This window comes from Lycium barbarum, chromosome 7 (assembly GCF_019175385.1).
Source record: "Lycium barbarum isolate Lr01 chromosome 7, ASM1917538v2, whole genome shotgun sequence".
Classification (NCBI taxonomy): domain Eukaryota; kingdom Viridiplantae; phylum Streptophyta; class Magnoliopsida; order Solanales; family Solanaceae; genus Lycium; species Lycium barbarum.
This window is the reverse complement of record NC_083343.1, coordinates 20,694,353-20,766,441: the sequence shown is the minus strand read 5'-3', so window position 1 is coordinate 20,766,441 and position 72,089 is coordinate 20,694,353. Positions and strand designations below refer to the sequence as shown.

At 35.8% G+C, this 72,089-nt stretch overlaps 2 long non-coding RNA genes and 1 pseudogene across 4 annotated transcripts; 2 read left to right on the top strand and 1 right to left on the bottom strand.

The window, feature by feature from the left end:
* The first annotated feature begins 39,256 nt into the window (after window positions 1-39,256).
* LOC132603273 (uncharacterized) lies at window positions 39,257-44,282 on the top strand. Of its 3 annotated transcripts, XR_009568074.1 has the most exons (5): window positions 39,257-39,387; window positions 39,526-39,584; window positions 39,842-39,941; window positions 41,536-43,147; window positions 43,972-44,282. It is a non-coding gene; the product is annotated as an uncharacterized LOC132603273 (long non-coding RNA). The 3 variants fall into 3 exon arrangements; XR_009568075.1 differs by having other exon boundaries at window positions 39,259-39,584; window positions 42,266-43,147; XR_009568073.1 differs by having other exon boundaries at window positions 39,259-39,584.
* Window positions 44,283-52,818: 8,536 nt separating this feature from the next.
* Window positions 52,819-56,135, top strand: LOC132602197 (uncharacterized). Its single transcript, XR_009567651.1, has 2 exons — window positions 52,819-54,010; window positions 55,441-56,135. It is a non-coding gene; the product is annotated as an uncharacterized LOC132602197 (long non-coding RNA).
* LOC132602196 (kirola-like) lies at window positions 54,017-56,757 on the bottom strand (annotated as a pseudogene).
* Window positions 56,758-72,089: the final 15,332 nt, after the last annotated feature.

Sequence of the window (72,089 nt, the reverse complement as noted above, 5' to 3'; positions counted from 1 at the left end):
TAAATTTTATTACTTGATTGACTGCTTGTTTACTTATATATGAGGGATTGGTCTATTCTGATCTGAATATACCTTAAGTATACCTGTAAACCTTGATGTTTGGACATCATGAGTAGTATATAAATTGATGTGTATCCTTGAAGCATTACTTGTACTTGTCTAATGTTTAAGTTTGGGAACCTTTTAGGTATCTTGATCCCTTTGAGTCTAGTTTTGTGTTTCTCAAAATGTATGTGTGGTCTAATATATACTTATGCTTAGAATAATTGGTGATTACTTGCCTCTATGTTTGTCCAAGCCTGCTTAGTTGTTAGTTAAGTCTGTTGTTCAGTTACCTATTGATGTAAGGTGAGTATTTTGCTAACTTATCAATCATAGTTTAATATACAAGCATGTTTTGGACTAGTTTAAAGATCACATGTGTTTTAAAGGGGTATGAGATGAAAGTAGCCTAGACCCAACATGATATCCTTTAAGGTACCTATTGTATGTCTATTAGATTGATGAAGTCCAAATGGTTACATGAATGTCTCAAGTTCAGTTTCAGAAACTGTGCACATGAAAACTTGGTGTGTTTGCCTCAAATTATGCTAAATGTGCAGTGATTAATCAATTACTTATGTCACTACAAAAAAAAGGATAATTTGCAGAGGTTGAAAGTTACAATTCACGGGGACTTTAGCCTCCGCTAATTGCTTAAGGAGGCTAAAACTCCCGCGAATTGCAACTTTCAACCTTCACAAATTACCTATTCTTTTGTAGTGTGTTTAGGTGTGATTAGTCCTTCTCTACATCTATTGAGAGGTCCCTATTTGCTTAAAGAGTATTTTCAGTCAATATCACTACTTTGTTTGGTTCTGCTTTAGTCTGTAGAGTTTGTTCTTTAAAAATAGCATCATCTCATGTCAATAGTATGATGGCCCTGAATTTGAAAAGCAATCTAGACTTGCATATAGGGATTAGATTTTGAAATTTGCCTATTAGTCCTTTAAAATAAATAAATGACATAATCTGAGTTGGTGGCATATTCCCTACTTATGTGGTACTATGTTGAATCTGATAAAAGGCATGTCCACTATGCTAGTCAATTCCCTATGTAAAAACCATGTCTACTTTGCTCTCCTACTATCATGCCAATTAGTATGGCTGCTTGTCTCTAGACTTGGCATGAGGAGTACGCTGGAAGCAGACACATAGAAAACCTATGTGAAATTGCTTTCCCTTCTTTTATTTTTATTGCAATCTCTATTTGGATGCGTTGTGTATTTTTACTTCATTCCTGCCTTTACATAAAAGTTTGGGTTAAGTGTTTTGATCATTTGCCCTCTCTTCTTGCCTCCTCTAGTTTTTGAATTCTTCAAACATATGAGGTATACATCTGATATACAAGGTATATCCAGCTTCATATACACTCCAGCGTATATGAAATGGCATAGTAATTGTATATAGATATATACCCCCCCCCCCCCCCCCGCCCCTTCGTTTAAAATAAATTGATGTTGTGTGGACTTATATCATTTTGTGACTGTTGGACCCATTCTGTGTGTGCTTGAGATTGGGCCATTAGATGTACACTCCCTCTCCTATATACTATGAACTTAACACATAAATAGAGAGGCAAAATAGCCCTTAGGGATTAAGCTTAATCCTTCCCTGGGGTTCTTCGAAACCCCTTGGATCTTGTGCGGCATCAGGAACAAGAGGGTGAAAGCTTTCCTTTTTGGGTTGTTTTAGTATCTCCATGGGTGTGTATATCAATGGTATATTGGCTGATAGTTGTGTATATTTATTTGTGTGGCATTGCCTATTTTGTTTAAGAAAATGATCCTAGGGGCCTGTTTTTCTTATTTTCAATTTTGGGCCTGTTTTTGTGTTGTTTCAATTTATGTGGTCTTTAAAGTTATAAGCCTACAATTATTTTCATTTTGGGCCTGCTTCTTTACTGTTTTCAGTCCATGTGGGTGTGTATGTTTAGTCGAGTTTCTATTTCATCAAATGTAGTATATTTTTAAAATTGCATGACTTATATGTATTTATTACACAAAGTTTTTTCATTAAGTCTCAGTTTTTGATGTTTTTCTCATCTATACTTCCCTTTCTTCCTTGTTTGCATGAAACAACCTTGTTTGGGTCGCATCCTTGCATGAAACCTTACCTTCTTTTATCGAGTCCGATGGGGGGAGAAATGGAAGCTAATATGTTGAAGGCCTAGTCATGGGTGAAAATGACACTGATGGGCTTGGGTAGGCCCATCAGTCGAAATTTACCTTACTTCACTCCTACTTTGCATTATATATATCTTGCTTGTATATATCGTTGTAAACAACACTTGTATATTGGAAGACCTATGGATGTTAGAACTTAGGATAACATTTAGAGTTTTAGAAAAGTCACCTAAATATTTTTTCAAAGTTCGAATAACTTAAATCTTTGCACGAAATGGAACCTAATCCAATTTTAGCTAAGTTTAAAACTGGACTGATGTTTTAAATAAGGGCAAAAAGGATTTCAAGTTGATTAAGCGGTAAAGGGATTTGGGCCTTCCTTTTTTTGTGAAAATTAATATCTTGAAATAATTGGACTGTTTTGGGCCTTAAGTCCACTGATGGAGCTGGATTGCTTACAGAAAAAATAAAAATTCAAGAAATAGCCTAATATTGTTTAAAATGGTGGAATTGTTTTTTTTTTTTAAAAAAGGTTCTATACTTTGAGAAAAATCTAGGTTTCGGTAAAGTTAAGGTTTGGATCTTATTTTGGGGTAGAAACGGACGGCTTTTTGATTTAAAAAGGATTTGGAGATTATTTGGGCCAAATAATTGAGGACCAAGAGCGGAAAAGACCTTTGGGCCCAAAAGCCTAACACTAAATTTGGATCATTTGAACTTCTTACTTGGATACATTTATGAAAAAAGACTTTGGGCTTGGAAGCCCAACATTACACGGATAAAATAAGAAGAATGTTTTGGACCAAAATTGAGATATGATGGACTTTGGACTTGGAATACGGTTTGACCTTATGCGCTTCAAGAAAAAATGATAAATTTTGGACTTAATAAAACTTTCATTTTCTCTTATATATATAGGAGAATACTCCATATTTTTTTTATATAAAAATAAAAACCCGTAAGAACTAAACTCATCTTATTAAGGCTAGAATAGTAGCGACTCTACTCGGGAGAAATCTCGGGTTGTGTCCTAGTCCGGCAATAAAGTGAGTTGAAAACTTACGTGGATTTTCAAACCCAAAACCCCCTTTTTATAAGGGGATTTTTGCTGAAGTTTTTTCAAAATTATGATATGAACAAAAATGACATTTGGCGGAAAGTTAAACACTTTTAAACAAATAAATAGAGTCAAATCACACATTGAAACTCATAGGTCAACCGTATTCTGCGGATCTTTAATACTAGCATGCGTAAAACCTTTCCTAGGGGATCATCAGAATCCTTACCTCGAACTTTGGTCCAAAAAGATTTTTACTTATTTTGAAAAAATCTTTAAACCCGGGTTTCCTAGTTTTCCATAATAAATTAGGTGACAACTCTAAAAATACTAATTTCCAATTAGAGTTTGTACCTTAACTCGCGTAAAAGTGAACCGTAACAATAGCCAGACAAAATCTTCATTATAGTGCACTTGGTTTGTAGCTTGATTTGAATCTGCCTTGAACCCGTCTTCAACCTCGTGAACCTGACTCTGATACACTGGTTGGGGTTGAGATATCAGGCCGTCACGCAGAAGCTAATAATTGCAAACCTTGATCGATGATAAATCAGACAAAACAAAAAAAAAACTAAAAGAGACATAATATTCTAATTGGTTTGATCAATTGACCTACATATTAAATTCTAATATAAAAGTATAAAAACTATTGAGAGAAAAATCTTTCTCTAAACAAAACTCTCTAAACGGCTACATTGAGGATGCTATTGTGTTCTTGTTTGAAGGGAATATCCTCAATTTATATAAGTGCAAAACTTCTCCTACAAGAAAAGAGATCAATATGGTAGAGTTCTTTTCCACAAAGAAAATATTTTTGAAGTAAAATACAATTATGGTAGAATCAAGATAAAGTAGGAAATTTAGGCAAACCCTAACAAAGGTAGAGATCGGGGATGCAAATGGTTGATTTGCCCTAATTGGAATTTATGGAGAAGATTAAGAGAGAGAACGAAAATGAGTTTTTTTTTCTCTTTTTTTTTTTTTTTTGACCTTTTAAACAATGATAATATAATTTTTTATATTATCAGGTTACTTGAAAAGCAACGAAAAGTAACTATTGATTACAAGTGAAATTGAACTAAAAGTTAAGACGAACAACTTTTAAAGCAAGTTAAATTGCACTGATTATATAAAATTTAAATCTCATTATTACACTATGAATGAATATAAGTTTAAGCTTTAAATAAAATATTTGTGGTATTTTTTTTTTCTCAAGACTTATATGCAACACTGGCTAGAAAGCCTAATCACTTCCACATGCTCCTTGCTGGTTGGTATTATTAATTACTCCTATACTATTATTATTGTTGCTCTTGACATGAAAATAAATGAAGTCAAATTATGATGATTATTGTATTAAAAATTTGTCCTTTTTTCCTAAGGCTGACTTGAGCACATCGCCGAATCTAGCTTCTTTTATTTTTTTAAGACCACCAGCATCACTTCGGCATTTTAAAAGTTCCAAGAGTATTGGTATAAGTTTCCCTTCAAAAGAATGGATAATCGTCACTTGACTTCTGGTTCTCTAATAGGATTTGGTCCATTATGGCATCTATTAATTAATCCACATCGCAATCATCATGCAATATTTAAAAACATAAAAAGAAAGAGAAATAATTGTAAGCACAAAGCAACATTAAAGTGCTCCCTCGTCCAATTTTACTTGTCATGTATTGATTTGACACACCTATTAAGAAGCTAAAAATAAAATGACAATTTTATCATATCACCCCAAATTATTGCTAAGTAATCTAATGATTGAAATCAATTAAAGCTTACCAAAAAAATTATGTAGTCAACTAATTGAATATTCGGTTCCAACCATTCAGGTATTCCCACAAAAAAGAGTTCTAGAGCCAAATTTTCATATTTTCATCTTATACAAAGTGTTGAAAAAAGGAATTGAAAAACCTTTTCATAATTTCAAAGTGTTGGAAAATCCTACTTATTAATACTAAGGTATAATAGGAACATAATGGTAAACTATCTCTTGATTTTCTAACTAGACAAGTAAAAATGGATAATTATTTTTAATATACATGACAAATAAAAATGGACGGAGGGAGTAGAAAATAAAGACGAATATAAAATATATGTATAGAGAAAAGACCAGCATTACTAAAGAGTTCATATGAATTCAGTAGTTTCGGCGTCGACCATAAAATTATATATAAAAGTTAACTAAATTGTACTCCCTCCGTCTCAAAATAAGTTTCACTTTAGCAAAAATTACGCCCATTAAGAAAATAATAATTACAATGTGGAGAGTTTACTAAACTATCCCTATTTATTTATTATTATTATTATTATTTTGAGAATTGAACAATATTAAAGAGGACTCCTTCTTTAAATACTAATATAAGGGCATAGTTGGAAGCACATGCCAATTTTTTTCTTAAATTCCTAAGGTAACACTTATTTTGGGGAAAATTTATTTTCTAAGGTTACACTTATTTTGGCACAGAGGGAGTAATAACTTGTAAGTTTGAGCTCATATAATTTTGAAATTATATTGGGTTCAATGCTAAGTGAATCCATAAATTTTAAATATTGGATTCGCCTATTCGGAATTGAAGAAACATGTCGGACATGAAAACCATTTCTCATTGAACTTCATAAAGTCTCTATGACAAAGGCATATTTTGAGCTACTTGAACGAAATCTGAATAGTTCACCATCTGGCCAGAGGCGGATCTAGAATTTGAAGGTGGTGGGTGCCACAATTTTCTTCAATGTACATCTTCTTAGGAACGTGTATTTGGGTCGGGTCTGTCTCTTTTTAGTTTATTCGAGTCAACTTAATAGGCTTTTTTTTTATTTGCAAATATGAAAATTACATCTCAAAAATCAAGAAACGAATATAATTAGCATCTTAAACAAGGAATCACACTCATTAACATTCATTAACAACAGAAGTAAAATCAAGATTTTCACCAAGGGACTTGCATCTTGTTATGTCCCGTAATTTTAAGCATTGGGACAATCCGGATTAACTATGTTAAAGTAGGGCCAAGACCATTCCGGGACATAAAGTCGGGACTTTTGACTTTTGATTTTGTTGAAAGATATAAGTTGTTCATGAAATTGATGGCATGGAACACCTAGGAAAATTTGGGACCAAATGTGATATAGTTGAAAGTTGGAAATCATGCAAAAACAAGGCCCTTGGCCGTGTGGTCCTTAATTTGGTCCCACACATTTTGTGGCCAATTTTAATTGGTCCACCCCATGTGTGGGCCATGGACACTTGGACAACAATTATATGAACACAAAAGATGACCAAGTAGTCATCTTTTCCTCATTTCAACCCTTAGAAAAAAAAAAAAAAAAAAAAAAGAGCAAAAGTTGAAGCCAAGGAGGCTCTCGGCCAAGGCAAGGGAAAAACCCAAGTCCAAAACTAGCCATCCCAAAAATAATCCCTTGGTACAAACCCACTAATTTGAGCTCCCTAAGTAGCGTGGAAGTGTTGTTCGGGTCATCCGACCTTTCGTTGTGTCAATTGCAAACCCTAGCCTATTTGTGGAGTTGAAGAAGAAAGGTAAGATTTGATATTGTTTTAGGTGTTATAAATGTTGTATGCATGTTGTGGTATGCTAAAATGGATGAAAATCATGAAATATGGTGTGTTGGAAGTGAGTCGTGTGTAGGGTGTGTTAGCCGTGTGAGGTGTGTATAGGTTGTGTGGTATTGAAGTGATGAATTGAGCCTATGTAGCATGTTTAATTGTTGTAGTGTGTAGGATGGGCAAGAATCATTAATATATGCATGTGTAGTGATAGCCGAATGTGGGTCATATTATGTGCTAAAGAACGCGTTAATGTCGCTTAGTGTTTTAGTGGTTGTTGTGATGACTTTTATGTTGGAAATGAAAGTTTAATGACGCAAATTGATATGGTAAGTGTTGTGGACTGATTTGGAGAATTATATGCAATTAACGTAATTTTTATTTTTTATTTTTTATGAGAATATCATTGTTAGGACGTGAATTGTTGTTGCAAATCATGACTTGAAAGTTGGAAGTGTGTATAAGTGAGGTTCTCGGGTTTGGGGGCTGTTTTCGGCAAAATTGGAGCAGTTGTTGGGTTGTTGGAAATATTGTGAAACTTGTTTGAAATGTCCTTGAATATTGTTGGTATGGGTTCGGGTGGTATTTGAATGTATGAGCGGTAATGTGGCTTGAACATAAGCCGTCAAATTGTATATTATGAATGTTGTTGAAGGACGAAAAAAAGAGTTATTAATGTTGTATTGCTTTTCGGATTGATTATTAATGGTGCTAGGTTGGTTATTGTTGTTGTTGTTGGTGATTGGCCGAGTTGAATTCTCGGGGTTGGCCTATTTACAAATGCTGCCCAAATTTCTGTAAAATTTAGTGCTAGTTTGGAACTAAATGCCTAAATGCCTATAACTAACGTTCGGCATATTATGACCTATTTGTAGACCTTGGGAAGCCCGAGGCGTAGGTTGGGATTAGCTTGAGTTTGGGCTAGCTTGGAGTGCGTACGAGGTATGTAAAGCAACCCTTCCTTCTTTTGGCATGCCTTAGTTATAAATAGGCTATGACACGAGCCTCGAGGAAATTCTATTCTCGCAATCCGAGCATGTTTATGACTTCTGTTCGTCTCTTGGAACTCGTATGTTTGGTAATGAACTATGGGCCCTTATGCCTTTGGAATATTTGATTTCCAAAAATTGCATAGAATTTAGTTTACAAAAGAATTTGGTATGACTATTATTTCGACTTTCAAATATGATCATTTTGCTTATATTTGAGTCCATGATAATGATTTTATGCATATGGTTACTCACGACTCTACTCGTGCATTCTGTTATATCTTTCGCCGAGTCCCGGGCCGGTTTTGTTGTCGTGCGCACTTCGATATACTCCGGGGTTATGCTGTGTTTATGGTTCACCGAGCCACTCGCTAGAGGGTCGGGTTCCGCTTATATTTGGTGTTATGCTGTGTTGTGATATGTGACGGGGATAAGGAGATTTGAAACCTTCTGGTGTTATGCTGTGTTATGGCGCCATCGACGGGCGGGCGACCATATTCTTCCGTACCCTATGCATGACTTATATTTTGAAAGTAAACATTTTGATATGTTGGGATTGTACTTATTTTCTGTACTCTATTTCGTTTATGCCTCAGATATGTTTTCTGTATTTTCTGCTTTGCATACTCAGTACATATTTCGTACTGACCCCCTTTCTTCGGGGGCTGCGTTTCATGCCCGCAGGTACAGACGCACAGTTTGGTGATCCACCAGTTTAGGACACCCTCTTTTGCTGTTTGGAGTGCTCCTATCATTCCGGAGCCTGCCTTTTGGTATATATTCGTTCTTTACATATGTATATATTTGTTCAGGGGTACGGCGGGGCCCTGTCCCGCCATATGATTCGGTTGGTCTATTTAGAGGTCTGTAGACGTATATGTGGGTTGTGCCTACTTCTGTACAGGTGTGTTTGTATGATCCCACTTGCCATGGCAGCCTTGTCGGCGTGCGGTTGTATATGTTTTGGGCCGTTGCGCCATTTGATAGCCTTGTCGGCTTTTGATATATGTGTACATATTTGGCTGCGTTTGAAATGTGTCTGAGACAATTTGATATAATGTGAGGCAGCGTGTGATATTTGTGCCCGTATACGCTATATGTATGTGATTCAGATTGGATGAGTGTGTTCGGGCATTAGTCACGGCCTACGGGGTTGGGTTGTGACAGAAGTGGTATCAAAGCGCGGTTTGTCCTCGGAATGTCTACAGGCCGTGTCTCGTAGAGTCTTGTTTATCGGTGTGTTGTGCACCACATCTATAAACAGGAGGCTACAGGACATTTAGGGTGTTACTTTTCTTTGAATCTTAGATCGTGCGATAGAGCTATGCTATTAGGATGACTCTTTTTCTGACCGGTTGTTGTGTTTTTTCAGTGATGCCTCCAAAGAAGGCGACAGCTGCCCAGAAGTTCAAGTCAGCAGCGGCCGGAGAGACTAGCCGGGCGCCGAAAGTCACTCGGACCCTTGCTTAGATTATGCGTGATACTGCGCCCCGGCCAACAGACTCTGCTACGTCATCGACATCAGAGGAGTCTGGAGCACCAGCCGCAGCCACTATGGATCAGGGGGCGGCTTCACCATTATCTCCAGTGGCTCCAGCGCCCGAGCCTCTAGCTCCTCAGCCAGGGGCGGAGGATAGGACGTTGAGAGAGGCAGTGCAGTTATTGACTACTTTGGTAGCGGGACAGGCTCATAGACGCGGGCTGAGAGGTGATGATGATGATGACAGGCGTGATAGCCTGAGGGTTCGTGATTTTCTAACATGTGGTCCCCCAGAGTTTTTCGGGTTTAAACCCGAGGAGGACCCTTATGACTTCATTCGGGGGATGAGGCGCTCATTGGGACTGGTCAGGGCTTCAGAGACCGAGTCCGTTGAGTTAGCCTCGCACAGATTATGAGATGTTGCGGCTAATTGGTATGAGTCCTAGGACCTGTCCAGAGGTGAGGGTGCTCCCCCAGCTACTTGGGATGAGTTTGTGGCCGCTTTTCTCCGCCCCTTTTTGCCCCCGGAGTTACGACGGGCGCGGATTGATAGATTTTTACAGCTGCAGCAGAGAGGACCGGTCGGGCAGAGATCGTGACAGGAGACCGCCCAAGAGGGCCAGATCTGCGGGATATTCGGGAGATTTTCGAGGCGGGCAGCCTCAGTCGCAGCAGTCAGGTAGATATCCTTCTCCGTCAGGCCGAGGTACACAGTCCACTGGTAGACGATTTGACAGTACGGGACCATCTGGGGCCGGTCAGGGTTCCAGGGCATCAGGTTCGGAGACAGCCAGGGGTCCCAGCCAGTCCAGACCATCCAGGCCCCATTGTTCTTATTGCGGGAGATCGCACCCAGGGGAGTGCTATCGAGCTACCGGAGCCGTTTTACTTGCGGCCGTCAGGGCCATGTTATGTGTGATTGCCCGATGGTGAGTGGTTCTGGTAGTACAGTTCAGCCGACGGGATCAGCCGCGGGTTCATCTTCTACCCCCTCAGTTATGCGCCCGGTGGGGCGAGGTTTGCCGGCACCGGCGGGCCGCGGTCGAGGCCGTGGCAGTGTTTCAGGTTCTAGCGGTCCATCGAACTGCATATATGCATTGGCTACCCGTCAGGATCAGGAGGCTTCGCCAAATGTTGTTACAGGTACCTTACTGGTTTTCTCCCGATCTGTATATGCACTGATTGATCCTGGTTCTACTTTATCGTACATCGCTCCACTTGTTGCTAATAAAATTGGGATAGAATCTGAGCCGATAGAGCCTTTTGAGGTAGCTACACCAGTATGGGATTCTGTTATAGCCAAAAAGATTTATCGAGGTTGTTCGGTAGTTATTTGTGGCCGCTGCACTAAGGCAGATTTGGTAGAGCTTGATATGATTGAGTTCGACGTTATTATGGGTATGGATTGGCTAGCTTCCTGTTATGCTAATGTTGACTGTCAAAAGAAGGTAGTCCGCTTTCAATTTCCAGGTGAACCAGTCGTAGAGTGGGCAGGTAATACAGCATCGCCGAGGGGTAAGTTTATTTCATACCTCAAGGCAAGAAAAATGGTCAGGAAGGGCTACATTTATCATCTGGTCCGCGTACACGATTTAGAGGTAGAGGCACCAACTCTTCAGTCAGTCCCAGTGGTTAATGAATTCTTAGATGTATTCCCAGACGAGCTTCCAGGTCTTCCCCTCCGAGCGGGAGATAGAGCTTGCTATTGATCTGTTGCCAGATACTCAGCCTATATCTATTCCTCCGTACAGAATGGCACCTGCTGAATTGAAGGAATTAAAGAAGCAGCTGAGAGATTTATTAGAGAAGGGCTTTATTCGGCCCAGTACATCTCCCTGGGGAGCTCCGATATTATTTGTGAGAAAGAAATACGGCTCGCTGCGGATGTTCATTGATTACACACAGCTGAATAAGGTAACCATTAAGAATAAATACCCCCTCCCCAGGATTGATGATTTGTTTGATCAATTGCAGGGTGCCAGGAGTTTTTCGAAGATAGACCTGCGGTCAGCCTATCATCAAGTGCGGGTACGAGAGGCTGATATTCCTAAGACAGCATTCAGGACTCGTTACGGGCATTATGAATTCAGAGTGATGTCTTTTGGGCTGACTAATGCTCCAGCGGTATTCATGGATTTGATGAATCCGGTATTCCGGCCGTTTCTTGATATGTTCGTGATTGTATTTATTGATGATATCTTGGTTTATTCACGATCAGAAGCAGAGCATGCGGATCATTTGAGGACGGTACATGGCACACTCCGGCACCAGAATCTATATGCTAAATTTTCTAAATGTGAATTCTGGCTGTCTTCAGTGGCATTCCTGGGGCATATTATTGGAGCGGATGGCATCCGGGTGGATACCCAGAAGATCGAGGCCGTAAAGAATTGGCCTAGACCTACGACGCCTACGGAGGTGCGTAGCTTCCTGGGGTTGGCCGGCTATTACCGGAGATTTGTAGAGGGATTTGCTTCGATTTCAGCGCCTTTGACAAGGCTGACTCAGAAGGGAGCTAAGTTTCTGTGGTCTGATTCTTGCGAGCGTAGCTTCCAGTTGCTGAGAGAGAAATTGACTACAGTTTCAGTCCTGACTCTTCCTGAAGGTCCAGATGGGTATGTTATTTATTGTGATGCCTCTGGTATGGGTTTGGGGTGTGTATTGATGCAGCACGGTAGGGTAATAGCTTATGCTTCCCGGCAGCTCAAAAAGCACGAGAGGAATTATCCCACTCACAATTTGGAGCTAGCCGCGGTGATTCATGCTTTGAAGATGTGGAGATATTATCTATATGGGGTTCACGTTGATATTTATACAGATCATAAGAGCCTCCAGTACATCTTCAAGCAAAAGGAGCAGAACTTGCGGCAGAGGCGATGGTTAGAGTTGCTGAAAGATTATGATGTTGATATTCTATACCATCCGGGGAAAGCTAATGTTGTGGCAGATGCACTCAGCCGTAAGTCCATGGACAGTTTAGCGGACACGCCTTCAGAAAAGAAAGAAATGGTTTGCGATATCCATCAGCTGGCTAGTCTTGGAGTACGCTTGGCCGATTCTGGAGATACTGGGATTTCTGTTCGAGGAATAGCCGAATCCTCTATTCTGGGTGAGATAAAGTGGCGTCAGTATGAGGATCCTGTTCTGATACAATACAGAGACGCAGCCCGTGAAAAGGAGCAGACCCCGTTTGAGATTACATCCGATGGAGTATTATTATACAGGGGCAGATTATGTGTACCTGACGTTGCGGGACTACGGCGACAAGTTATGGGCGAGGCACACTATGCCAGATATTCTCTTCATCCAGGGTCGACGAAGATGTATCATGATCTTAGATGCTTGTATTGGTGGGACGGTATGAAAAAGGACATAGCAGAGTTCGTTGCCCAGTGCCCAAATTGTCAGCAGGTGAAGATTGAGTATCAGAAGCCCGGTGGATTATTGCAGGAGATGGAGATTCCGACGTGGAAGTGGGAGATGATTAACATGGATTTTATTACAGGCTTTCCTCGCACTCCACGGAGGTACGACTCCATATGGGTTATCGTTGATCGGCTGACAAAATCAGCCCATTTCTTTCCAGTTCGGACTACATACTCAGCTGAAGATTATGCCAGACTATATATTAAGGAGATTGTGAGACTTCACGGAGTTCCAGTGTCTGTTATCTCCGACAGAAGTGCCCAGTTTACAGCTAAGTTCTGGAGATCATTTCAGGAGGGATTGGGCACCCAGGTGAGTCTGAGTACAGCATTTCATCCTCAGTCCGACGGACAGGCCGAGCGCACTATTCAGACGTTGGGAGATATGTTGCGTGCCTGTGTTATTGATTTCAGGGGTAGCTGGGATGACCATTTGCTGCTGGTTGAATTTGCTTATAACAACAACTACCACTCCAGTATTCAGATGACACCATATGAGGCTTTGTATGGCAGGAAATGCAGGTCGCCGATCGGTTGGTTTGACGTTGGGGTGACTGTATTAATTGGCCCAGATATGGTCCAGTAGGCGGTGGATAAAGTGAAACTTATTCGGGAGCGCTTGTTAGCAGCCCAGAGTCGTCAGAAATCGTATGCAGATAATCGCCGTCGACCCCTAGAGTTTCAGGTTGGAGATTGGGTGTTCCTGAAAGTGTCACCTATGAAAGGTGTTATGAGATTTGGCAAGAAAGGAAAGCTCAGTCCGAGATATATTGGGCCTTATCAGATTATTCGTAAAATAGGCAAAGTTGCCTATGAATTAGATCTGCCAGCTGATTTGGGAGCAGTGCACCCGGTATTCCATGTTTCTATGCTTCGTAAATGTATTGGTGATCCTTCCAGGATCTTTCCTACATATGATATACAGGTAACCGAGGAGTTATTTTATGAAGAGCAGCCTATAGCCATATTGGATCGTCAGGTAAGAAAATTGCGAAATAAAGATGTGGCTTCTGTTAAAGTGCTGTGGCGAAATACTAACCGGGAAGAAATGACCTGGGAAGCTGAGGAGCATATGAAGGAAAAGTATCCTCACCTATTTTCGATACCTACAGGTAATCCAAACCCTTTATTTGACTATGTTGATTTGTGAATGACTCGTATGTGACGGCTATAAAAGGAACTCCCCCGAATTGTTTGTAAGACCCGTAGAATTAGTCCAACATTCGAGGACGAATGTTATTAAGGGGGGGAGGATGTTATGTCCCGTAATCTTAAACATTGGGACAATCCGGATTAACTATGTTAAGGTAGGGCCAAGACCATTCCGGGACATAAAGTTGGGACTTTTGACTTTTGATTTTGTTGAAAGATATAAGTTGTTCATGAAATTGATGGCATGGAACATCTAGGAAAATTTGGGACCAAATGTGATAAAGTTGAAAGTTGCAAATCATGCAAAAACAAGGCCCTTGGCCGTGTGGTCCTTAATTTGGTCCCACACATTTTGTGGCCAATTTTAATTGGTCCACCCCATGTGTGGGCCATGGACACTTGGACAACAATTATATGAACAGAAAAGATGACCAAGTAGTCATCTTTTCCTCATTTCAACCCTTAGAAAAAAAAAAAAAAAAAAAAAAAAAAAAAAAAAAGAGCAAAAGTTGAAGCCAAGGAGGCTCTCGGCCAAAGCAAGGGAAAAACCCAAGTCCAAAACTAGCCATCCCAAAAATAATCCCTTGGTACAAACCCACTAATTTGAGCTCCCTAAGTAGCGTGGAAGTGTTGTTCGGGTCATCCGACCTTTCGTTGTGTCAATTGCAAACCCTAGCCTATTTGTGGAGTTGAAAAAGAAAGGTAAGATTTGATCTTGTTTTAGGTGTTATAAATGTTGTATGCATGTTGTGGTATGCTAAAATGAATGAAAATCATGAAATAGGGTGTGTTGGAAGTGAGTCGTGTGTAGGGTGTGTTAGCCGTGTGAGGTGTGTATAGGTTGTGTGGTATTGAGGTGATGAATTGAGCCTATGTAGCATGTTTAATTGTTGTAGTGTGTAGGATGGGAAAGAATCATTAATATATGCATGTGTAGTGATAGCCGAATGTGGGTCATATTATGTGCTAAAGAACGCGTTAATGTCGCTTAGTGTTTTAGTGGTTGTTGTGATGACTTTTATGTTGGAAATGAAAGTTTAATGACGCAAATTGATATGGTAAGTGTTGTGGACTGATTTGGAGAATTATATGCAATTAACGTAATTTTTAATTGTTAATTTTTATGAGAATATCATTGTTAGGACGTGAATTGTTGTTGCAAATCATGACTTGAAAGTTGGAAGTGTGTATAAGTGAGGTTCTCGGGTTTGGGGGCTGTTTTCAGCAAAATTGGAGCAGTTGTTGGGTTGTTGGAAATATTGTGAAACTTGTTTGAAATGTCCTTGAATATTGTTGATATGGGTTCGGGTGGTATTTGAATGTATGAGCGGTAATGTGGCTTGAACATAAGCCGTCGAATTGTATATTATGAATGTTGTTGAAGGACGAAAAAAAGAGTTATTAATGTTGTATTGCTTTTCGGATTGATTATTAATGGTGCTAGGATGGTTATTGTTGTTGTTGTTGGTGATTGGCTGAGTTGAATTCTCGGGGTTGGCCTATTTACAGGGGAAATGTTGACCAAATTTCTGTAAAATTTAGTGCTAGTTTGGAACTAAATGCCTAAATGCCTATAACTAACGTTCGGCATATTATGACCTATTTGTAGACCTTGGGGAGCCCGAGGCGTAGGTTGGGATTAGCTTGAGTTTGGGCTAGCTTAGAGTGCGTACGAGGTATGTAAAGCAACCCTTCCTTCTTTTGGCATGCCTTAGTTATAAATAGGCTATGACACGAGCCTCGAGGAAATTCTATTCTCGCAATCCGAGCATGTTTATGACTTCTTTTCGTCTCTTGGAACTCGTATGTTTGGTAATGAACTATGGGCCCTTATGCCTTTGAATATTTGATTTCCAAAAATTGCATAGAATTTAGTTTACAAAAGAATTTGGTATGACTATTATTTCGACTTTCAAATATGATCATTTTGCTTATATTTGAGTCCATGATAATGATTTTATGCATATGGTTACTCACGACTCTACTTGTGCATTCTGTTATATCTTTCGCCGAGTCCCGGGCCGGTTTTGTTGTCGTGCGCACTTTGATATACTCTGGGGTTATGCTGTGTTTATGGTTCACCGAGCCACTCGCTAGAGGGTCGGGTTCCGCTTATATTTGGTGTTATGCTGTGTATGGCGTTATGCTGTGTTGTGATATGTGACGGGGATACGGAGATTTGAAACCTTCTGGTGTTATGCTGTGTTATGGCGCCATCGACGGGCGGGCGACCATATTCTTCCGTACCCTATGCATGACTTATATTTTGAAAGTAAACATTTTGATATGTTGGGCTTGTACTTATTTTCTGTACTCTATTTCGTTTATGCCTCAGATATGTTTTCTGTATTTACTGCTTTGCATACTCAGTACATATTTCGTACTGACCCCCTTTCTTCGGGGGCTGCGTTTCATGCCCGCAGGTACAGACGCACAGTTTGGTGATCCACCAGTTTAGGACACCATCTTTTGCTGTTTGGAGTGCTCCTATCATTCCGGAGCCTGCCTTTTGGTATATATTCGTTCTTTGCATATGTATATATTTGTTCAGGGGTACGGCGGGGCCCTGTCCCGCCATATGATTCGGTTGGTCTATTTAGAGGTCTGTAGACGTATATGTGGGTTGTGCCTACTTCTGTACAGGTGTGTTTGTATGATCCCACTTGCCATGGCAACCTTGTCGGCGTGCGGTTGTATATGTTTTGGGCCGTTGCGCCATTCGATAGCCTTGTCGGCTTTTGATATATATGTACATATTTGGTTGCGTTTGAAATGTGTCTGAGACAGTTTGATATAATGTGAGGCAGCGTGTGATATTTGTGCCTGTATACGCTATCTGTATGTGATTCGGATTGGATGAGTGTGTTCGGGTGCCCAGTTCGGGCACTAGTCACGGCCTACGGGGTTGGGTCGTGACACATCTCTTATGTATATTAAAAAATTAATTTGCACAAGTAAAATAACATTTTTAATAAGGGAATTACACCAATCAAAATAAGAAAAATAATAGAAAAACTCCCCCATAAATAAATGTAGAATTAGATAAACTACAAGTTCTCAAAAATAGATCATAAATTTCATGTTTTTTCTAAGTAGTGCTTACAAAATTTCCATCACAATTTAAGTAGTAAAGTGATTTAAATTGAATTTAACAATTATAGAATAACATAAATTTTTATAATACATTCCCTCCGTCTACTTTTATTTGTCCATTATACTAAATATATATGTCCACTTTTACTTGTAAGTTATATAATTTGAAAAACCAAGGCATAATTTACCATTTTATACCTTTTTACCCTTATTATTAAGTATTCCAATTCATTTCTCATTTTGTTTATTGCTTATTAAGAGTGTCTCAAGTCAAATATAGACAAGTAAACATGGACGGGGGGAGTAATAAACAAAAGAAATTATCAAAAAAAAAAAATGAATTTTGATCTCAATCCAAAATTCTCATTGATACCCAAATTTTTTGATTTAAATACTCACAGATTTGAAATTAAGAGAAATGCTTAATTTAAGGAATTTTGAAATTTCTATTTGTGTGTTCTCGTTAGAGATCACAGATAAAATAATAGAAAAGAGAAAAAATAATATAAATAATAAAAAGATAAATAGAAAATTGGGAGGGCCAAAAAGGAAAATACTGGTACAAAGGAAGTAAAAAGTGCAAAGAAAAATGGGAGTTGGAAAATGTTCAAGATAGATTTAAACTTGTGTATACCAGCCGTGGCACCTTTGTCTAATTTACGACTTGGGTGGCAGGATCAAATATTTAACCTAATTTAAGCAAATTACAACATAAGTATATATAAAAAATTATTAATTGAGGCGGTGCCATGACACCCCACCCTAAAGGGTGGCTCCGCCGCTGCCATCTGTTGATAATAACTTGAAAAGGGTTCGTTGTGAATTTAATTTGTCTTAGAATATTTTTATATCGAAATAGGAGAGAAAAATTTAAGAATATATAAAACAGAAGTAAAAGTTCAACTATATGTCAAGATGTATTTTGAGTTAAAATTCAGGGGGGCTAAACCGCTGAGCTCCAAAGTTTGGACTAGCGGTAGAGCATTTAAGACATTCAAGCCCATATGACTCCTTTTGTTAGTGTCTTCCATCAGCAACTTGTCAGATTCCAATAATTTGGATTTTTTAAGGAACAGAAAAACAGAAGTCAATGGAAACTGCGATTTGTTTCCGTTGTTTTCTTGTCGTAGTCAAGAAGACAAAGGGAGAAACGAAAATCAAAGTAAGCGGTTGCCATGAAAATCTTTATTTGGAATTTTGAAGTTGGAGATGAAGATGAAATTGTCTTTAATTATAGTTTTTACAAAGAATATTTGCTTGTTTGAATGTACAGAAAGTGAAAAAAGTGAAAACAGAATTTAGGTGTCTACCAAATTTTAAAAAAAAATCACGGTCAATCGCTGATTTTCAAATAAAGAGAAAAGTTCTCACGGCCTAACAGGTCCTAATTAAATGAAGACAAATCCAACTTATCGATTTTTATGATGAAAAACATCTTTGGTGGGGCAGGGTGGCTCGGGATAGATTTAGGTAGACTCCTACGGGAAGAAATTGCATGGTTGTCTTTCAAACGGGCTGGTCTTTAGTTTTTGTCCTTCAATTGGATCAATTTTTAATTTTGCTGTTCCAAATTGAACTTATACCTAGTGGGGTATAAGTTCTTCAAGGGCGGGGCATAACTTATGATGTAAAAATATAAACTTATACATCATAAAAAAGTTATTTGCTTTGAGGGCCAAAAATTAAAGACCAGCTCAAAAATTAAATGACTCCTCCTACGCCACTACTCATAAATTTGAAGTTACAACAAAAGAAGGTAAACTTGCTCATCTTTTTGCTGAACTGAAAGATAAATTAATTTAAAGACGCAAAGATAAAAAAATCATTACAGTTACGGGATAGTTCTAAACAAAGCTACCCCTAAATAGTCTTTGTTGAAAGCAGTAAAAGTAAAAGGGAGTGGGGAAGGATAATTCTTCTGTAGTTTGATCTGGAGAAGTTGTCTTGTTTGCATAACTAGCCAGCTCGCGTGCCACAGTAATTGCTTCATGAAATATGTGATGTATCAGCTGAGTATCCATTGCTTGCAAGAGAAATTACCTGCCGTCATTAAGAAGATTTTAAAGTGAGTGTAGGAAGTATGATCATTGATAATTTTGGTTAATACCTGGCAATCAGTTTCCACCAGAAGTGGAAACAAATTTTTCGTAAAAGCTAATTCCAATCCCATCAAAAGGGCTTGTGTTTCTAGATGTAGTGTTGATTGGCAGTGAATGAGTGGAGTATCCTTCCTTCCATCTGCCCTCTAAAGCGTTTATTACTCCTCTTACTTGACCACTTTTTTCCTTGTGGTTTAGGCCCCGTCAGTATTAAGTTTATAATGGTTGGAAGGAGGTTTTTGCCAGACTAACTCAATTGCTTTAAGTCTAGGGGAGGTGAATTTGTGATTACCTTGGTGGAAGAACTCTAGGCGTAGATGATCACTTTTGTGCTATCAATTCTAAGGTGTGAGTGGTTAAAAAGGTTGTTATTTCTGTTGGTCCAAATTGACCATAGAGCAAGAGGGGTCATAAACTCAGCAGGAATGGAAATTTTGTTTGTTGTTTTGATAATAGTCTTGGCGGTACAATCATCCCTGAGCCAAAGGTGAAAGTGCAGGGGATGGTGAATTGTAATTTTTTCGTTTAATTAGTCGACTGTGGGAGATCAGTAGTCGATTCTTGCTTATATTTAACTTAAAAACAGTGCCAAAATGAAATGCTTAAAGTTAATGACACCAGATGTTTTTATAATTGTTCCGATCCAATGTAGATCCTAATTCAGTCCCCTTGGGTTGCAAAATTGTTCTCTTCAGCTCTTTGTAAATGTTTTTGGTACAATGGTTTGTTTGAATGGAGCTCCTATGTCTACACTCAAATTCCCGTAATCTTTTTGATACAATGCCTCACTAACTATAATTTTTATCTCCTCTCGTTTTTGTTTACACAGTAAATCACTCAGAAATACAATGCTTATGAAAAGTACAGAAAATAACTTGAGAAACTAAGACAAAAGTATGTGTTCTTTGTTTCATCAAGCCTCTATTTATATACGTCAGAATATAGCCGTCTGGCTCTTCAAGCAGAGAAGGCAATCCAAGAGATTTGATCCTTTGAAAACAAGAGCATTTATTGCCGTTTGAACTTCGATATCTTCCAACACTTCTTTCCTTGTGAGACGGCTTCGTTCTAGATTTGACTGACAGTCTCCAGTAATTGATTCCTTAATTATGTCCCGTTGATTTGAAACTTGATTCCTTCAATACATAGATTCCTTAATTGACCGCATTGGATGAAGGCGCGTAAATATATCTTCTTTCCTTCGAGTTGAAGATCTTCTTGATTCTTTTACTGGGACGAAGATATCTTTGCTTGGGCTGAGCCTGATTGATTTCACAACTTTGTGGGCTGCGTAGATCAATGGGATGACTAACTTGCGTTTGAATCCGTCCAAGGGGACAACTGATGTCTTTGAGTATTTTCCTGCAAAATGAACTTGTCATCATTAAAATCTTAACACTAACAAAAGTTACATATCATCATTAATGGATGGAGTTTTAAGGTTCAGGTCGATCCAGATGTGGTTATACATTAACCAGTTTAAGAAAATGTGCCGGAGGGTTTCTGAGCAATTGCAATGAGGTAATAAGTTGGAAGGGATAACCTGTCTACTAGCTAATAGAGAGGCTATTCGAAGTATTCCATGAGTGAGAAAGCCAAATAAAGAACTTAATTTTGTTGATACAAGTGGCTTTAATTTCCAGACCCAGTTGTCATAAAAATTTACAGTATTTAAATTGTTCTGGTGAATTTGGTAAGCATCTTTTGTAACGAATTTACCATCTGACGTGGTGTTCCAGAATAGGCAGTCTTGAGATCCATCAGAGGAAGGGAGGTAAGTCTTTTGAATATGGTTAGCAATGTTCTGAGGAAGGGGGAAGGATGTGTCCCTTGTATCCCATATTTTAACTTTGATTATGATGCTGACTGTTTTGTGTTCCCCCTCTCGGGTTAAAGGCCTCTGAATTAGTTCCATCAGAGTGTGATTTGAGGAGAGCCGCCTAGCATTCTGATAGTTTGCACGATTTAAGATACATCCTATAATATACCATATTTTCGCCTATAGGATAGACCACGTTACGCTGCCTATTTCAAGCTAGCGATTTGTAGAATAGTAACGATAGGTAAGTAAGTAAACATCTATTTTTATATGGAAACCATACGGCTCATAAATGCTGAAAAACCACGACCTACACCTCCGTAGGATTTTTGCCAAACTTCACTACAACGGTGAGCCTTTGCAAATATATTCACGTTACAAATTCTGTAACCTAGGAACTCTAATTCCTATCTCACTAATATAATCTCCCTAGACTAATGAGCCCTCTTCAAGTTATCTCAACTTGAAGTTGAACTTGACTTACATTTTATACCTATGAATATTATAAAGGTAAAACTCGATAAACAATCCTAATCCACGAATCTAGACTCAAGAACTGTAAAACATAAACTCTATTAGATAGATTATTCAATATTATTCTTTGTATCAAACCGCAATTCAGTAATCAGAACTCTAAATTTATTTGGATTGACAATGTTCGCTCAATCTCTGATTTTCTCTCTATATGAGTGCGTAAGCTTCTTCATGGCAGGACTTGGATATTTATAGCACTAGCTTTTCATCATGTTGGCTGACCTCAATCCCTACATAGTAAGGCCCATTATGAGAGTTAAGGTTTGAGTTGGCTTAGGATTCTTGCATTCACGCAGCTTCGGTGTCCTTGTAGGAATCTGTAGTATCTTGATAATTATGGCAAGAAATCCTGCAACTTGTCCGCCAAGTCTTTACCAAAAATCACAAATCCTACTCGTAGTAGTACTTTGAGCTGGAACATGTTCTTGGACCTGGTTCAAGTACCTGGTTCATTCAACTCCGAATCACCTCAGTGTTTGAGATGGAACATGTCCATAGACCTATTTTAATCACTCTGGTCTTGCATCTCCAGGTTCATTCACTTCACCTTGCACCTGTCTTTGTTTCATTCGCATCTGTCTTTTGGATAGAACATGTCTACAGACCTGGTTCACCCACTTTGTCCGTCATCTCTCTGTGTTTAATTCATTGTTTTTGTCTTCAAACATTTGTCTCTAAACCTGGTTCACTTTTCTTGTTCATTTACTTTGTCAATAATCAAAGCACATGCATGTTTATGCCAACAAATTCCCCCTTTTTGATGATGACAAACCCATGTTCTTTCAAGCATATGTGTAACCTGTTCCAGACATCTCAAAGCATAGAAAATGAACACCAATAACTAAGATTGAACCAGGTTAGCATATATGGGTTATAAGCATTAACCAATACTTGTTCCCCCTTGGCATCATTAAAAGGTTATTTCAAATTACTTTAGCTTCAAGTGAACTTTGTTAACATTGAAGTCATGGCCACTGGGGGTATCGTATATACACAGGTAACAAGATCAGTCACTCAATTAAGTCTATTAGAAGCATTCAAATCACACAATTAAGGCACAGATTTGTAAGATAAGCAACTATTTTTCATTAACTTCATAAAGTACATTCCAGTCCCTTGGTTACAAAAATACAAACAAGACCATTTTACAAAACATTGGACCTAGACACACTAAGACAGTTACTTGGATAAAATTAAATAGAACATGGTCACTGCGCTAGAGACTATGACCAAGGTGGGTTTTACCCTATAGGGCTAAAGAATAGGGAATCCCAACTAGGAGGTGTTGACAGTGGCTTGACTATAAGGGAAGTATATATCTTCCTCTGTTTGTTTTCCCGACGAACCACCATCTTTATCAACCTTTCACCCCTAGGAAGAACCACCATTTTTATCTACCTTTTCCCCCAAGAAGATCCACAATATTCTTTCACCGGTTTCTCCCAAGAAGATCCTCTATCTTTTTCCACCGGTTTTGCCCTTCAGGATCCACTATCCTTTTCAAATCTATTCTTTTTTCCTTAGATGATGGATAGTTCCTCGCACTTTCCGTTGTTTTCCCCCATGGGCTGTCACGTCATTGTCGGATAGAGTTTCTCCCTGACTTAGGGTATGATACTTGTTGACACCTAATTTTGTCCCTCCAATGATTTTATTTAATTACCCAGAGTTCATAGATCTCGAGTGGAGTGAAATATGTATTTTATAAGCCAAAATGATTTTTACAAAATTATTTCGAAAATATTTTGTCATTTCATTTGGCAAAATGAGTTCAAATATATATTGTGAGTCATTTAAATAATATTTTGCATATTTTATCATTATTATTAAGGTATTTGTCAAAATTCAACCCAAAATAGTTCAAAACAATTATTAAATTATTTGCTTTAAATTATTAAGTATCAAATTGACAAATACTTTACTCTGTTGATTCAAGAAAATTGATTATTTAAATGAAATAATCATTTTGCCTCTCAATTTCAAATTGCATTTCTGTGATTCAAATTGATTACAATCAATCATTTGCTTGATTGTGGTTACATTTGAAACTCTTTGCTATGTGTTAATTGTGGCTATATTTGAAATGTCTAATTGCATGATTAAGGTCAATTAAGGTTATAATTGCAAAAATTAGTCATCTTATGCATATGCCAGTTTTTAAAGTAATTAATTGGTTAATTAATGATAATTTGGCCCTAATTGAAATGTTCAATTAATGGACATTTTTTAATATAGGCTATTCATGAAAGGGGACATTTTTCGGCCCCTCCATATATACATATATCCATGAATATACACGAGTATACATGTATACACGTGTATATCATATGTATATGTGTATATAATGGGCCATTTTTCTTTTCCTCCTAAAATATGACCGAGCCCAGTCCAATTTCGGACCAGACCTGACCCAATGTCAGGCATATATGCATATAGTGTATCAATTGACCCCATTTCATCTTTTGTGGAAAAGAGGTCTCAAACCCTAGCCACCCTTGAGAGATTTTCTCTCTCTTCGCATCATGTTGCGGGAAACAGCAAAGTCACAGGCGAGTCTGCCTTATTTCAGTCTATGCTCGACCATTTCGGGTAAGAGCATTAATTGCTCTTGCCCCCACCGTCGTATAACCACCCCATGAGAGGTAAGAAACTCTTTTTCTCTCTCTTTCTTTTTCTGCACCACAAGGACGACGATCCTTAATGGATTTTGTCCTATTGTTCAGCCAAAACTCGATTTTTATTGGTCTTCATGATTCCAAGAGGATTCAAGAGGAATTCCTCGTAAATCAACAAGTCCCACATCGATTGATACACCAAAATTTAGGGGGTTTTGGGATCTATATGAAGGACCTCCTAATCTACAACACACACACCATGGAAGTCTCATTTTTTTTTTTCGATACACACATTCGAAATATAGAGCAAAAGTACCTAACTTAACTAAGGATTTAGCACGTTTGCTGAAACCTTTACTTAGTTGGGTTTTAAGTCTAAAATTTTATTTCTTTCTTTGTGGCTGAGTCTCGGGTGAGGAGCAAAAGACTTTAATTCCAATCTCGACAAAGGTTGCACAAAGAAAAGGTAATTTTTCTTCCTTTTAGTCATTTTTCTTAAATTTTTTCCTGTATGTAGCATATTTGTGTGTTTAGCTTAATTATGTGTTATTAGGTTAGTCATTAACATGTTTGTACGCTTGTTTAGTTTAACTATTGTTTAATTAAGCGTGTGTTAGGCCATTAGTAATGATAGATGCCTATTTAGTTTGAGTCAACTTAGAATAGTCTGTGTTTTATGTGTAATTAGCATACAAAATTGTTAGTTCAGCTTAACATTATTAGTAGTTTTAGTGTTAAAACTCTTCTGTTTTAGTGTAGTGTGATGTTAGTTTCTTATATGTTAATGTACGGGCTATTATATAGTTATCTTATTTTAGCTTAATTTCAGTTTAGTATTGATTAAGTAGCATTAGGATAGCATAACTGCCTATTTAGATTAGTTTAGTCATTTATCCATTAGTTACTTATTTTTTGCTTTGTCTACTTAGTCCTATTATGTGGTAAAATGCAATTCATCACGTTTGATATCAAGATACAATTGGGGTTTAGTTAAGCATATAGGAATATGACTCTTAAATTGCCTAAGTCTAAATTGTTTAAATGTTGCTGTTAGCCTAATCCAGCATGCCTAGAGACCTAATCTATACTCAATCTATTTAAATCATGAAATATTCTTCATATGTGTGCCTCATTGATGTCTAAGTCCCATACAGTGTCTAAATAAGAGTTTAATTTAGTTATTTGGGAATTTTACCTATTAGAACAGATTTAAAAATGGCATGAAAGTTGTTTAGTGTGACCATTTGACCATAACTTTATCTTGCTTGATGAAGCTGTCTGGATAAGTCTTGTATTGAGTCAACATGCTTCTGTTGAAGTCTCTGAATGAATGTTTCTCATATGTCTTCATGATAATTTGGTCTTAACATAGCATAATTATTTTTCTTTAACTTCAAGTAGTTGTAGACTTGTTAATAGGGGTCTGTGCACCCATCTAATGTCTCTATGTGATTCATGGTATATCAGTAATGTTTCAAACCACTTAGGCTTGTTTTGCATGTTTTGTGTGAATCTTCTTGGCATGTTAAGACTTTACAACAATCATTTCAGATGATAGACATGTTTTTGTATGCCATTTTGACTAGTTATGCCCTTTCTTTCCCTTTTTGTGTCTATGTCCTGCCTAATATTAACTTGTGTGTGCCAGCATGTATTCAGATGTGCTTAAGTTATCCTATTTGTATGAAAGAACTGAACCTGTTGGTTTGAATACTTGTTTGGAAAATCCCAAAGATGGCATAAGCTCTTTCTGTGGTTTGAAAGTGACATGTTTTGACCCTATTCTTACCTTATGAGATTTTGTATACATCTCTTGGTTAACTTTGGCCCTACTTTGTCTTGTTGATCCCTTTGAGGTCTGATGTGTATGTCTTAAGTTTGGCTTGGCCTCACTGTATGTCAAAAGTTTTCCTCTTAAATGATTTTAACCTTCCCCCATGTTCTGAATACTTGTTTGTTGGTGTGGTTTGACTTTGTCTATGATAGGTGTGAAATCAGTCTTCCCATACGGTAAACCCCTCAACTTTCTTATAATCCCTTTACCTGTATTGGTATGATAGAATTCTGCAGTTTGTTCACTATATGAATATGAATATGATGTTTAGTTTAAGGACCTGAACATGCTCATGCTTTACTGATTTGTCTCATATTATGGGGTTGATATAGGATTTATCTTGGTAGTAATTGAAAGAACACTTGTCATGTGCTTGCTTTTGTTTAATTTGAAGTCAAGAATTGCGCATATATGGATTAAATATTGACACAAACATGTTATAAACATCAATAGGGTTCGAATGCATCAAACATGAGTCATGTATAGACTGATATATGTTTAACCTTCATTATTTAATATCTACTGCTATCCTTAGTCTTGTTTTGAGTTGTTGGTATGTTGTTTGCTGCTATGCTGATATATGCAAAATATACAAACTATACATCTTCTGTATACACTCTGGTGTATATAAGGGGTGTATACCTTGTATATCATATAGTTAAACTTGTAAATCTGTCTTGTATACTTTGTGGTGAGGGTTTGGGCCTAAATTGTTACAACTCGTAAATTGTCGTGTCGTCGTAAGCAAACTAATATGATTCCAGAGAGGCTATGATACCCCTATAAGGTTAAGGAAGACTTTTAATAAGTGTTAGACAAATATTTAAAGGTTCTGAGATCAAGCGAATCGAAGAAATTAAGTTTGTCACAAGTTTGGAAAACTTTGGCAGAATTCTGGACAAGATTTTTTGTCCAACTTGAGAGAGGCATATCTCTAAGAATATGAGGAATTATGGAATCCATAACCTATGTAAATTGAGGTTCAGGAAGTTAGCTTTCTAATGCAATTTACAGATTGCAAATCTGAGAAATACAGTGAAAGTTATGGTCTGTATAAAATTTTACGATTTAAATTACGGACCGTAATTTGAATTACGGCCAGTAATTTTGTGGTCGTAAAACTTGAGGCGGTGGGTTTCCAGAATGCTATAATTATGAACCCCTCTTCATTTTATTTCATTATAACATAATCCCTAGTCCTAAAAAGCCCTAGAAACCTCTCCAAACATATTTCAACATATTTCCAAGCCTAAACCAAAGATCAAAGTGAAGATTAAAGTGGTTAGGGTTCTCAAGTGAGGTCTACACTTGTCTCCTCTTCTTGAATATGCTTGGGTGAGTATTTCTTAAGGTGGAGTAACCTTGGAATTGAAGTGCTCTTGAATTGAGGTAAGATTTTATCTTAGTTCCATGCTTATGAGTTTATTTGGTAATTATGTTAAGATTTGAGGAGAGAAAATTAAAGAAAAAGTTCAAATATGAATTTGATGATATTTTGAGTTGTAAATTAACTTGAGCTATAATTATTAGTATGTTATGAGTAAAATTTTGCTATGAGGGATAATAATGATGATAAGGAAGTGTTGTATACAAGTGTATAAGGGATTGTGTTGAAGTTGTTGTTATGGATTGATTATGAAAAGAAGTTTGGATGGATCTGAGTCCAATTTGAATATAAATCTCTTGGCTATGGTATTGTTGATGTTTTTATTGTTGTTTGAGAGTTGTTTTGGAATTTGGTGGGAGTAAGTGATATAGGGGAGATGCTGCCCAAAATTCGTTAGCTCACCTAATAGTCTAGTTTGATCCTATAAGCGTTTCAACGACCTAAACTTAGTGTGAATCATCTTGAATGTAGATTTGCAAACTCAAGAGGATAGGCAAGAAGTAGTAAGGAGACAACAAGGTATGTTAAGGCTAACCTTTTCTTTCTTAAGGCATGCTTCCTTGTTGTGAACCTATACCTGATATCCATAATATTCCTATTCTTAGAAATGCTAGAAGCTCATAATTCTCAAGGTTTTTATGACATTGTTGATAAATGTTCTCTATGATGATAATGATTATGATGATCTATAATGGCAATCGGAGGTTCACCGACCTTATGTCACTCTGATAGAGTTGTAAAGTTTCCTTTGGATTCTCATATATACTATCTATATATTTATGTATTTTCAACCCCGAACTGCGCTATAGTCGGCCGGGTATGGCACCTATTGTGCACATCACTGTAGTTGGGTACAGATAACACCGAGCCATGTATGGCCGGGTACGGGTGAAACACCAAGCCTTATTATGGCCGGATACGAGGGACACCGAGCCTACATGGCCAGGTACGGTATTATTATGTATGTATGTATGATAACGTTTTCTTTAGAGAAAGGTTAAGTATGCATGACGACCACCATCTGAGGTATAATTTGATCTCTTCTTCTCATGTTATTCGCATTCTTTCATTAGCCGTTATTCATGCCTTACATACTCAGTACATTATTCGTACTGACGTCCTTCTTGTTTGTAGACGCTGCGTTTATGCCCGCAGGTAGATAGGGAGATGGACCAGACCCCTAGGCTGCTTTATCAGAGACTATACATGAGTGCACTATTTGTTCTGGAGCTACTGCTACAGTTCAGCTGGTACTATTCTTTTGTGTATATATGGGCATGGCGGGGTGCTGTCCCATCTTGATGATGTCATGTACTCCATGTAGAGACTCGTAGACAGATCTATATAGTTAGATGTTCTGTAACCTCATCGGTTCATATTTTTGTATATCATTTTGGCAGCCTTGTCAGCTTGTACATATGGGCATAGTTGATGATGTTTATATAGACGTGCATATATTCGATGGAACTTGTGTCTCTTCAGTTTGTGCTAATTATAAGTTAGCCATGTGGCTCACCTAGATGTGATTATGAGAAGTATGATAAGAGGTGCTAGGTGGGTTAGCCCCGGGTGCCCGTCATGGCCCTTCAATTGGGTTGTAACATAAATCTTCCTATGTGTGTATCCTATTGGGCTTGCTTCTACATTTGGTATCAATCTACTTTGTATTCTGGGCTTTGGTGGTCCTGATGTGTAAAGATGTACAATGTATATATAGGGTGTATACACTTAGAAGCATATAGGAAGGTACATGTATATATCATGTATACCAGTGTTGTTTGAGTAAGAAATCTATAGCTTAATATGTTAATATGAGACTGCTGGGTCTGCCACTACTTTGTTACTGAATCGAAACTATTTCCCCTTTAATTGATTTGTGTTATTGTCAATATTGGGCCTTCCCCCTTTGTGTGCTACTCAGTTTGGGCCTGTTTACATATTCCTTTTATTTCATTTGCTCGGGCATTTGTTCCTTTCATTTACTTGGTAAATCATGATGAATATACTTGTCATATATACACTTGCACACGTGATTGGCATGTATTTTTCACTTGAGTTTTATTTAGTTTAGAAATTAAGTACAGATATCCTCTAACCGTATTTTCCCTTTCTCCCCTCTTTGTTTGCATGGGACTTCATAGTGGGCCACTTGGGCCGCCTCTTCTGGTTTTAAAACCTGTTGGGCTAGAGGCCCAACCTCTTTTCTTGATCGAGCCCTGTTACACCCCGTAGTTTCATACGTTAAGACTTATAAGTGTTGGATGTCTAGATACTGGAGTTACTTTCAAGGATATACGAGAATATGTGCACCAATGTTTTTGGTTATAAGGGTTTAAGTTCATATAGTAAGCTATGGGAGGATTGGAGAGCAAGTAAATTAAGGGAATTTAAGTTTTTGGAATTTTGGAGAAAAATATGAGGGGCAATTTTGGCCCAACTTTGAGGAAGAATATCTTTTAGTATATGAGGAGTTTTGAACCAAAGCAAAAGCCTAAATTGAAGTTCATGAAGTGTAGTTTCCAACGCAACAAAACCGCTCGTTGATACGACATCAAAGTAGAGAATTATGAACGTTACAAGTTAGGCGAGCAGAGTAGGGGACTGCACTGTGCGAACGCACAGTGCTACAGTGTTATAGTGCTACAGTGCCAACCGACTTTAATCCACTATATAAGGGCTAAAATCCATCTTTTTCTCCATAATAAGCTTCCCAAACACTCTAGAAAGCTCAGCCAACATAGGAGAGCTTATATACAGCACAAAGTGAGGATTTTACATAATTTTCAAGGGATGGAGTATCAATCGAGGTCCGAGTAACGTATAATTGCGATTATAGTTTTGTTTGGCGTTGGAGCTGACTTGGATTCAAGTAAACATTGAAGATTTTGCTATTCTAGCAAAAGTAAGGTATGAATCTCTTTTTATTAATATTGATTTAGGAATATTTACGAGAATAAGAGTTATAATTATTGCGTTGGTATTGTTGGCGTATGAATTGAGGTTTGAAGAAAGTTTTGGATGAAATTGTGCATATTTATCTTGTAGAATCTTGATGATATTGTTGTGGATGTTGGTATGGTTGTTGTTGTTGGTTGTTGGTATTGTGATTTTGGGCTAGGTATATATACAGGGCAGATGCTGCCCGAATTTCGGAAGATTCTAAATGGATTCGAATTAAAGGCTTAAGACGAACATGTGAGGATGAGTCTAATAATAGTGTGAATTGTTTTATATATAGATTACGGGATTGCGAACGATCTTAAGTAAATTTCAAGACAGGAAGTAAGTTGGAAAGTCGAGAAATAAGCTTCCAGGTATGTTAAGGCTAGTCCCTTTCTTTCTAAAGGCATGCTCCTTTTGTTATAAACCTTTGTGTCATACCCGTAATATCTTTGGTTCCACAAATGCTAGAAGTCCACAATTCTCATGATCCGTATGATGTTATTGAGCTTCTAAAGGCATGATTCTTTTCCTACCAACCCATGCATGAATTCCATAAAAAAAAATCCTCATTTCCAAGAGTGTTAGAGATTCATGACTCTTAAAGTTTTTATGATGCTAAAGATGATTTTTTTTTCTTTTTTTTTTTATAAACATGACGATGATTATGAGGGATTTATTTATCAAAGCCCCAAGGCATACGGATTTCATGATATTATGAGATGATTTTATTCATAGAGATTTCCAAGTACATGAGCTTTATATTATTATGAGATGATTGAGCTTACTTTACAATTTATTAATTTCCTTCATTGTTGGTAATCTCACCTTATGACCCTTGTTCCTTCAAGGTGAAATAAACGATGATGATTGATCCATAATATAATCGGAGGCTACCGACCTTATGTCACTCCGATATAGTTGTGGTTTTTGATTGGGCTCTCATGCATGCTTTATCTATATGTATGTATTTTCTCACACCGTGCCGCTGATATGCTCAAATTACACCTATTAATGGCGTAAAGCGGACGTTGTCAAATATAGTAACTCAAACAAGGTTGGGGTCGAATTCCACAGGGAATATGGAGAGAAAAGGATACTAATCGTATGCGATACTAGTCTTTAAAGATTTTAATCCTATCCCTGATAGTTTGAAATATTTGTTGAATAATGTAATTGAATATATTGACTGGAATTGTATTTAATGCGAGATAAAGACTAAGGTTGTGTTCCCCAACTTGATTAGATATTATGCTTCAGGTTTCAATGTGATATATTTCTAATGGTTGTTCTATGAATATGCACTTGATCTCTTAAGGACTTCCTAATGTTTCCCAACAGTTAAGTCGTATTTCCTCTTTATGATTCTTCCGAATATAAAAGAGTTGCAATCGAAAAGCGACCAATAATGCCAATTTAGACTTGTTCTTATCCCTAAGTTAGTCTATTAAACGAGGGTTAACGCCTCGAGTCATTGTTATTCGATCTTACCAATACTAACTCTTTTTCCCAAGAAAAGTTAATATAATGGCTTAGGCTAATGCTTGCAATCATTAACCAACACTAACGCACAAAGATAGAATAAATACTAACAACCATTATGCATATATCAATAGTAGAAACCCATTCACATAATATCCATCATGGGATCCACAACCTTAGCGTTAAAATTAGCTACTCATAATTTTTGCTAACAAAGAAAGCTTGAAAGTTAACATAATATACTTACGATGCGAATACAATATGGAATGAAAGTGAAGTTGTTGGTTTAAATGCTCCAACCACTTCTAATATTAAAGACCTAAAGTTAATGCTCCCAAGAGAAATCTGAATAATGAAATTAAAACCCTACTTTAAGTATTTATAGGGCCAAAAATCGCGCCAAGTTTCTGGACAAAAACACCCTTACGCGGCATCGTTACGGACCGTAACACAGGTTACGGTCTGTCCTTCGGTCCGTCCTTTTGTCAGCATGATGTCACGGCCAGTATGCGACGGACCATAACACATGTTACGGTCTGTATCTCCCAGCGTATCATGGCCTCAGTCTTCAGTGATTAATGCGTTACGCCACGACGTTACGCCCCGTAACCTAAGTTACGGACCGTCCTTCTGGGGCGTAACCTGTGACACTACTTGGCAACTTTCTGGAAATTTTTTTCAGCTTACGGTACACGTTACGACCCGTAACATGAGTTGCGGACCGTCCTTCATAGCGGCACGTATCCTCTCTGGTACGGATCACGTTACGGTCCGTCATTCTAGTTACGGTCCGTAACTCGAGTTACGGACCATCATTTAGCTCCAAGTTGTCCGTTTTTTCAGCATTTCATATCATTTCCGATCCTTATTCAACCAACCCTATAAAACACAAAAATAACATAAGAATTGATGTAAAAACACTTAAAAACAAGCAACACTTCTAGTTACAAAGGCATAAAATGTGCCGCAATTCACGGCACATCAGCCGCGCTATAGTCGGTTGGGCATGGCACGTAGATGTGTACACCACTACAGTGGGCATGTTATGATATCGCTCCGGACACGGGAGGCCCGGATGCGGGCTAATGATGATAACACCAAGCCTTAATGGCCGGGCATGATACTATATATATGACACCGAGCCCTAATGGTCGGGGCATGGTACTATATATATGTATAAAAATGTTTTGTTTTAAAGTTAACCATGCATGACATCCGCCTCAAGAGGCATCCAGACGTACATGTTATCTCTTTCTTATTTCATGTTACTTTTCATATCTATATTATGTTGTTATCCATGCCTTACATACTCAGTACATTATTCGTACTGACGTCCCTTCTTGTGGACGCTGTGTTCATGCTCGCAGGTTTAGGTAGTCAGGCGAGCAGCCCAGCGCAGTAGGATCTTCCCTCAACTGCAGTCAGTGCGCTCCACTTGGTTCGGAGCCGCAGTCTATTTTGGTATGATATTTTGATTTGTACATATGAGGATGATGAGGCCTTGTCCCGTCCTTCCTATAGTTTATATTTCCATAGAGGTCTGTAGACATTTGTACGTAGTTAGCAAGTTATGTAGCCTTGCCAGCTCTATGATACTTGTGATGTTGTAGCGACCTTGTTGGTTCGCATATGCACATATATGTTGGATTATCAGATATTTTTACGTTGGGCCCTTCCTGCGTGCAGGTATTATTTGAGTTATGTTATATGTTGTTCAAGGTAACTGTTATGTCAGGTGGTTCCCAGCCTATGGGTCGGAGCTCGTCATGCCCCTCGTTGGGGTGTGAAAAGTCTGAAACCAAAAGAAGATGATTGAAGGCCCAACCATGGGTGAAAATGGTCAACTGATGGGCTTAGGTAGGCCTACCAGCCTAAACCCTCTCCTATTTCATTATTATATATGTGTATATTATTTGTATAATAGTTGTAGATGTAAACAACACTTCTAAACATATTGAAACCCATATATGTTAGGACTTAGAAAATCCCGAGTAGAGATTAGGAAGAAGCTTTCAAATGATTTTATAAAAATCAAACATGTGCCAAGCTAATAATCGCATGTAATTAGTAAACTTGAGAATTTTTTCAAAGCATTTCAAGTAATAAAAAATCTGAATTCAGTAGCATAACAAGTTTAAGGGATTCAAGATGAAACTGTTTTGGGCCGCAAAGGAAAGAAAAAATGGATTTTGTTGTACATGAACTCAAATAGATTTTGGGCCTTTCATTTATAAAGATTAGCAAACTTTATTAATTTTGGATGAAAAGTAAGATAAAACAAATTTTAAAAAATAATTGTAACATGGACTTTCAAAAAATAAGTGTAACATGGACTTTCAAACTCATTAACTTAAGGTTATTTTGAACTTTTTGGGCCAAACGCCCAAACCTTAAGGCAATAAAACAAGAGTAGATATATTCAGATCCTAGTTCAGAGTAAGATGGCTTTGGAAGGATATTGTTTGACCATAAAATGAGCTAAGACAAAACAAGTAAAACTTTTTCTTCATTTACAATTATATGAAATCTACTCTATTTTTTCAAGGGAGATATACTCCATTTATTTTATTGTATATGTATATAAACTTATAAGGATCAAATCATGACATTAGGATCAAGTTAGTAGGACTCTACTTAAGAAAAAATCTTAAGTGTGTTTTGGTCCAGAAATGAAATGATTTTAACCCCCTTGAAACATTTTTAAAAGAAACCAACTCTTTTTCCTTAAAGAATTTTTTTTGCCAAAAAGATGGAGTTATGATATTAATATGACAAATTTTGTGAAAAAGGAAACATTTTAGCAAATAATCACAATTAATCACCACATTGAAGCTCAAAGGTCAATCGTATTCTACGGATCCTTAATACTAGGGTGCTTAAAACCTTCCCTAGGGGATCACAAGAACCCTTACCTCGAACTCTGGTTCTAAAGGAATTTTTCTCTTGTTTGATAAACCCTTTTAAACTTAATTTTCCTAATTTCCTTTATAAAATTAGGTGGCGACTCTAAAAATACAAAAATCCAATAGAGTCCATAACCTTTTAGTAGCTTTTATGCCTCGCGTAAAAGTGAACAGTAACAATACTCGGCTGAGTTTGCCAAGTCTATCAACTTACTGTCTAAAGTAGTTCCTTCATCTCTAAGGGATTTATGGCTTTTAGAAATTTTCCCTTGTCTATGGGCCTCGTCCATTTTTCCTTCATTTTTTTCTCTTTTAGATCGCGTATAGATTAGTATTGGAGAAAATGAAGGGTCGATGAAGGTGAAGTGGGGTGTGTATTCGAAGTAGGATGTGTCATGAGAGTGTGGGTGATCGGAGGAGGAAGAGGAGTCAGACATTTTGGATTGAATTTTGGTGTTGAAGTGTAATTGTAATAAGAGGAAGAGGGTTGTGGTTGGTTTAAGTAGATGTGAGGATGAAGGTTAGGTAGTGTCAACAAGGCAGTTGAAGAGTCTTTTGGGAAGAGGGTGATTTGATTGTCACCGGTTTTCAAAGGGGTCATCATGAGAAAAACTTTTTCTTTTCTCAATACACACTGAATGACGGCTAGACTTGACCCGGGTAGAAAACAAGTTGTCCAAGTTGTTTCATGATCTAATCGTATAAATTAACTACAAGGAAAAAAAAATACATACCTGAAGTGTCAATGACTAACCATGTGCAATCTTTGATTTCAAGCCAATTTATGTGACTTAACAATTCGTTAGATTTCAGGAGATCATGAAGCTATCATGGTATAAGACATATAACCAAATGTACAAGACAAAATAAAATATCATCAATTAAAGAACTAATCAATCTGAAACACACAATTCTAGCCAATCATTGAGGGATACTTGTGCAACTTTAATCATTCCCAACACAAACATATTTCTTTCAAAGTAATCCTAAGCCAGTTGGAGAATTCTACAATTTAATTTGAAGCCCAGAGCTTCGAGATGAATTAAGACCTTTTTCATATTGTCTCTTGAGAGTAATGGCTTATATCAAAGAGATCTATGCACTTAAGCTAAACCCGAGTTTTTGCAATATTGGTAGCATTTGTGTGACCACACAAATATTTCCATACCAGACTCCTTAATTGTTGCTAAAATCATAATGACTAAGCACAATGCAGGATAGAGACCACATATTTTTGCTCCCACAAAGGATATGATCATCGAGTTTTGCTTCCTTGATGACTCTGAATACTAGCCCTGATTCACTAGAATAGACCATACATGTGACATTCCACTAGATTCCTTCTTTATTGACATCTCAGCAATGAGCAGAACATTTTTAGCACTTTCCTGAATCGGTTTGAACCACTTGTTCCATTTGACTATTTTGTCAGCACCACTTCCCTGGATCAGGTTGAAGCCCTTGTTCCATTTGTCTGTCTTCATCCATTTGGCTGAACAGGTTGCTCAACCTGTTTCATGGGCACATAGTTATCCATAGTTTGGCAATCCTTCCTGAGTACAAACTGAAGATTCAAGATTCTAGACTGCTTCTGTTGCCCTTGTATTGTCTATGTTTCCACCGTCTTGAACAGTTGCCCACTTTCATTTGTATGGAAATTTCCTTTGGAAAAATCCTCTCCTTTTCGCCCCGATTTTGTCTTTGTTCGGGAATTTCAGCATTCGTAGCACGCTACCGGAGATACTTTTCACACCCATCTAAGGTACTGCAAGATCCCTTCATCACCAATAGTCCCTATTACTTGCACTTGTTTCAGACTCTTCAACTTCATTAGCTTTCCTTGCCTCTATGATGCAAGAGGAGGTATTACAGCATGAGTATCTTTTAGACAAGAACAAGTTGTCATGTTATATTTTGGCATAACACTTTCAGCGAAATACATTTCCTGACATTCATCTCTCTTTCAAGTGCTAGATATTGAGTCCTTCACTTGAGATTGTTTTGCCCAAGTTCAGTGGCGATTGCATCAAATGGTCCCCGTGTCTTTGTGTTGTATTTTCTATTTAGAATGAGGTGTTGAGTTTCTTTATTCAAGAGAATTATAGGAAGCTCAGTTTTATTGAATTTTCTACAGTGGACCAGGTTCATCAGTGTGTTTCATCCAGAGTTCCCCTGTCTGACCGCCACTAGTTCAATATTGAATGAACATGATCCTTTGCTGCATTTACCTTTTTTCCATCCTTGGAGTCACCTTTCCTCTTTCCACTGCTGAGAGTGAGCAGAGTTATTGTTTTAAGCTCTTATTATGATTTGAGCAAGCACTATATATACGTTTTGCCTGCTTTTTGTCACTTTTTCCTGCAAGAACAATCAAAGGTCAGTTCTAAGCACCCAGGCAAGCTTGGGTCCTTTTCCTTCAAAAAGAGAATGAATCATATCTTTCTTTTTCCATTCTGGCAGAGCCCAAGTAAACCTGTTTCCTACACCTGTTGCAACCTTCTTAATTGGCTTGGAATTTCTATTTGCAATTTTCAGATTTCTTTCCTTGTAGTTTATGTCCACTAGACACTTGATCTTGCAATGTCCCATATTACCACATAGAGTTCATAATTCTTTTTTCAAAGAATCCTTTTTAGCATTTCTACTGAATTCCAACCCTGTGGTTATATATGTTTGACTGGTGAGGTTTAAGAGCAATTGGGAGGCCTGGGTCCAGCAACTATCTTTTTCAAGATCATATTTTGTTCTAAGGAATTTTAAACTAATTTCTCCGAATTTTTCCCTTTCAAGGTGCAACTCCCTTTGTACTCTTTTCCGATCTGATTCAATCTCAAGTCATCCACTGCTCATCTCAGATTTACCAGTTCTAATAGTTAGCTTAAGGACTTCGAATTGACAAGCCAGGACAGATGAACCAAGTTGAGTTACTTATTTTTTCAAAGAGCAGTTTTCATTCTCAGTTTTGTCTTTATAAGCTTCAACATTTAAGAGTTCATCTTTTAAGCTAGTAAATTCACTAGGTAACTCAAATCATTTTGTACGTATCTCCTAATATTCATCAATTAAGGTGATCATCAAGGTCATCAGCCTTTTCTTGAAAAACAGATCTAGCTTGTCCTTAAGATCAAAAACACTTACCTTGATGTCATCCACAGTGTCTGAGCCTGAATCATCTATAGCCATGAGAGCAGAGTGCTCTGCTTCATCTTCAGAGTCATCATAAGAACCGCATGTTGCCACCATAGCTTTTGTGGTTTATTTGTTCTTCTTGTCATTGGCCTGCTCCTTCTTTCTTTCTTTCTCAGCTCTTTCTCTTTTCCACTCTATTTCCCATGTGGACAATCTTTGATCATATAATCAGTCTTCTCACACTTGAAACACCCTCCGGTCTGTGGCTTGTCAAAAATCCTTCCCTTTCGAATGTATTTTTTTTTTTTGCTATACTGATTTTCCTTTTCAAGGAACTTTTGGAAGTTTTGAGTAAGAAGGGTCATTTCATCTTCATTTTCTGTTTCTGTGGCCTTGAGTGCCAGAGACCTTCTGTTGCTTGCTTCGTCAACTTTTTCATTCTCCATATCCATCTCATAGGTCTTTAGATTCCCTACTAGTTCATCTAGAGACATAACTTTTATGTCCTTAGCCTCCCTTATGGCTATGACCTTCATCTTGAAGGACTTGGGTAAAGTCCTTAAGAATTTATCTCTACTGAGTCCTCAGTGGTGATGTTTTTCCAAAGGATGTCAACTCATTCATGATGGAGGTGTATCTGGTGAACATCTCATACACTGTCTCTCCCGGCTTCATTTTGAAATTTTCAAAATCGGTAGCTGTCACGACCCATTTTAGCCTAAGTCATGCGGACACCTACCATTCCCACCTCGGTAGGTGAACCCTTAACACAGCGTTCACAATCAATAAATATAATAAATAGCGGAAGAAGTAAATGACATAAGTCTCACAATATAGCATAATATAGATAAGCGCTGAAGTAAATGGATCCACCCCAGTATCTGGTCTAGTCATACAAGAGCATCTAAATCCGAATAACTCTGGTCTGAATAATAATACATAAAATGTCTCAAATCATGTCTTGAAAGAAAAGTAAGACATAAACAATAGAAGAGTCTTCGAGGTCAATTGCCGCCATGCTCACCCTGGAAAACTCAAGTAGAAGCTGAGGAGTCGATCAGCCACGAGTCAGAGAAATAGATCCGGCCTGATACTCTGCATTCATAAAAGAATGCAGCAAGTGCAGGTCAGTACAAACCACAGTACTGGTAGGCATCATAGGCCGACTAGGAATAGTTAACACAATTCAGAAAATAACGCAGATAAACAAATAGAATAATCACGCATGAAACAATATAATCGTAACCGAGTATCCATCAACACCTATGTAAGTATCTAACCCCAACATACACTACAAGAAATTAGACATTTAGCGGCGACATATAGTGGCGACCTTAGTGATTGCAACAAATGATATACATTTAGCGGCGACTATACAGGTCCCTACAGAAAGTAATTTATTAGCAGCGACTTTTATTTGGTCGCCGCTGATTCGTGCAGCTAAAAGGTGAAAAATTCATTCCCGCTAAGATAAATTTTTGGCTCCATAGATTCCGTGGCGACTTTTAAATAGTCGCCACTAAAGGCATATTGCAGCGACTTGGGTCGCTGCTAACCCTTATTATTTTATTTAAAAGAAAAAAACATGCCTTTGAATTAAAACATCAGCAGCCATAAAACATATGGGTTTTCTTCTCCACAGAAAATTTCCTCTTCGATCTGCATTGTCATTTTTCATCCTTATACAAGCTACCCATATTGGTGAAAAAGATTCAAAAGGTCCTGAAAGTCCCAAATCTAAGAATCAAAACTCTATCTCTCTATTTATGTTGCTCCCTTTCTCAGCTAGATCTAATTTTTCTCAAAATCCCCCAAATCACAAGATTTTAATCTTAGTTTCTCGATTCTTAATTGAAGGAACAACTTTGCTGCTCCGTTTCTTTGCTTCCAGTTAGTGACCCAAAATCTCAAATCAGGTATATCTTCAAATCCCCAATCCTTTCCTTTTTCTCATGGGTTATATGAAAGAAAGTTTGGGATTTCTTGTGATCTTCCAAGCACATCAAGTATTATGGTAAAAAAATTAATTTGGGTATTGTTTGTAATGATTCATAAAGAATTTTTTTCAACATGCAATGAGCCATAATTAATTTTCAGAGATTTTTCACAGTTGTATTCTGATATATTCTGATATTTCATCTCCAATTTCCCTCACCCATTTGAAAATCTACAGGACTATAAAGAATTTCGCATAAAAGAGTCATCCAGAGCGTATTTGGTATTGTTATTGTGGATTCGATCTTGACAGAACTCTCAGCTATTTCTTTTTTTGGGTAAGTTAAAGTTTCTTCTTGAAGACCTTTCTGGTGTTATTGTGATTGCATGTCGATATTCCATTATTTTTATTTTTTGTTCTTATGTGGTTATGGTGTATTAAAGTATAGACATTTATTTGGGTTGCCAATAGGAACAAGCCTGTCCATCATAAAAAAGTACATTTTTCATTGACAAAATTGGGAATTTAGTAGTTAAAAATGTACATGGATATTTACTCTGGTCATCTAATGTTTCCGTCGAAACCAGAAAATCTACAACTTGTATCCTTGACGATGGCAATCTTGTCATCCGTAACAATGATAGGAATGCTGTGAGGTTAAATTCTGCCTTGTGTGAGAGCTTCTTGCATCCAACATATACCTTTTTGCCTAGAATGAGAGTTTTCATGGAAAGACAAGTCAAAGAGCGTAAAGTTTTCTGGTGTTGGAAATATGAGAGTGACCCTTCACCTCTAAAGTTATAGAATTTAAAAAGATAGTGATTTTTAATTACAACAACTTAGTGTATTCAACTTTGTGGCATCAGTTTGGCTTATTGGTAGAGACCAGAGAGTTGGCCTATGGATAGGTAAAGTATGTAGACAAATTCAACTAAAAAGATCCTCCAAAATCCTTAATCTTGTTCAGTAGCTTTCTTTAGGATGATATGCTTGAGAAGTGTTTTAATTGTTAGTTACTACTATTTTATTTTTAACAAGGTCCGTACAACCTTCAAGCACAAAGTGAAATTTTAATCCAAGGCAATGAGATGCATATTCTTTCTCTCAGTCTCAACTATTTCATTTTGTTGAGATGGGAAAAGACATGACATCTCATTAGTGATCTTATGAGAATTTATAAATTGTTGTGTGAAGAGTATAATATTCTGGTGCATTTTTAGTTTATCACTATAGAATGTGCAAAGACTTCACTATTCTGGTGCATATTCACTATTCTTGTGCATATTCTGGTGTATTTTTAGTTCATCTCCATATGTTTCTTCCTTTGATTGATAATTCTAAAAAAAAAAAAAGAATGTCTAGCTGGTTTCCATCCTTTAATCACTTCTCTTATTCGTGTTACGGATCTTCTTAAGTTTAATATCACTTCACCTATAAGATTCCACATATGTATTTTGATATTTAAATTGAATCAACCAACTGTAATATTTAATTGAATCAACCAACTGTAACTATAAGCTATAGACCTTGAATGCATATAAAGATTTTTCCTCTAATGCCTCTTAGTAGGGATCTAGCCCTGTTTAAGGGAAAATGAAGAGATGTTTTCTTTTGAAATAAAATCTTGGCATGATCATATCTTTTCCAAGTCTCCAGACTGTATAAGCTATGTTTTGTTGGTCCTTCATTAACTTGAACTAAGTGGAAAGTATTTTTTTGTTTGTTTCCTTTTTCTCTGATCAGTTGTCTATGTCTAAAGGAACTTAACATTCTTCATGATAATTGAGGTTTAAAGTCAATTACTATTTTATAAGTTTGAATGACATGTATGTGCTTCTATTCCTTTCCTCCACCTTCTGTCTTCTTTTCCTATTTGGGATTTTCATAATAAACATGAGGGAGGTCTTATAATTTCCTGATGTTGTTTGCAGTACTGTCTGTTAGGATTCTCTAAGATTGTTGAAGTCCAGAATTCTCATACAAGTGTGAAATCTGTTTGGATTAATGAGCATTAGGTTTCTCTGATCTGCTATGTCTGTCCATTGGTATGTGCCTGTTGTTGTTTTCTGCCTGCATAAGTTTAAGAGTCTTGTTTCAGCTATTATTTTTCCTAAGATTTCACTTACTTCCTTTCTAAAAGCTATATTATGGTAAGAACTAAACCTCCTTGAGTTGCTACTTTGGCTGTTACTTGATGGGTTGCTGCATTTGAGACCTGCTGCCGTGTTCTTGAGCTGAAACGACTGCATTTTGGGTCTTCTGTTTCTGCTTGTGTTCTACAAAAAATGAACCGATACTACATTGATGCCGCCTTGAATGAGACTAGTTGTTGGCTGCTTGTTTGGCACACCCATCGCTCATAAGTTCTTGTTGTGTAGGCTGGCTGATACCTTTTACAACTGTCTCTTGAGTTGCATTTTTAGGGTAAGGAAAACACTGCATTCTGGGCCAAAGTGTTGTTGCACTTTCAGGCAAACAGATGCAACACTTGGAGGAAGTCAACTACTGTATTTAAGGGCCGATAAATTTTTCGTTTATGAACAACATTTTCACTGCCTTTTGAGGGAAAACTACTGCTATACCTTGGTGTTTACTCTTGAACGTGTTGCGGCTGGAGGCAAGCAACCACTATTTGGGGCTAAATGGTTGTTGTATTTTCAGGCATAAGGATACTGCAATAGAGAACTCTCTTTGTTGTTGGCTCATCGTGTTACTTTGGCTGCAAATCCAAGGGAAACAAATGGTGGCTATCCTTGTTATTTAAGCCTCTGTGATCAACATATTGTCCATCTTGTGAGGAGTTGTGTTGTTACATTCTTTTTTTTAAAAAAAAAAAACTTGTTGCCCTGAAAAGAGCAGCTGCACTTGAGGCCTGAATCTGCTAAAGATGATTGCAATCTTCAGCTACTATTACGACTGGTTACTGTAGAAAACTGCTGCTATGTCCTCTCCAAAGCAGAAGTTGCACTACACTTGAGCTGTTGTGTTAAATTTTGCCTTGAGTTTCTATTGTCTGCTGAAATATTCCACTTTCATGGGAATGAACATGCTTTGGAAACGAACAGATTCTTCATCAAACGAAAACAACTGCTGTTGCTTTTCTTTTAAAGAACAGAATGCTACGCTTGATGAAATTTTACTGATTTGAACTTTATACTACATTTGGGCCAATGAAAAAAATTACTTTTTGAGGCCATGCCTAGTCCGGAAAGGTTATCCCTCGGTTTAGACAATGATGATCTCACAGTGATATCACGTGGTAGGAACCGACATGCGCTTGGCAAGGCAACTAGAATGTCCCCTAGTTTGCAGCCGCGACATGATTTTGGTTCTTTTGCCATATTCGGAATCGTGAGTCTGAGCCTATGTGATCAAAGATCTCAAAGTTTGACACGAGTTCGAGGGATATTATTATTTACATTCATAAATGTCACCCTATCATTTGACTAACTATTTTCATTTCATTCCTGAGAGGTACATCTAATTAATATGGGTCTGCGAGATGAGATTCTACCAAAAACAAAGTGAAGTAAAGTGGTCCAGGTTTGTTCTTTATTGTAATTTAATTATGATTTCAATTAGCAGTTCTTGAAACAATATGAAATTATTAAGATTATTCATCTAAGAGTTGTTACTTATAAAGGAAAATTATAATTTTGAACTCTCTCTCAAACCCTGTTGGATCACTATGTTATTGGTTGATTTGTTGTAATTTTCCAGTACTCTTAATGCTAATTTAGGTCCATTCTCATAGTGCAGAATAATGAATCACTATGTTATTGGGTGAGAATTTTCCAGTACTCTTAATGCTAATTTAGGTCCATTATATTCTCATAGTTCAGAATAATGATGACTGCATTATGTTCAATAGTTTTTGAAACATGATAGATTTGCTTGTCCCGCGATGAAATATGTATATTTGTGAGTGGGACATATTTATGCTAACTTCTTTCTTTAATAAGATTATTATCCATGTAAAGCTCATGGAATATAATCGTATGTTATAACAGTTTTACAATGTTAAGAGTGTGATATATGAAAGTAGAACTTTATTTAATGTGTCAAGACATGGTTCGAGTGGACTGAACTTTCAGTTATATGCTTCTTAAACTTTCCTTTTTACATATAAAAAATATGCTTATTAAACTACTAGTTATAACTGTGTTATATTAGTTGAATATAAAATCTAATTAACTTGTGTTATATATATTGTGGTTATTCCAATTTCAATTCTTGAACAACATAACTTCTCTTTATCTAGAATTTCATTTCTTGAATAGGCTACTTTTTCTTTCACAAGTCAGTATGGTTCTTACCAATCAAGATGACTATATTGTGATCTTTTGTTTTCTTATTTCTCTTAATAGCAGGGACAAGGTTCTTAAACTATCACAAATAGAGACGATCAAGGAGGAGTTTGAAGACACCTTGTGTTTTATTTTTGTCAAAGGCATCGAAGAAGGAGGCGTTTGTAGACATCTAATATTTTCTTGTTTTTTGTCAAAGGTGTCGAAACAAGGAGGAGTATGAAGACTGGATACACTTCATGTTTTATTCCTTTTGTTAATATGTAAATGCATACAATGGCACTATGATAAAGTATTGGGTTGTGTATGGTTAATTGACTATTTAGTAGGTATTTATTTATAATATTCGGCTTGAGAATGCTTTTGTTGTTTGTTATTTGTTATTGAATACTTTTAGTAGCAGTATATTAATTTTAGACAATTCAATTGTCTATAGTAAATCTTCATGATTTAATTGTTTTTGTAGCTATTTTTATTGTTGCTAAAAGTTGTTTTTCAGCAGCAAGATAAATGTTGCCACAAATGTTAGTAGTTTTTGTGGCGATTGTCCTCGCTCCTAAAAGTAACTTTTTAGTAGCAAGATTAAATTGCCACTGATAGTACATTGAGTTTGTGACGACAAGAGTTGCTACTAGTAGTAATATTTAGTAGCGAGGACAAACTTGCCATTGATAGTCTATTGAGTTTTGTGGCGACCAAAGTCGCTACAAAATATCACTTTTTAGTAGCGAGATAAAAGTTGCTGCCGATAGTTCATTTGTTATTGTGGCGACAGAGTCACCACTAAAGCTTTTATTTAGTGGCGACCAAGCCAATATCTGTGTTGTAGAATATTTTTTGTGACATGCTTGCTTACCCTTTGTGGCAATATATGTCGCTACAAATATCTGCTTATTGTGGCGACTACCTATTGTCGTCACAAAAAACCTTTAGTTATGGAACTACTACCAACGGAGGAAAGTCGCTGCTATAGGTTTTTCGTGGCGACTTCTGGGGCTTTTGTGGCGACTTTCGTCGCCACAATAAGGCAGATTTCTTGTAGTGATAATAAGTCTGAGTATATCAAACCGTGGAACCATCACACAATAGAATCAACCACACAATCCACCACAATACAATCATCAAGACATCTCACTCAAGTCATAATGCAATGCAATGCAATAATGGTGTGAATGTGATGCCATGCCATGCTATGCAAATGAGATGTACGCATGTACTCCGGATGGAAATATCGACGTCTCGGCAGCACAACCCAGTGTGACTTGCAAAGTCTGAGTGCCACTCATCTTGGATCTTTGACAAATAGACAGACGGGACCCTAGCTAATTGCTCACATGGGGAGTCTCGCCAGCACCACTCTGGGGGACCTGCGGATCCCGTGCACTACAATCGAATTCGGGATAACATCGAAAACGGCTATGCACAACGATGCCCGAATATAGCCATCGGACATCAGCCTCCTCACAATCACTCAAAAGAGTTGTCAAATATCAGTTTCATAAATCAACGATTCCGGAATTGAACCTCAGACATCGGCCTCCTCACAATCACTCAAGTAATAGAGTTTAGCAAGTATCCGTTTCATATAAATAACGATTTCGGAATGGATCTTCGGACATCGGCCTTTTTCACAATCACTTAAGTAAAAGAGTTTATCAAATATCAGTTTCGCTCAATCAACGATACCGGATCATTACCGGATATTGGCCATGCATGATAATGTGAGAGAATGCGTGCAATGCATATGTCAATCACCAACAAGTAAGCTCAATATCACAAGTACCGCAACGGGGTAAGCCAACAATGTATCATAGTACAAATACCAACAACGGGTATGCCAATCCTATCCTAATCAAGACAATAAGCGACATTCTCTATCTACCAACTACACATGGCATCAAACCAACACAATTAAGTAATCAACACATATAACGGGGTGGCTAGTCCCAACACACATTAGGGCCCAACCTAAGGCGATATCCATCCTAACTTCACACTCGAAGGTTCATATGCTATCTCCGACATCATAAGCTAAATATGTGATTCACTATACTAAGTCTCACTGAAGGTAAACCATAACCTACCTGGACTACCGAACTGCAACACCAACAAGTCACTCTATCGCCGTGCCCTTCCTCTGAAGCTCAGAACCAAAGTGGTCTAAGCATAATCGAATTTTAAATTAGAAATCATGAATAATGATACTAATATTGCTATGATATCAATTAGGTCCAATTTGACCCTAGAAATTGGGAAAACGGGCCCACAAGGGCGAAACGGAAAATTCACGGGTAAAATACCAAATTGAATCCTAGGTAATCATAACCCAATTATTAATTGTTGATTTAGCTCGAGAACTATCCCCAAATCTAATTTCTAGTAAAACCCCAAATTGGGTATGAACCCTAATTCCCCAAATCTGAAATTCAACGTTAAAAGTAGAAGATATGGGGTTACTAAGCTTAGATTCATCACATTTTAGTATTAACATCATCAATTTTATCAATTATAACCCTACGGAGAAGTCTCCCAAAACCCTTCAAATTCTACTTCTAAGGGATTGAAAAGGGAAGGGATGATTCTAAGATGATAATGATTAATGAGAAGTAAGTGATTAGACAAAGCTTTACCTCCAAGAAATTCCTCAATTTATCCCCAAGAACAGCCTTCCCAAGCTTCAATATCGAGTTATGACATAATGAGGGTTTAGGTCTTATTTTAAGACACATTTAATGAAATTCCCCTGCCTGTGACCATCACGGCAAAGGGAGTGCCACTGCGGCGTCGGGGACACTGCTGCAGCGGTGCATCCCAGTTTACTTGTGACAGCCCCAACGGTCACTACACCACCACGGCGGTACCGCCGGGGGGCTCTGGTGCCGCCGTTGCGGGCACCAGACACCAGAAATCCCCATATTCTCTAAGTTTTCCATTGAATTTCCGGGTTATTCCCGAGGCCATATGCTCCTATTCCGACCACCTAAACCTATACAAAATTACACTACGAATGCACTCGTCGTCTCAAAATTTCCAACGGAGGTCTTGTTGACCGAGTCAACCACCGGGGCCTACTTCCCATTTCCCATCCAAAGTCCCGAAATGCACCAAAATGCATTGGGAACTTAACCAATCATACATACAAGTTCTAAACAATCATCCGGACCTCTCGGAGTTGATGAAACTCCGAAAAAGGTCTGTTTGCCCAAAAGTCAACCTCGGGTCAAAATGAGTCAATAAACGCTCGGAAGTGGCAAAAGTTCCAAAAGGACTATAATGACCAAACGGGTTGTTACAGTACCCAGCATAGCCTTCCTGAACTTTCTTACTTGACTAGTCCCTTCATGAGCATTCTTCAGGGCATCCAAGATTTGTTTGGCAGTAATACGTCCTGAGATTCTGTTGTACTCATTAGGTGCAAGTCCATAAATCAAGAAATTCTTGGCCGTTGCATTCTTTTCAAGTATCTTGTAGTAATTTTCAACGTACTCGCTCTTCTTCTTTTTCACATTAGTTCCATCATCAGCCTTTTTCATGGGGTATTTTGGTCCTCCGATGACCCTATCCCACAAGTTCATAATCTTCAGCTTCCAAGTGATCCTCCATGTGATCTTTCCACCATCCATAGTACTGTCCATTAAATATTGGTGGCCTTCTAGGTGAGTATCCTTTACTGTGTCCAAGTGGTAGTGCAACATTCATCATGATCTTTTCTTAAGGTGTAAAACTTTTTAAAGAAAACCCGCTTTAATACCAATTGTTAGTTTGCACGACCTAATATATATCCTATAGCATACCCGATTTTCGCTTATAGGATAGTACATATTACCCTACCAGTTTCAAGCTAGAGTTTGCAGACTAGTAAAGAATAGAAAAGTAAGGACACAGTAATTTTATGTGAAAACCACCCAGCTCACAAAGGGTGAAAAAACCACGACCTACACCTCTGTAGGATTTTTCCCAAACTTCACTACAACGTTGAGCCTTTGCAAATTCAAATTATAAACTCTGTAACCTAAGAACTAAATTCTAGTTCCTATCTCACTAATCTCTATAGACTAATGAGCCCTCTTCAAGTTATTCCAACTTGAAGTAGAATTTGATTTACATTTTATACCTATGAGTATTATAAAGGTACAACTCGAAAAACAATCCTAATACACTATTCTAGACTCTAGAACTGTAAAACATAAACTCTATTAAACAGGTTCTTCAATCTTCTTCTTTGTATCAGGTCGCACTTCAGTAATCAGAACTCTCAATTTATTTGCATTGAAAGTGTTCGCTCAATCCCTGATTTCTCTCTATATGAGTGCATAAGCTTCTTCATGGAAGGACTTAGATATTTATAGCACTAGGTTTTCATCAAGTCGGTAGAACTCAATCCCTACATAATAAGGCATATTATGAGATTTAGGGTTAGAGTTGACCTAGGATTCTTGCATTCACGCTGCTTTAGTCTCCTTGTAGGAGTCTGAAGTATCTTGACAATTATGAAAAGAAATTATGCAGCTTGTCAGCCAAGTCTTTACCGTAAATCAAAAATGCTACTCGCAGTAGGACTCTGAGCTGAAACATGTTCTTGGATTGGGTTCATTCAACTCTGAATTGCCCTAGTGTTTGAGATGGAACATGTCCATAGACCTGTTTTGATCATCCCGATCTTGCATCTCCTGGTTCATTCACTTCACCTTGCACCTGTCTATGTTTCATTCACATCTGTGTTTTGGATAGAACATGTCTACAGACCTGGTTCACCCACTTTATCCATCATCTCTATGTGTTTAATTCATTGTTTTTGTCTTCAAACATATGTCTCCAAATCTGGTGCACTTGCCTTGTTCGTTTACTTTGTCAATCATCAAAACACACGCTCTTATGCCAACACATACCAAATGTGTATGTTGTGCGCTGTTATATTTACCATGTATTACCTTTATGGAAATATCTTTAGCTTTGTCCTAACTTCTCCAAATGTAAGAGTCAATATTGTAAGAAGTTATACCAAAGTGGTTTCTGTTCTTTTTATACTTACTATAAAAAATGTTAGCCCAGATTGTATTTCGGTGTGTATGTGCTCTCCAACTAAACTTGTAAGGAGAGAAAAGTTCTTCCCAGATGCCTTGTGAAGACCTAGACCATCTTCTTTTTTGCTCTTAGTTATTGTATCCCGGTTAATGAGATTGCATTTTTTTAAGGTGGATCCTCGGAGGAAATCTCTATTAATTTTATCAATGTGTTTTCTATTTGTAGCAGGAAAGAGGTTCATTTGCATGAAATGCACTGGTATAGCATTAATGACAGATTGAGCTAAGGTGCATTTTCCAGCAATCGTGAGGAGTTTTGCTTTCCAGCCTGTCATTCTATTGTTCATTTTGTCAAGATGAATTGGTAGGCCTTGGATTTAGGGGTCATTTTTGTAATAGGAAAGACCAGATATGTACCCACATTTATAGCTTTTTAATGTTAAGTAAGTTGATAATAGTACTAATATCAGCATGCTTAACATTATTTGAGAAAATTACTTTGGATTTACCAAAATTTACTTTTTTCCAGAATGGACGATAAAAGAATAAAAGGTATTGATTATTGATGTGGTGCTTGATCTATTAGCTTCAGGAAATAAGATAATATCGTCTGCGAACAACAGATGTGAAATAGGGGGGCCAAATTGGGGTAGTTTAATAGGTTGTCAATTTTTATGACAGTTTCATGATCAATTCATCTAATTATAGCTTGCATATAGATGATTAATAGGTATGATGATAATGGGTCTTCTTGGGTATTCCTCTTGATGGTTCAAAGAACCCAATTGGTTTTCCATTTATCATGATAGAAGTGGTAGCTAGTGGTGGAAATACAATTCATGATAAGATTGATGAGTGATTGAGGAAAGTTCTGTACTTGGTGGCAGTTTCTTACAAAGGACCATTCGAGCCTGTCGAAGGGTTTTTCTAGGTAAAATTTTATCATCATTTTCCCTTTAGAATTTTGCAAGGTCTTTTAAAGGAGGGAATTGCGCCTTGGACATAACAGCATTGCCAACTACACTTCTGCTAGGGATGAAATTACATTGGTTAGGGCTGATAATTTTCACCTGAAGAGGGCGAATCTTGTTGAAAATAGTCTCGGTTATAGAATAAAAATAGTGTTACACAGCCTCATAGGCCTGTAATGGGTGAGTTGAGTATGAGTGTTATGTAGGTTTTGTTGATTTTTGATGGGATGGTGAGGCTTTGGAATGCCTTGAAGCATGGGGAAGATATTGCTAGCACGGTCTCAGACCAAAATTTTAGGAAGAAGATTGGATATAGCCTAACAGTTCCCGGGAACTTTAAAGGTTTGAATAAGAAAATAACTTTCTAAATTTCAGTTTGAGTTAGGAACCTAAACAGTGTTTCCTCGTCCTGGCGTGGTAGGGTATTTGTGGTTGTATGGAGAATGTAGTTGTTTTTAGGTTAGCTGACTAGATCAGTAGCGCAAGTGTTCACAAAGTATTAGAAGTTGATTAGATTGTTATCCTTAATGTTGTAGGTCCAATTATCCTCCGAATCCATTAATTCTAAGATCATGTTTTTCCTGTTTCTTTGGATTGTTGAAAGGTGAAGAAAATGTGTATTAGCGTCACCATCATTTATCCAATCAAGACGGTGATTTAGTTTTCAAAAATCTTGCTCACTACAGAGAATATCATTATATTGAGCAATTAGATTCTCTTCAAGATTTGTGTGAAAGCTAGTTCGGAGGGAGAGGTCCATTTTCTATAGCCCCCAATTCTTGCAAGAAGAGTTTTTTTGGTTTGAAAATATTTCCAAAGCAATTTTTATTTTAGTCTTTGACATGTTTTGTAAAGTTATAAAGGGCCAAATTATAGTTCTAATTATTTTTCCAAAGGTGATTAACTAATCCATGGAATTCGTCTAAGCTACATTGTCCCAAATCTAAGATATGTGTTGGCTTCCGAATCCGCGACTTTTGTAAGACAAAAAAAAAAGTTGAACCAAACTAACAGAAAAAAAAAAAAAAACATAACTAGGTTTCACGCACTAATTTAGTGCGTGAAAGGATCAAACTGTAAAAATGAGAGTTTGGCCTTTCACGCACGAAATTTGTGCGTGAATGAGCCCACCAAAATTTTCAGTTCAACAAACTCTGAGCAGACAAGAAATAGGGAATACGGACAAATAAACTTTACTTAAACACATAAGAGAGAGAATTTACATAAGGACAAGCTAAGTTATAGAGTATGACACTTTGAAGTACAGTTAAGGGGGTCTATAAATCATAGGTGTTGTTTTATGTGGACCACTAGCACACTAGGGGGAATTAAGGGAGTTCGGAATCAAAATGCCCCTAAAAAAATCACTTTGAACTAAAATATTCTAATAAAAAACAAGTTACCAAAGTATCTTTAGTGCAGTAAAAGACTACGATATAGCACTTCACGGAGATGGAGCCGTAAAGTGTTATAGCACAGTATTTTACTGCGTTATAGAAGCAGTTTTCTACAACGTAGTAAAATACTGCGTTATAGAAACAGTACCAAAAAAAAAAAAAATCGGCCAACTTTATTTTTTGCAACACTTAGTGTTTTGTTTCATACTTTGACCAACAATTAGTCGTGTGTCAAGACTCCGAAACGTCAATATTTTATATAGAACCTGATATTTTTTTCTGCGTACAATAATGTAGGTCCAATACATCAAGGATACGTAGACGTTCAGATAGTCATTTTAGGGGTTGAAAAGGTGCCCGAAGTAAGTTTTGTTTGAAAAACACTTAGTGTTTTTTCCATACTTTGACTAACGATTAGTCGTGTGTCAAGACTCCGAAACATCAATATTTTATATAGAACCTGATATTTTTTTTTGCGTACTATAATGTAGGCTCAATACATCAAGGATACGTAAACGTTCGGATCGTCATTTTAGGCGTTGAAAAGGTACCCGAAGTAAGTTTTCTCGACATATAAAGCTGACTAATTTTCTCGACATATAAAGTTGGTACTCTTTCTATAACGCAGTATTTTACTGCGTTATAGAAAAAAAAAAATTTGTACTGTTTCTATAACGCAGTATTTTACTGCGTTGTAAAAAACTGCTTCTATAAGGCAGTAAAATACTGTGCTATAGCACTTAACGGCTCCGTCTCCGTGAAGTGCTATAGCGCAGTCTTTTACTACACTAAAGGTACTTTGATAACTTTTTTTTTTTGAAAATATTTTGATTCAAAGTGATTTTTTTGGGGCATTTTGGTTCCGGACTCCCTTAATTCCCCCTAGTGTGCTAGTGGTCCACATAAAACAACACCTATGATTTATAGACCCCTTAACTGTACTTCAAAGTGTTATACTCTATAACTTAGCTTGTCCATATATAAATTCTCTCACTTATGTGTTTAAGTAAAGTTTATTTGTCGGTATTCCCTATTTCTTGTCTGCTCAGTGCTTGTTGAACTGAAAATTTTGGTGGGCTCATTCACGAACAGATTTCGTACATGAAAGACCAAACTCTTATTTTTGTAGTTCGATCCTTTCACGCACTAATTTAGTGCGTGAAACCTAGTTATATATATATATTTTTTTGTGTTAGTTTAGTTTAGCTTTTTTTTTACTACAAAAGTCACAAATTCGTTGGCTTCCCCATATGTTGGTCGGTGTAAAGGATGATAAGACAGTGGTCAGAGTGAGTAAGTGGAAGGACAGTGATAGTACTGTGGGGGTATATTTTTTCAACCATCCAGAATTGGCTAAAAATCTATCTAGTCGTTCTAGACTAAGGTGAGCCCTATTTTTTCGCTTTTTGGTCCAAGTGAATTTATTGCCAGCAAAGCCTAGATCTATCATATCTATATTTTCCAGATAGTTCATAAAAACAGTAGTTCTTCTATTATTTATATGCTTGCCTCCAAACTTTTTAGAGGCTTAGGTGACTTCGTTAAAGTCTCCACTAAGCTAAGGCTCATTCCTATTATGTTGAGAGACCAATCCTAAGTTCTCCCAAAGTATTTCTCTATTATTAAATATAGTACTGGCATAAACTAGAGATAGCCTCCAATATTGTTTCGAGGAATTTACCAGAACATTAACATGTATCTCTTGGTCTGTAATGGAATTGGGATCCACTATCAGTTCCTCACCTTTCCACATTAGAGCTATGCCTCCAAAGTGTCCCTTACCACTAATCTCAAACATATCTGTAAATTTGATAAAATCTTGAAGTGTAGAGTGGTATGTCATCCTTGTCTCAGTGAGACAGATAATTGTGGGATTATTCCACTCAACCAGAGCTTTGAAGTTCCTCCTGAGGTCTGGTTTGTTACCGCCTCTACAATTCCATGGCAAAATCTTCATTTGGGGTTTGTCATCAGTTAGTGTACTTCCTCATGCTTCAATGACATCTCGGGATGTGAAAGTAGTGGATGTGATGGTCCATTCTTCATGGAGATGTTCCGAGATGTCTGGATGACTGTTTGTGACTTTGTGGGATGTTTAGTTCGGTTTCCAATGCACTTGGGAGCATTTTGGGATTTGGATTGGAAACTTGACTTTAGGCCATTGGGGGTTTACTTGGTAAAATAGACCTCCGTTTAAAATTTTGAGGCCGCGGATAATGAATTCGTAGCACGTTTTTATGGGTGTATGCATTTTTGTTTTGTATCTATGGGGCCTCGGGTGATAGTTGGGTTTCGGGTTGAGAATTGTGAAAATCCAAAAAAATCTGGTGTCTGGTGTTTGGTGTCCGCTGCAGCTGCACCAGACTCGTCGCAGCAGTCTCGCTGTACCGGGGGAGAGACTGTTGTAGCGGGCAAGGAGATTTCGTGGTGAGAAGCCCCAGCGGACTGGTATCTGCTGAGGCGGACTGACTGTAGCGAGAATGTTACCGCTATAGCGGCAAGGTTAGATTGGCATGAGGCACCACCATGAGCCCCTGGCCGCCGTGGCGAGGTCGCTGCAGCGGGTAACCTTACCGCTGTAGGGAGTAACAGGCAGTTTTTCTATTTTTTCTTAAGTTAAAACCCTTGAACCCTATCATTTCCCTTTATCACTTTCTAAGCACATTTTGGGAGAATTGAATAGCTTTTGGACTGAATCTTCTTGGAGGTAAGATCTTTGACCCTAGACTTCATCATTTATCTTCCTAAATCCTTAATACATGCTTGGAATCACTATAATCAAAGTGGAGAAGATGAGTCTTATGATAAAATTCTTGAAATGGGTTTATACTTTCTAAATGGAAATTGATGGTGAAATTGGCTAGTATAATCGTAGAATTTGATGAATTTGTTGTTGTTAAGCTCAATTCTTCCATTATTAGTGATTAATTTGAGGATTAAAGAATTAGGGTTTATATCCAAATTTGGGATTTTGCTTTAAATATGAATTAGGCTTAATCTTGTGTTGTTTTAGCAATTGAATAGTGGGTTTGATCATCTAGAGCATGAATTGCATATTTTGCCTTCTAATTTCCCATATTACCCTTGTGGGTCCGTTTCCCCAATTTCATGAGTTAGAATTTGACCTAACTAGAAATATAGCAATATGGGTATCGTTCTTCTTGATTTTTAATGTAGAACTCAAATATGTTTAGATTTTGAGTATTTGGAGGCCCAAAGAAAGTGCAAGGCTAAGGTTTGATGGTTCGTGGCTCCTGAAGGTTTACATGCTTTCTCTAATGATCATTAATTCTACATATGATTCTCTAATTGAAGTCTAACCAAAAAGGTAAACTGTAACCTACCTGGAATAGATGAATCAATGGTGCCACACATGGACAGGTTGTGGCTCTTGGACTATTCAGACAAGATTTTCGGATTTGATGTATCTTCCGCACTTATTATATTTATTTATGTTAGACTTATTGTGTAATTCTAGGTGATTGGATTTATATTATTTATTGTTTGGTTGTGAATAAAGGACGAGTTTGCCTACCGAGGTGGGAAATGGTAGGTGCCCGTACGTTTCCCTTAGTTGGGGCGTGACAATTAAGTATTATAATGGAGTGATAAGTATTCCTTTTATTGTTAACCAGAGATCTCGGGTTCGAGCCCTTCTATACAGAGTCGCCTTTGTTAGGATGCGCTTTACGCCTTCACCCTCAATGTAAAACTCCCTAACACAAATTCAAATTCATTTGACCCCAAAATGGGATTTATAAGACACAATTCGGCTCTGGCCAAAATCAATACTCCATTACATAAGGAACTATATTTGTAAAGGTTAGTACCCATATTACAACTAAAGAAACCCAAAGATAATAAGGCGTTAGAAATACATCCATTGAAGGAGCTAGAATGACATATATATTGATGTGTGTTCTTGTAAAACAACATTATTTATTTCACATCCTGGCTTGAATTAGCCTACGTTGCCAATATTAATCACGAAAAGACACAAGCACACACAAAAACACATTATATATATATATATATATATATATATATATATATATATATATATATATAGCAATTAAATAACACATACATTTTCTATTTCTTGAGAAGGTGACTCTCTATATCTTTGATAAATTCCAGGGCGAACCCCAAGTAAACGAGAGGGTCTGGAGTGTCTGCAGTTTTCTTCTCGTATGCTATTGCCCATGTAGCCCACTGGTGTTCACAGGATGTGATGACACTGAAGGAATTGTAAAACTCCAACACATCTCCTTCAATCACTTTCCAAGTGATTGATTTCTTTTGATGATCGATGGCTTCAATCACCTCCGTAACAATCTTCTCTTTTCCGTCTATAATTAAAATCGGAGAATAAAAGAGATGTTACTCCTAGTTCACATGTCCAATTCCTCATAAAAAGGTTAAACATTCACAAAATAATACCTTCATCTTATTTATTTTATTTTTCCTCATTTTCTCAAAAAATTATCTGATGCTCATGAATTTTAGACTGTCTACTTCTCTCTTGAATGGAATTGTCTTGACGAATCTAAAAGAACGTTTGACGTTGCAAAAAGTATGGAAATTAGAAGGGAAACTTATAAAATGATTCTGATGTGTTTGGTATCACTAAAGTAATTTCCCATGAAAAAGTTTTTCAGAAAATATTTCTTGGTATTTGGTTTGTTAGTGAAAGATCGAGCATACAATAAAGGCCAATAAGAATATTATCGAATTAGAGTGCTTTGCTTAAATTTTTGCGTACCACATGAATAATAGTGTCTAAATGTTAGTTGGACAAGTAATATATAGTTAGAAGTTAAAGTTGTTATGACGAAATATCTCCGCCCCCAAGGAGTTATTTTTCCTAAGCAAAATATTTTACTTAGAATACATTCTATGAAAAACATTTTACAAAATATTTTTTATGTATGCAAACACCATCAAACAACTTTTTCATAAAAAGCATTTTTATTTTAAGAAACGACCAAACACCTACAAAAGTAAAAAACACAAGTAACTCATATAAAGAGAGAGGAATGTATATGTTACCTTCGTTATATTTTCAACTAACTATCGAACCAACCTTCATGATTCCACCTTGATGGATATCAAGACGGTTGATTCTAGAGGTAATATTGGATAAATGATTAGTATTGGAATGAAGAAGATCATGAATCAAATGTCCTCCACACATCACCTCTATGGAAGCAATCAACTTGCCTTTCACACCCATATTTTCTTCTTCGGTATAGCAAAATGTTATGAAAATAAAAAAGTGGTGACGAAATGTATAGAGGTTGGCCTTATATAGATTTTAATGTTCTGTGAAAAGTTAGAATAAAATATTATCCAACACACACCCCATTACTATTATAAATATGAAGGGTTCGAACACATGCTGTGACTGGTTGTACAAGAGGCAACAGAATTTGTACTTCTTGAAATTGTAAATTCTTTTTGTTCCAAATTGATATGCAGTTTCCAATCAATAAGTGTAGTCTGTGGTGATATGTGTTTAACACTTTCTTTTTTTGTGGGTAGTTTGTTTTCACTTCTATTTCCCATGGACCACTGATTCTTTGTTCTTTTATTTAGGAATTTGTTCTTCTCCGGAGCTTTCTTATCAGAAGGCATATTTTTAAAGATGATGAATATGAATGGTCGAAAATTTTGACAAACTGTTAGTCTTAAACTCATATTTTTAAAGATGAAGCATATTTGTTCAAAGTTACTAAGCTATTTTTTGAAACAAAAAAGTCACTCAATTACATAAATATCATATCTAAAAGTCAAAATTTTAAATGACTTTTCACACTAGATCTAGAGTCTTGCTAGGGAAGTAAAATATGTTCATCCATATTTTAATTTCCTACGAACTATATATCAAATTTTCTATCCTAATTAAATCTTGTTTTCTCATTGGCAATTTTGTGTTTACTGTTCATTTGGTTTTATTTCCTTGTTGTTACTTCTATTTCAATTTACGAAAAAAGAGTCTCTAATTAGATATATACCTTCAATTATGTCTAAGTATCATAAAATGTCACTAAATCATTTGAATTTTTATTACCAAGTATAGACGTTATGGTCTATGATCTAGTTAATAGTTAGGTAAATTGAGCGACTTTTTATTACAAAATATATTTTAGTAACTTTTCGTAATGCTTAAATGAAGTTGAATGATTCTTTTGTTATTATGAAAATAATTTAGTAATTTCAGTGCATATAATAAAAGTTGAATGAATATTCGTGAATTATATGGTCATCTTATGATGTTACATATATCGAATACCATTCTGAGGTCCCAAAATGGAATTCTAAGTATTCTTAGCCAGAACCGTGAGGTTCCCTATTGAAAGCTCTTCCTGAGGGCAAATATAATTCTCCCTTTCCTTCAATTTTTTTTTTTCCTTTCCCTGTTGAAAATACCAATTTAAATATTCTACGTGAAAGGTAATATAAATGAAAGGCAATATAAATGCGGTTAATTATCTGTTTGGCCAGCTTCTAAAATTAATTTAATTTGAAAAGTATTTTTTGTAAAAATGCTTTTCAAAAAAGTATTTTTGGTGAAAAACAATATTTGGCTAATCAATTTGTTGAACAATAATTAGTGTTTGATCAAACTCTTAAAAAATACTTTTAAAGCTTCTGATCATACTCACAAACCTCATAGATAGACTTACCCAAAACTAGTGCGAAAGTGGATTTCACAACAAAACCATTTAAATTTATATACACTTTGATAGTGTAAGTTTTTTTGGGCCATGATCGAAATAAGGTACGTGAACTAAGATCTGATTCATTTAACAAAGTTGGATTCCTACTGTTCTTCATTCTTCACACCTCTTTCATTTACAAATTATAATTTCTCTAATTCGAGTATTCTTAGCCAGAACCGTGAGGTTCCCTATTGAAAGCTCTTCCTGAGGGCAAATATAATTCTCCCTTTCCTTCAATTTTTTTTTTCCTTTCCCTGTTGAAAATACCAATTTAAATATTCTACGTGAAAGGTAATATAAATGAAAGGCAATATAAATGCGGTTAATTATCTGTTTGGCCAGCTTCTAAAATTAATTTAATTTGAAAAGTATTTTTTGTAAAAATGCTTTTCAAAAAAGTATTTTTGGTGAAAAACAATATTTGGCTAATCAATTTGTTGAACAATAATTAGTGTTTGATCAAACTCTTAAAAAATACTTTTAAAGCTTCTGATCATACTCACAAACCTCATAGATAGACTTACCCAAAACTAGTGCGAAAGTGGATTTCACAACAAAACCATTTAAATTTATATACACTTTGATAGTGTAAGTTTTTTTGGGCCATGATCGAAATAAGGTACGTGAACTAAGATCTGATTCATTTAACAAAGTTGGATTCCTACTGTTCTTCATTCTTCACACCTCTTTCATTTACAAATTATAATTTCTCTAATTCGCCCCCCCCCCCCCCCCCCCTCTCAGGCTAATTAACTATCACATTTTTATTTGTATAATAGATAATCCTTAATCCTTCTCCTCCTCCTCGAAATCGATCAAAAAACAAATTCGGTGGGGTTCTATTTTGAGCGAATAACTGATAAAAATGTTTGGTGTGTAAGAGCTTGTGATTTAACATTTACACATGACAAAAGATTGGGTCGGGGTCAATTGCATAGGTACTTAAAGCATAAGTACCGTAATAAAGATTGAATTAGATCGAAATGAAGAAACAAGGAAGAGCAGAAGATTGTCTTTAGAATTTGAACTTTGCGAAGTTTTTTCTTTTTAAATTTATGAAATTAGAAAAATCATGTTTGTATGTTTTTAATTAGTAGTATTATCAATTCAAGCTTAAACTTTGAAGTTTTTTTCTTAAAATTTGTGTCAATTTACAATAATTAAAGAAGATCGTTTTCCTATTCACTTCACAATGGTTTTAAATTTTAAATCTTTCGATTTATAAATTTTATGCAAGAAATATAGTTCAACATTAAAATACCTCCTATAGTTTATGTTAAAGTCAATTTTTTTTTAGTAATTAACAAAAAAAGGCCCATGAACCGGCCCGGCCCAGCTAAGCCCACCTAACACCCAATCAGGTAAGGAGGCTAGGGCGGACACTCCTTAATTTCCGGGAAATTGACATATACATACAACTCTTAGATAGAATTGGCATGTTTTTAACCAAATATTTATTTAGCAAGATAAAGCCTAAGGGCCTGTTTGGAAAGCCACCCAGGTAATTGGAATTGGATGTAATTGGGTGTAATTACACAGTTTGGCCTGTTTGTTTGACTAGGTAATTACACAGTTAGGTGGGAATTGAGTGTAATTGACAGGGTGTAATTACACTCTCCAATTCTCAAGGGGGGTCTGAGAATTGGGTGTAATTACACTCTGTAATTTCAGAGTTACTTTTTAGTTTTTTTTTTCTTTTCTTTTCTTTTTTATTTTAATTTATTTGCTTTTCTAATTTATTTTTTTATTTCTATTAATTAATTTATTTTTTATTTTTACTTTTTAATTATTTTTATTTTTTAAAATATATTTTTATTTTTATATTATTTATATTTCATTCCCTTTCTTCTCATTTCCAACCTTTACTTCTTGTGGTTCCATGTAATTGCTCGTATTTTTTATTTTTTTTATTTTATTCATTTAGCATAACAATATTATTATTCTAATTTTTGAAACTACATCTCTTAATATTAGAATGAATGAGTTATTAACAAACTTGGCATATAATGAGTGACGTTATTAAAATATAATTTCGTTGTGAACGTGGTTATAGACTTATATTTTCCCTTTCTTTTGAATTATAGGAGTATTTATGTTACGTTGGAACTTACTTATGTAATGTTGGAATTTGACATAAGAGTATTATGTTAAAAAAAATTCTTTTGGATTTTGAATTTAGGTTATATTTTTTACTTTAATTTATTTGTTTTAATACTATTGACTTGTTATTTCACATTGCTTGTTGTTTATTTTTCACTTATAATTGATAGAATTTTTGTTAAACATTTGAATGATATTGTGGCATTATATTTATAAATATTCTTTTTTTTTCTCAAACATCATGATGTTCTCACAAAAAAAGTATTTATAATCAATTAAAATAAAAATATTATTAATTTGAAATTATATATCAACTATTTTTTACAATATTAGTTACAAATATATGATTATTAATTAACATATTTTCAAGAAATAATGTGTTATTAAATAGTTAATTTAATATCATGTATAAAGGCACATATTTTTTAAATATTAATTTTAAATTTTTTATAGTGAAGTTTTATTTTAAAATTAAACTAACTGTGTAATTACACTTGTGCAACCAAACAGCACGCTTGTAATTACACTGTAATTACATTATGACAAACAAACAGGTCATTGTAATTACAATACTGTGTAATTACTAGGCTGTGTAATTACTATGGCAGTAATTACACCAATTCCAATTACCAGGTGGCTTTCCAAACAGACCCTAAAAGAATTGGCATATGATAGCCATATATGTATTCAGTGCGCACAAAAATAGGGAAGTGAATATATTTTTCCCTAATATCACGCTATCACACCCAAAAATAGTGGAAGGAACATTAATCAAGATTCTATATTTACCCAAATTCATTGAAAGCAATATTCACTGAGAAGGGGTTCGTAGCAACGAGAAACAAGAAGAGAAAGTGAGGAGAGAGACCCACTACCCACCCCCATAACGAGTACTTTGATAACCCACCTCATTTATCCCTGTTGGCCTCTAAATACTCTACCTTTGCACCCTTCGATTTCTATTCTAGTGAATTCATGTTGAAATTTTAATTCCGGGAGAGCTCCAACAACATCTACTCCACCAGCAAGTTAGAAATTTTCTGTTCGTTTTGGTCGACGGCTTGAGATTTTGGTTTGGGGCACCGTTTAGTCATTGAGTTCAATGGAATCGTTGTAAAATTCCAGTGAATCCGGCAGTGAACAAAGTGGATCTCGTGTTTCAATTTCTCGTTTTCATAATTTTTTTCCTTCTGATTTCAAGTTCTTTTTTATTGTTCACAACTTGACGTGCTCTTGATATGCATCCTTCCCAGAATGAATGTTGAAATTGAATTTAGTTGTATTCCAATTTCTAATGTTCACGATATACATAAATATTGATATAATTCCATTGATTGAATATGAGTTGTATTTCCAATTTTTTATGTTCATGGTAAACATAAATAATAGACAGAAATTTCGGCCCAAACGAATGTATGCAAATTTGTTAGGTGAATACGGACCAATGTAAAATTACAAAGATACTAATGCAATAAATGCATACCAATTTATTAGATGAATACAAACCAATGTATACCATTAGATGAATACGGACCAATGGATACCAATTTCGGCTCAAATGAATGTATACAAATTTGTTAGATGAATACATACCAATTTAAAATTAAAAAAAAAAAATACCATTTCAAACAAATGTATACTAATACGAAATGTATACAGACTAATGTATAATAATACAAAATGTATATAGACTAATGTATATGTAATACATTGTTTATTTTTCATGAATTCACAAAATACAAATCAGAATGATACACTTATCTATATATAGTGGAATGTATACATGGTACTTTAAAATATATATCAGATTATATACATGGTACTTTAAAAATTATATCAAAATGTATATATAGTACTTTATTTTAAAATATATTACATCTGTACATGATACTTCACAATATATATCTAAATGTATACATAGTACTTCACAATATATATCAGAATGTATACATTTTACTTTAAAATATATACATATCAGAATGTATACATGGTACTTCACAATATATATCTAAATGTACACATAGATTTCACAATATATATCTAAATGTATATATGGTACTTCACAATATGACAAATTAAAATACTCTAACTCTGTAAGATGTTCAAAAGCTATATCAAAATTTTTCGGTAATTTTGGAGAATGTAGGTACTAAGGGGGAAAAATACATATCTATATAGATTTTCTGATATACTAATCAAAATAGATGGAGAGATTATCGTGTAATGTGGCTTATTTAAGGATAAAAGCATTAAAGGATGAGAGAGAAAATCAGTTATACATCCTATTTTTTTGGTGAACGAATTGGCTGGATAATGCCAAACATTTTAAGGGAAATGCATATTTGATTATGAGATGCCAATTTAAAAAAATGGAGGCTTTTTTATGTCAATTAGTGGCCCACGTTGTCATGCCATGCCAAATCCCCTTAATTTCCTCCCCAAAACCAGCCCCCAGCAGCCAGCCCGATCTACTAAAGTTGGCATGATCCCAATATGGGCCACACTTTAGGGGGCCGAATCGGCCCAACTCGGCCCGGTTGTCACCCTTAGCTTTAGAGAAATTTACGTTCAGAGTAAGTATTTTATAAATATTTTTAAAAATCACATTACTCTTTTTTTTCTTTAAAAAATAGCAGCTTAATATATATTGCTAACCATACGTATTGTGATAGAATTTCCATAAATCAAGGGATTTGTTTCAATCCTTATAAATCTGTTCGTAATCTCTCATCATCTTAGTAACTAAGGAATTTACATCCTAATTAATACATATCATTCCTCTTTCATCATCATTTTTCTCACTAACTAAGAAATTAGTTTACATTCTAATTAATATGTACATATTCATTATTGTATTATTACTAAATAAATACCCACTAAGTCTTCTTAATGGTTGAATTTTTTAAAAAAAATGTACATATTCCTTTCCAGTAATGAAGAAATTTGTTTACCACTAGTTATCCATGTTTTCAGTTTGGTTATATATATTATACCATGTATGTCTTTTATTAGACCATGTATATCTTTATTATAATGTAATTATAATTAGACATACACGCATAAAATGTTGGACAATTTTTTTTTAAATATACCTTTAATATATTTCAAATATATTATATTATCATACGATGTATATATTTATTATATTCTCTGTGTATATATATATATGTGTGTGTGTGTGAGACATATATTTATATCTTTATTATACTGAAAATATCATGCATATTTATGAGATTAATATGTTACATGAAAAAATATTTTTCAGTTGAAAAAATACCATGTATATTTATGGTATAAATCTATTTCTTGTGAAGATACCATATATATTTATGGTATAAGTATATATTTACAAAAATACCAAGTATATTTTGTATGTATGTATGTATGTATGTATATGTATGTATGTATGTATATGTATAATTAGATATATACACAAATGTTGGGCAGTTTTATTTTATTAGATATATACACAAAGGTTGGGCAGTTTTATTTTATATGCACAATACATCTTAGGAAAGGAAAGAACGGAAAAAAAAAATTGAGTGATTGTTTTAGTTACGAAAGATCAATAATTTGTTCAAAAAAATAGGAACAGTTTCTTTTGGGACTAATCCTCAGGCTTAATTCTAGGGATTCTTTTTGAGAAGTTAATATTTACTTGCTATGAAATGAAAACTAACTAATGCTGCTATCATCATGAAATTATTTTTTAACTGTTGCCTAGTTATGTTTTTTTCCCTTAGCTTTAGCCCAACGTATCCCTTATTTCGTTTTTTTAATGCTCAATGACAAAGATATCCCTGCTTTCTTGGGTTATTACATCAGGTTCATCAACCGTATTTTGCATGTGTTTGGTGTAGTTTAGTAACTTTTGTTGAATGACTTTAATTGGGAAAATCCTTTATAATCATTTTTATTTATTATGGCACATCTTTATTACTATAAAGAATATTTATCAAAGTTACTTGTTATAACGAATTAAATTAAATCTCCTGTGTAAAATATTTTACATTGTTTTTGTATACTAGTATAAGTTAATTCAATAGCATATACAGGTATACAACTTAACATTCTAGAAAAAGACCAATAAAAATCAGATGGAAGCGGTAATTAATACATCAACTAACAATATATTACTGCATTTAGGATTTCTTCAAAGGACAACTAGAAGTTCATTGGAGAACACATAAAATATTGCTAGAAAAGATAAGGATGCATAACATGGCCCCAGCTAAGAATTAATATTACAAACATTAACAACAATTACGTCTCAGTTCTTACCAATTGGGATCAACAGTCCACTAAATAAATTTTCCTGCTAATTAAGGTTCACCAAAAGGTGTAAAACAAATCTTGCAGTAACAAACTCCAAATTGACAAATTCCATCAGAGGCATCCTCATTGTTTTTGCAGTTGAACTCACAATTAAAACAATTTCCCTCAGATGAAGTACTGATCTGATTGAAGCATGCAATTTGTGGTGGATCAAGTTTTAATTCCTCATCTACACGATAAAACAAATTTCAAAATAAATAAATAAATAAAAATATGATTTCGTTGTGCAGCTATATAGATTATAAAATGGGAAAAAAATGAAATTGATCATTAGTACATTATTGATGATAAAACAGAAAGATGAGTTCCAAAATCATTGACGAGAAGATTAATTCAATTGGTGAGACACCCTTTACACAAATTGGTAGATCGGTAATTCAAGTAGGACTACATTTAATTCTTGAAGGGTGTGGTGGTATGAAAAAGAAAAAGAATACTCTCCAAATCAAGGAGATAATGTAAATTTTATGGCTAATCTGACTGTGATCAATAAATGCACAACCACTTTGGCAGTATCTTTGCCTAGTCGCCAGTCGGGTTAGGATCATATTTAAGATGGATTGATTTAACATGCCTACCTTTAGTATCTATGGGTAATCTTTATAGATTAGTCTAGTTTTTTTTGAATCTTTAAGGCTACACCTTATAAGGGAGGAGTCCTTATTTTTCTGTCACTAGGCTTTATTTTGTTAATGCATTGTATAGACTTAGTAACATGTAATGCTTGTTTGATAAATGATTACTTGATTAGCATGAAATTAGGTGAAATTAAAAGTACGCAATTACAGTCTCCAATTGTCATGAAAAAGTTGAGAATCTTTGGTGTTTTGCAAATTTACCGAAATTTTATGGACAAATATGATTTTCGAAATTCACCCCCGAGAAAAAGTAAAACAATTTCATGGCCAAACGGCCACTGCTCAATTGTACAGAAATGAGTTTGTTCATTCCTCACAGAAGATAAAGAGCCTAAGTTCAATTCCACCCCAAGAAAGCTTTATTAAAGAAAAAACAAAATACGTTGATAATCTCTTAAATTTATAAGTAAACTAGTGAATTTGCCGCGCTTCGCGCGATTAGGAGAACGAAAAGAATTAGTTCATATATCCTATGAAAATTCTTGTGAATTTATAACTTCTACTAAATACATAGAGGCAAGACATTCATATGAAAAACACAATTTGTTAAATTATTTTTTGAAACTTTACGCTAGTTATATTATCTTTGTTTAGTAAATATTTGGTTGTATGTGTATTTATTTCTAATATAAATATGCAAATATGTTTTGACTACATGATTTTTTCACTCGTTAAATTTTGAAAATAAGAAAAAAGAAATCAAGCAAAGTAGAAAAAGATGAAGAAAACAATGCCAAATTGTCATCCTCGTTGGCAGAATCATGAGAATTTCTATGTTAGTTTTACAATTACTTTTTTCTCCCTCCCTACACATTTCTTCTTTTTTCTTCTCTTTCCTTTATTATCATCCTTCTACTATTGGGAAAATTACAGCCCAATGTCTTTGGGTGACTTAGTTTAGAATATTTGACCGAATGTATTTTATTTATATATTTATACATATGATATACATATAATATACATATCTATACATCTAATATACATAATTAGTACATATCCATACATATAATATACATAATCAGTGTGTAGGTTTTGTATATTTGGCCGTATTGGTAAATTTGCTTTTACTTTTCATCCTTCCTTCTGTTCCCGCCCCCTAATCTTAACTCCGAACAATTTAGAAATTGCTAAATTTTTTATTACTCTTTTTCTTCAGCCTAATTTTCTGCAATAAATAATTTTTTTTTCTTTACACAACTCCTACTACTATTTCATTAAATTATTTCTATCACCAGCTCAATAAGTTAAACAAATAATTATATAAAAAAGTAAAGAGGGGTTACAAATACATATTCAATAAAAATGAGACTAAGAAAAAGGGCAAACGATTAAGTGAGAAACGGTATAATGAATTGCTCAAGTCATACATCATCTCAAACTCTCAGTTTGTAAAATGATTAAACCACATAACATTACATACTAAATTAATTGCCAATCAAAACCACCATATATCTAACACAAATTTAAACACCACCACAAAAAAGATTGTCATTATCAATAGCAACAGAATTGACATTTTACTGACTGAAAACAAATCCAACATGGTATTATTCCATCGTGGCAATAGAAGAAGAACCACATAATTTACTATACCAAGCTCAGAAGCACTTTATTACACAAAGCATTGGAGGCTTTCAACAAAAAAAATATTACCTAATGAGATCCAAAGGGATTTGGAGAGCGATTTAATTTGAAGCCTAAGGGGCCTTGGGGTTTTGGTTTGTCCTTATCCTTTGGATACTTTCATTTTATACATGTATTCAGTGGAAGACAAAGAGGTTTGTTGTTATTTATTTTTTAGTGGAGATTATGAGAGGACTGCTTTTAAGTTTTAATGTTGTTTAATACTGATTGAAGCAAAATGAATGGTGTCCACCGTTATAACCGTTTGCATCTGTTTGTTTTGCAATTAGAAAATAGTTATCAAACAGGGAAATGGAAATAAAATGCAAAAAATTGAGGTTACAATGGGTTAAATGGAGTATTTGGTAATTAAGAGGTTTAGTGGGCTTAAATGATATGTAAGTTACAATTGAGATAGTAAATAATGAGTGTTATTAATACTATAGAATGGAAGAAAAGGCCTCATCAATCCCTTCAGTATTGACGGTGTGTGTTTTTTTCTCTCCATAATTAAAGAATTGAACATTGAGCATCAAATTGCAATAAGTAGTCTTTTAATGCTTGTATTGAATTAGGTTTTTCTCCATGATGATATTTCATTTTTAATTAGAAAAAAGAGGTAAAATGTCAAAAAAATTGACAAAAAAGATAAATACCAATGGTGGCTATAGAGAGGTGTCACATCACCTTGTCTATGCCTAGCTTTATATTATATATAGATTTTCGAACCACGACGTGTGTCGATTAAGCATCTTAACATATGATAAAGTATTCCGATTAAATGCTTACAACTTAAAATTTTAAAAAAGCTTTTGTGCGTGTTCTCAGTCATTCTCATTACGTAGATAAGTTAACTACTTAAATATGTCACCTCCTTTAACTATACACATTAACCTCAATAAGTTGTAAAACATCATGCATGTTCCACTTGATGCTGATGTGTATAGTAAATAAGGAGACATATTTTATGTGATTAACTTATCTACGTAATGTGCACTTGTGAACACGTGCAGAAACTTTTCTAAAATGTGGTCAAAGGTGTCTAATGAGGACACTTCATCATGTGTTCAGGTGCTCAATTAAAACAGACTACAATTCGAGTGTCTAAATGAAATTTTCTGTCAAGTATAAGGGGTTGTCAGTGTATTCAACCTAAAAAAAATAAATACTAAATACTAAATACTATGTAGCATAACCCTTCAAGTAATCTTTTTGCCCTGTACTGTATACTCCACTAACTAAACCACAACTCTAATCCGAACAAAAAAAATCTAAAGAAAACATAATTCTCTCATGTTTTCTCCATTTTGCTTCTGATCGTCTTTCCATAATTCAAAGAAAATTGTCGATATATTCACTAAAAACTTTATTTAAAAAAAAAAAAAAAAAAAACAAAGGCGCACAACTGAAGAAGCTAAAGTGAAGAGTTATAATTATGGTCATACCAGCGGTAGTACTTGTAATGAGAATGAAGCATAAAAGAAAGACAAGGAAATAAACTTGAGATTTAGCCATTGATTAATTCTCTATACTGCACTTTCTGCCGTATCTGAATTATTACGATAACTTATGGAACTATTTATAATAGAGAACTATATTTTTAAAGAATTTCTTGCTTGCACACATTTGACAAATATATATAGACTTGCCGACTGTCAAATATTCTGATAAGTAATGTCATGGTTTATAGAAAATGAACTTTTCAAAATATGCCAGGTTACTTGTAGTTGTATTTTTTGTATGTTCACAGCCGATTACTTTCAAGAACCATATATGTTAGTAATATTTTAACTCATCATTTTATGGATTAATTTCTGAAAAAAATAAAGTTGATTTTTTGGAACTATAAAATATGAATATTTAGTGGGGCTATGTTTTATATTTGTGTACTTAATAAATGTGTAGACGTTCTAGAATCTTAAATATTTGTTGTACTTAAGAAATGTTCTAGTCTTAGATATTTGTAGAAAAGGATAAGGTTGTCTAGATCTTTTTTATGTAAAACCATATCTAAAATCATTCTAGAAATATAAATTAGGAGTGGTCGTAGACATTTATAACCAATCCGATTTAAGGAAGGTTTATGGCATAACCAAGTTTTCCCATAAAAAATCTTCCCTTCTCTCTTTTAAAAGTTCCTCTTCTTAGTTGTACCCTTCTACTTTACCTATAGATCTTACGCTATCAACATGTTCAACAACAAGGACACGTCTAGCTTGAATTTCAAGAGGATCATTTGTGACACTAATAATGAAAATATCAAGAATGCCTCTGTCAACTTAATTCCAGCCATAAAGAAGCCAATATGGTAGCAGACTACTTTGCCAAACTAGCCTCTACCAATAAAAATGAAACCTTTTTTTCTCTGTATAATAGTTGCCCCAGGAGGTAAAAGGTTTATCTTAATTGGACAAATGGCAACTCCCTTTTATGAAAAGAGATATATAGGAAAATTGTAACTTTTTTTGTAAGTAATGTGCATATGCTTGGTATGAAAGTAATCCTTTTTGTCTTTTTGGGTAGTTACATTGTAGAAAAGAAATAGTTAGAGGTTTGGTGCATCTTTCCCTCTAACATATCTAACTTTCTTGGATTAATCGATATGGTAGAGATCAAGTCTAACCCCCACACCAAAGGGATCACAACCTAAGGTGATGATTTATTTAAAAAAACAAAAAATACTAAGCTAACAAAAGTCTCTACAATTTTTCTTCAACTATTCTCTATATGGTATCAGAGCCACTATAGGTTGGCTTCTGAAAATTTTATTTCAAGATTGGTGTATTGATTGATTCAATTGATTTCTCTAAATAAATTTAAGTGATTTTACTAATGGATTGGGGATTGAATTATACCAATCCAACTACAAGGTATGTAATACTTGTATAGAGTCCTACCTATTTGGCAAGAATTTGGGGTTGGTTGTTAATGAAAGTAACATAAGTGCTCCTTTCGAAGGACCGAAAATAGCAACATAGACAAAAGTGGAAGCAGATTGTCACGACCTGATTTCTGATCGAGTTGCGACTGGCACTCAGTGGCCTAACTTCACCGAGCATACCCTTTAATCTTATTTCTGATCTTTTCATGCAATTAAAGCATTTAAAATAAATGGAAGTATTCCTCTTGAAACTCAGAAATTGATCTGAAGACATTTTTGCATGTTTCAACTTTAAAAGTAATTTATTTTCATAAAACCATATGAATAATCTGAACTACTTACGACTCTGAATTAACTACAAAATATCTAATAAATATGCGGATTGCTCGAAATACAAATTCTCGACTAACCCTCAACTAAAAATAAATACTAAATAAAGACTAATGAAACACAAGGGGGGGGGGGGGGGGGGTCTGAATTGTAATTCTTTTTAGATTAAGTTAGCCGACTGTCTAGATAGTTAGTCGACTTCCCTGCAGAGACTCAAACACTGGTTAGCGGACAGATAATAGTAAACACTGGAGAACATAAAGTAATGAGACACAGAGATTTTATACTAGTTCCAATCACCGGTGTGGTGCCTAATCCAGTTCCCTTGGGTTACAAGGGTTTCCTTAGAGCCTTGGTGGTAATTTGATTACAGCAGTGGTTCGTTTTGAACCATAATTCCTGTTTTGGACAGTTTTCCAATTGTCCTCTAGTGACAGCCTCTACCCGTATAGCTATCTATTCTCTTTTCTTTTTCTAACACTCACAGCCTTTTACAAGCTATAGTGTTTTTTTACAAGATGAAGAATGAATAGATGTTTTTGCTCAAGTGAAGTTGTAATCATCTTTGGCTTGTGATGTCTCTCTTTATAGCTGGCTTCTTGTCTAGAGATTTTGGCAATGAATCAATCTTTCCTAGGATTGATTTTGATTTGGCTCGCTCTAAGGTAACCCAAGGGAATTTATCCTCAATCAGGGATTTGAGTGATTTCCTGATTGATGTTCGGATCTTCTTTGCTAGTCTTCTTTTCTTTGTAGCAATTATGTGATTTGCCTTGAAATCTTGCTGGTCTTCTTTCCTTCATATCCGAGATTCCTTTGTGACAATGATGTGATTTGCCGTGAAATCTTGCTGGTCTTCTTTCCTTTGTGACCGAGATAAATCTTCCTCTGGTAACCATCAGATCTTGTATGGAATTGTCCTGCTGATTTTACTTCTTTCCCTATGCGTCTTCTTGATTGGCTAGATTAGATCTTGACCCACGTATACATCTTCTCTGATTGATGTCTTGGAATATATTTTCCTTTTCTGTGATCTTGATTTGTATGGCTGAGCTAGTCCTTCACAGCTTTTGTTTTCCTTTTTGGTTCCTGCATAATACAATGGCATCATTAAAACAGTTACTTACTTTTAACCTACAAGGCTAACAACTAATAACAAAATACTCATGAACTCCATTGTCTAAACAGAGTTCCCCAATTGATCAACTAGAAGGGAGGAGAGTCTAACTCGTCGTCTGCTCGTCTACATCACCTGCATGTACGTTGGAATTCGCGACTTTTCTAGTACAAAAAAAAAAGTTGAACCAAACTAGTACAAAAAAAAAAAAAACACATTAATAGGTTTCATGCATGAATTTCATGCGTGAAAGGACCAAACTGCAAAAATGCAGCTTGGGCCTTTCACGCACAAAATTCGTGCGTGAAACAGTTCTTCTGTTTTTTTTTTTTAGAAATTTAATTAAGATATGGTAATAAATAGTTTCCAAAAGGAAACTGTCATATAGTCCTCGAGAATCCAAATTACTTAGCCTAATTATTAGCAGAGGGGATGAACATGGGCATGAGCAACTATCTAAATCACATTTGGCTCAACAATATTCTCCACCCCCTAGCACCTGTAATGAATCAGAACCTGGTCGAGAACATGCGGGGTCACCAGAGTCTTCCCCCTATTATTGTTGATAGTTAATTAGTTAGTATTGCATTATTAGTTAGTCAAGTATTCATTTTGTACACTTAGGACCATTAGCTTCATACAACTTTACACTTATATCCTGTATATATATATAGCTCTTTGTACATTGTAAAAGTAAGGGGATTCATTCTAAAGATGAAATAAAAGGTTCTTCTCTTTCTCTCTTTTCAATCGACTCTCTTCTTCAATTTGGCCCTTTCTCCATGGATGAATTCTGTATTGTAACATGGTTTCAGAGCGACATTCGTACAGATTCGAGGAGCATTTCAGATTTTCTATCGATTGATTGTAGTTTTGATAGGTTCGTGGAGCACAGTTGAAAATCGTTGGCGAAATTAGGGTTTTGTTGGCGAAATTAGGGCTTCTCAAATTTCTCTATGCCTGCTTGAAGTTTTGGAAGTTTCCGATCAAGTTGTTCATGATATTGTTGAATACAGTTGGTAATCTCTATTTCACTCCCT